The sequence below is a fragment of the Mauremys reevesii genome, linkage group 11, assembly GCF_016161935.1.
Source record: "Mauremys reevesii isolate NIE-2019 linkage group 11, ASM1616193v1, whole genome shotgun sequence".
Classification (NCBI taxonomy): domain Eukaryota; kingdom Metazoa; phylum Chordata; order Testudines; family Geoemydidae; genus Mauremys; species Mauremys reevesii.
In genome coordinates, this window is record NC_052633.1 from 10,995,439 (window position 1) to 11,067,527 (window position 72,089).

Sequence of the window (72,089 nt, forward strand, 5' to 3'; positions counted from 1 at the left end):
GCACAGGTTTCTCTAGGCAGCTCCAGTCTAACCCTCTTGATTGGAGCTGGCATGACAGAGGGCTGGCTCAGGAGTCCCTGCCCAGCATCCTGTCACAGGGACATAATTGAAACTGAAAGACAACAACTTAAACTGATGAAAGGGGATATTTTTTCTTTACGTAACGCCATTAGTGAATGGAAGTCATGGTCACAGACATTACCAAGGCCAAGAGCCACTAGGCTTCAAAAAGGATTAGACCTTGATATGGATAATAGCCACAGTTGCATTAGATAGGATAATAAAAGATTGTGGATATAAATCTACTTGCTTCAGAGCATGAGCTTCTGGTTGTGCTGGGAAGCATCTTCCCCTCTGGGCAGGTTATTGTCCACTTTGTGGTTTCTTAGATCTTCATCTAAAGCACCTACTGCTGGCTACTGTCAGGGACAGGAGACTGGATTGGCTGGTCCACTAGTCTGATCCAGTCTGGCAAGTCCCATGAAGAGAGGGAAAGACACTAACAGAGCATGTACACGGTGAGGAATGGGGACTCTAAATTAAATCAAAACCTGAGGATGAATTTGGGCCTTGTTTGTATTGGGACTCTTGTCCTGAAGTTACTTGCATTTGTGTCGTTAATAGCGTTGCTGTCACAACCGACACAACCATTGCCAGTTTCCACACCTCTGATATGTCACCTAGAATTAGATCATCAGGGCCTGTTATGGAGGCCTGGTTTGTCCTGCTTCCTTGGTCTCTGGCTGTAGCAGAAACAAGTCTGCAGAAATCCATCTCTGACAATTACCATCCTCTATTTCTGCAAGAGTCAGGAACTCTGATCTCTCTATCATCATCCACAGTTGGGTATTGCCATGGCTGCACAGCAACACACTGCTTATGCGGTCTCCATGCTGGGTCACTGAGCTGTCTCCACCAGTACCTTTTACTTCTTCAACCTCTAACTAGACCATTTATGGGACATGATGCTCAGCTCCTGCCTTTGCAGCCAGTTCATGGAGGAGGACCACATGCACACACTCTGCTTGTCTTCTCCATTATGATTTCCAGCCTGGCTCTCCTGAATGCACACCAGAGGTTTATGTTTGTTAATCCCCTGTCCTTGTTCTTAGGAGATAAAAATGGAGTTTGTACTTGGATTGAACAAGAGACAAAATCCACTGCCTGTGTGGCAACATGGTCATGACAAGGATAACTGGTGATTATCCAGACAGGATGGAGCCATGCGCTGCCACTCCATTACTTTCTGTTTGGTAAGTGGGAGTTGCCCCACCCTCTCTGTTGTGATGCAGTTGAATAAAGGAGCAAGTTCCCAGCCTGCAGTCTGGTGCGTAAAATGTTATTTTGGTAGAATGGAGTGGTCTCCTCACAAAAGCACGTATGTGCAATAGCAAAGGAAAAGAATTAGAGCCGAAAGTGCCTGCTACTGAATGTTACCTAGTTTGCTCTATAGAGAGCAAATGAATCAGTCTAATATCAAACATCTGCTAAGAAAAGTGAGAAGGAATGCTCAACAAAATCCCTTTCTCTGTGTGCAGTTGACCTTTTACAGCTTAACCTCCCCACCTACTGCTGTTAAAAGGCTGTCAAATAATTCCAGCTCTTGTTTGAGAATAACTTCAAAAATCCAACTCTCCCACGGAAACATCCACCAATATTATTATACTGCAAACTGCATGATCTCCACACTGGCATCTTTTCAGTTACCAAACGCTCAAATACAGGACACACACTGCCCGAGGAACTGATCCAAACCCCAGTGAAGTCAGCAATTGGCTTCAATGTAAGGTGGATCAGGCAGAAAGGGCCACTGTGGAGGTAACAACCATCCTTGTAAAAACAGGGCATTTCAAATATCTATTTGGGATGAAGGGAAGATTTCTCAGGAGATATAATTTCACTTTAGTAGCACTATTTGCACTGTTATGGTGAAAAACATGTCATCCACTTCCATTAAATTCTCTAGATGGGCACAGCATCATGTAGCTCAAGTGTAAACATTTGCTCCAGGTTGCAAACTAATATATGAATTGTTGAGCTAGAAGCAAAAACCAAGAGTTTTAACTGGGTTAGAATGATGACTGCAAGATAATAAACAAACAAGTTTTTTTCCCTAAACTCTTGCGCATGAAACTTTAAACTTCATGTGCTTTCTTAAAATTTGAATATGGCCATGTCTACACTACAAAATTAAGTTGACCTAACTTATGTCGGCATACAGCCACCACAGTAATTCCATGGTTTGTGTGTGTCTACACTTTGCTCCTTATGTTGGTGGTGCCCTTCTTCACCAGGACAGCTTGTATTGATTGTATTGTCAGGTGGGGCATTGCAGGACAGCTCTTGAAAGCCAGTAACAGTTGACGTAAGCAATGCAGTGTCTATGTTGACACTGCATTGACCTAACTACATCGACCTTGACTCCACGCTGCTCGTGGAGTTGGAGTTATTCAGTTGGCATAGTGGGGCATTATGTGGGCAGGAGCGAAATATATGTGTAGACACTTCCATAGTTAGGTCAACCTATGCTGTTTTGCATCGACCTAACTTTTTAGTGTAGATCAGACCTAAGATCATGTTTTGACTAAGATCTATTTTTGTATTTTGATTTGTTGCTGCTGAGACCTGATCTACACTACAGATTAGGTCAACATAAGGCAGCTTTTGTTGACCTAACTCTGTAACCATCTGCACTAAAATGTAGCTCCCACTGATGTAACTTACTCACTATACCGACTTAATAACTCCACCTCTGTGAGAGGCGTAGTGCTTTAGTCAATGTAGTTAGGTCAATGCAGTGTCAGTGCAGACACTGTGTTGCTTACATTGATTGTTTCTGCCTTTCAGAAACCATCTCACAATGCCCCATATTGGCAGTTAAATCAGTGCAAGCGCTCCTGGTGAGGATGCGCACCACAGACACAAGGAGCGTAATGTGGATGTATAAAACTGATTCAATTATTTCGGTGGCTGTACATCAACGTAACTTAGGTCAACTTAATTTTGTAGCGTAGACTTGCCCTGAGTTATCAAAGACTAGTTAGAATATAGGAAACATGCTGTCCTGAGGTCCTGAGCCAAAGCCTACTGAAGTCAATGGACAGCTGCAATGGCAAATGGATCAGGCCGGTAATGAGGGAGAAAGGGAGCACAGAGCCAGCATGTGTGCCCAGAGTTGGGCTTCGTACCTATGCATTCATCAGTGACCAGGCTGGTAGGCAGCTAAGGAAGTAACAAAAGAAAAGCAAAGACAAGCCATGTTTTCTGTTTATAAAGTATACTTTTCACAGTCTTAAGGTGTTGCGTACAGAAGTTTAATATTGCTAAGGGATCCACAATCACCATCAAAGTCACCTCGATAGTTACCCAGACAGATGATTTATTTAGGTGCCTGTAGCGGGGTGGTCACCCCACGCCTGCCCTGAGGGGGTTAAAGCAGCCCTAGAGAGGGCTGTGGCGGAGAAAAGCCAGGCTGATTGGGGGAAGCAGCCACACACCCCGATCAGGCCCCCCACAGCTGGCCCTATAAGAGGGCTGAGGGCCAGAAGCCAAGAGACACACTCTCTCTAGCTTCCTAGAGAGAGAAGGACCTGGCTGACTGGGAAGCTGAGGGTACCTAGGGTGGAGCAGTGCTGGGGAAGGGCAGAGGAGCTGGGGAGCTCCATCCTAGCAAAGCCCCAGGCTGCAGGCCGAGGTAAGGGCCCACAAGGGTACTAGGGCTGCAGAGGGGCCGCCCAGGAATAGGCAGAGGCAGCTGGTCCAACCCCCCTGGCCGGTGATGAGTGGTTTACAGACTCCAGTCTGCCCCAGTGAGCGGGGGCTAAATGGAGACTGGCAGTAGCCACTAAGGCAAGGTGGGTATAAGGGGTTGGGGGCTGCCCTGGGGGGGCAGACCCAGAGATGGAGGGGTTACTACTGGGGGCAGAACCCTAGTATACAAGGGCACTGGGGGTCCAGGAGGGACACAGAGGCCTACAGCAGGTGAGGCATCAGCCGGCAGAGGGTGCTTCAGAAGCTGAAAAAGAACTAATTCCCTGGACAACCAGCAGGAGGTGCCGCGTCGGTGAGTCTCACCCCGCCACAGTGCCTAAATATGGATTTATGCTTTAAGCAGTGTTGTATATAGTCATAAGGTTAAGGCAATAAACTCAGACTCAGGAGATCTGGGTTCTGTTTCCAGCTCCACCACAAATGATGTCTGCGATCCTGGACAAGTCTCAATGAATCACTCTGTGCCTCCGTTCCTCATCTGTAAGTGAGCGATTTCCTTTGCTTATCTTGTGTCTTTATGGGATAAATTCATTGGCACAGGCCCTGGCTGTCTCTCACTATGTCATATATATCTCCAGATCAGTGGCACCACTATGGGCACCCGCATGGCCCCACAATATGCCAATATTTTTATGGCCGACCTGGAACAACACTTCCTCAGCTCCCGTCCACTCATGCCCCTTCTCTACCTACGCTACATTGATGACATCTTCATCATCTGGACCCATGGGAAGGAGACTCTGGAAAAATTCCACCATGATTTCAGCAGCTTCCACCCCTCCATCAACCTCAGCCTGGACCTATCTACATGGGAGGTCCACTTCCTAGACACCACGGTGCAAATAAGTGGTGGTCACATTAACACCACCCTATACCGAAAACCTACCGACCGCTATGCCTACCTTCATGCCTCCAGCTTCCATCCCGGGCACACCACAAGATCCATTGTCTACAGCCAAGCACTGAGGTACAACCGTATTTGCTCTAACCCCGCAGACAGAGACCAACACCTAGAAAATCTCCACCAAGCATTCTCAAGACTACAGTACCCACACGAGGAAATAAGGAAACAGATCAACAGAGCCAGATGTGTACCCAGAAGCCTCCTACTGCAAGACAAACCCAAGAAAGAAACCAACAGGACTCCACTGGCCATCACATACAGTCCCCAGCTCAAACCCCTCCAACGCATCATCAGGGATCTACAACCCATCCTGGACAATGATCCCACACTTTCACAGGCCTTGGGTGGCAGGCCAGTCCTCGCCCACAGACAACCTGCCAACCTGAAGCATATTCTCACCAGCAACTGCACACCGCACCATAGTAACTCTAGCTCAGGAACCAACCCATGCAACAAACCTCGATGCCAACTCTGCCCACATATCTACACCAGCAACACCATCACAGGACCTAACCAGATCAGCCACACCATCACCGGTTCATTCACCTGCACGTCCACCAATGTAATATATGCCATCATATGCCAGCAATGTCCCTCTGCTATGTATATCGGCCAAACTGGACAGTCTCTAAGGAAAAGGATAAATGGACACAAATCAGACATTAGGAATGGCAATATACAAAAACCTGTAGGAGAACACTTCAACCTCCCTGGCCACACAATAGCAGATTTTAAGGTGGCCATCCTACAGCAAAAAAACTTTAGGACCAGACTTCAAAGAGAAACTGCTGAGCTCCAGTTCATCTGCAAATTTAACACCATCAGCTCAGGACTAAACAAAGACTGTGAATGACTTGCCAATTACAGAACCAGTTTCTCCTCCCTTGGTTTTCACACCTCAGCTGCTGGAACAGGGCCTCATCCTCCCTGATTGATCTAACCTCGTTATCTCTAGCTTGCTTCTTGCTTGCTTATATATACACCTGCCCCTGGAAATTTCCACTGCTTGCATCCGAAGAAGTGGGTATTCACCCATGAAAGCTCATGCTGCAAAACGTCTGTTAGTCTATGAGGTGCCACAGGATTCTTTGCTGCTTCTATGTGTATGTACAGGTCCTCTGTGGGCGCCTTTAGGTGCTACTCTAATACAAATACTTAATGCCAATAAAACCTTTGGTCTAATGTGCTTTCATTTTATTAATTTCTGTCTGAGGGTAATTACGTTTTATGAAGTAATTACTTACTATTCGGCTGAGGGAAGCTTGTCTATTCATAACTACTAGAAGTAATAAAACAAATCATGAATTAAAGCTCAAACAGCTCCACCAAGGTCTGAATTAATTACCAGGAAATCCTGGTCTTTTTCTCCTGACCAAGACTGAATGATTCATGGTTATGTCTTGCTAAACTCTGACTAAAGTTTTGGAGGGGTATCAGATCATTTCTTTGTGCACATGGAGAGCCAAAATAAGCAAGAGGGTGTCAGATAAATAATAGTAATAACGAAGAATTATTCTTTGTATTACCGGAGATTCTAGGAGCCCCTGTCACAGACCCAATTGTGGTAGGCGTTGTACAAACAGAACAAAGAGAGACTGACTATGGCCCAAACATCTAACAAACTGAGTATACAACTGGAGACCAATTGATGCAGATGAGGGAATACAAGGAAACAATGAGATCATATTGGTCAGCATGACGGCCAGCCGTGCTCTTTGCACACCAGGAACTTACAACAAAAGTTGAGAGAGAAAACTTTGAGTCAGGTGTGGAATCTGGTGACTGAGAAATAGGATTGAGTTAGCCACACTCATTCTCTTCTTGTTTTTCTGCAGAACAGCTCGTCTAAGAGATATTAGAGAGACAAGGTGGGTGAGGTAATACCTCAAGAAGAGCTCTGTGTAGCTCAAAAGTGTGTCTCTGTCACCAGCAGAAGTTGGTCCAGTAAAAGATATGACCTCACCCACCTTGTCTCGCTAATATCCTGGGACCAACACAGCTACAATAACACTGTGCATCTAACAGATTCACAGGATTTCTCACAATTGCACAAAAACATATTGGGCCAGATCCTCAGTTAGTGTAAACCAGCTGGGCCCGATCCTCAGTGGGTATTAACTGCAATCAATGGATCTACATCAATTTATGCTAGCTGAGGTTCTGGCCCATTCTATTTTGCCCAGATGCTTCCAATCAGCTTGTGAGAAGCCTTTTGCAATAAGCTGTTATACTGCAATGCTGTAGATCCAAGACAAAGTAGAAAATATGTTCCAGTGGATCACTCCTTGTTCAAATTTACATTCTAAGAGAACAAAGCTAAACTCAAAGCTAAGCAGTAGCAGATATGATAAAGAAAACAACCCTGGGCTGAGGCACTGAGGAATTAGCATGTACCTACTAGAAAACTGTTCTTAAAATAAAATCCAACTCCAACACATTGTTGACTTGCCCACTGAACGGAGCACCCCATAATGCACACAACAACTCAATACTATCTGAGGTAATTTCTTGGCTCTTAACAAGGGAGGTGCTTTGGGAAACTTTAGAACTCTGTTCACTCAGGAAATTCTCTTCTCAAATAATGCCCCCCCAGTCCCACTCCCCCCAAAAAGGGGTAAATACTGGTTTGGATCCCAAGTGGCTTTTCATTTTGACCATGTTCATCATGCCCCTTTTTATTCACTATTTGTGAATGTTCATTTGAAGAGCTGGGAAATGGCTTTCATCTGAAGGCCCCTATTCCATGCGTGAACAAGCATGTTCAGCATGTGCTAGTCTTTGTTCTCTTGTTTAAGATGTTTCAATCATCAGATTGAGGAGAAGAAACAAAACCATGCCAGGAAGGTATCAAATCACACATCACCAAAACATAGGACTTGGCTTGTAGAGGAGTTTAGCACCTCTCCCTGACTTTTGCTGGAGTTTTGGGTGCTCAGCATTTCTGAAAAAATAATCAAGCCCGTAATAAATAGTCAAAGTCAGCAGGTCATGAGCAACCTGAACATTTATTTGCATGAAGAGCCTGTCTAATAATTATCACTAGTGAATATATCCATAGAAAATATAGCCTGTTTATGAAAGAGTCATAATTGCCAACTCTAAGCTTTCAAAAATCATGTGCCAGGCCACACACACACAAAAAAGTCATGATGTGTTGTTTTTTTTAAAAAAATACCCTTTTTGCGCTTTTGGATTTTTTTTTTTTAATCATTATGGTTCATATTTTCAAGATTTTCTCCAGGACTAGAAACTTTTTTGTATCTGAAAACTGAGATTTTCATGTAATCACGTGACTCCAGGAGCTGAGGGTTTAAGACAAAACATGAAATATTGCAAGACTTGCAATAACATAGTGAGTTAGCAACACTGAGATTCACAAGCAGAAACATGGGCTAAATTCACTCTCCTCAGGAAAGCCAGGAAATTACCTGTCTGTATGCTCAAAATCCCAAATTACATGTCATGGTTTTAATACAGTCTTCATTGCCTGCACTAATCACTAGGATTACTACATCCAAAAGATACCAGATGTTCTAATATTGAAATAATAATAATAATAGTGACTTCATGGTCCAAAGAGAGGTCTTTCAAGGGAAAGAATAAAAAGTTATTATTTGGCTAGCACCAAAAGGCAACTGGGAGATGAGTAAGATAAATGCCTTATAAAAAGCCAAAATAATAATGATAACAGTAATACTTCAGTTACATGGCATTTTTTCATTTTCAAATACTTGTACAGACATGAATATACAATTATACTTTCCAAGGATCCTTTTTTCAGCTGCTGTTGCTCAATATACCGTACCCCAGTGGAAACCCGAATAAACTCTCATTGGGCAATTGACTGGCACTATAGACCTTGCTGAATGATAAGACGTCTATTTTGGATGTAGCAGTCCTTGCGGTTCATCTAGGCAGTGAAGGTGGGATTGAAGATATATAAGTGTATATAGGTTGCAGTGGTAGACATGTTAGTCTGTATCAGCAAAAAACAAAGGCGTCCTTGTGGCGCTTTAGAGAGTAGCAAATTTATTTGGGCATAAGCTTTTGTGGCTAGAACCCACTTCAGATGTATGAAGTAAAAGATACAGGAGCAGGTATAAATACATGAAAGGATGTGGGTTGCTTTACCAAGTGTTAGGTCAAGTTGGGCCACTCTCTTACCACTTCAAAAGTTATTTCTCCTCCCTTGGTATCCTGCTGTTAATTGATTTATCTCGTTAGACTCACCTAACACTTGGTAAAGCAACCCACATCCTTTCATGAAGTGGGTTCTAGCCCACAAAAGCTTATGCCCAAATAAACTCGATAGTGTATATAGGGACTTGGGGAACACAATCTAATGTTGCTACTCATTTCTGGCTTGGCAAACAGAGTTTCAAAGTTTCCAAAAGCACCTCCAGTGTTAGTTTATGCTAAGATTATATAGGGGAGAACACACACATGCATGCACACGGTGACATATCAGTGATCCTGATTCTGCAACTCTTACAGAGGGCTAGATTGTTCATTTACAATCTGCCCCAAGTAAGGATTTTAGTTTGAATTGTTTTTTGCAATCGAGCGTGTCTGGTACAAAAAATCATGTGACTTTTCAACTTTGTTCTTTTCAATAAACGTTTAGAACAAAAGTGTTTTTGAAATGTTCACAATTCCTCCACAGTTTTCAACCAGCTCCAGCAGTAAGGAAATACCATAACATGACTATACGCATTGCATATGTGTGGCCATGTATGATATGACAGGTCATGGACAGCTATAGATATTGACACATTTTTCAGTAACATTGCCATGGCTTCCTTTGACCTGCCCCCTTCATCTGTTCTCAGTAGGATCAGAAGAACCAAACTGCTGTTTTGAACAAGCTATATCCTATATACATAACTCATTTGAACAAACAAAAGAAACGGGAAAGCTCTGTTGAGAGGAGAAGATGCCAGGGAGTGGGGGTGGTTGCAAAGTTTATGAAGTGCAGACCGTGCGTCAGTGGGGCAATGATTTTATATTAGAGGTCGGTGATGCTCTGCAGGCCACAGCACACAAAGCAGGAAATGGTGCATGTTTTATCAATTGCTCTTCAAGATCGAGTTACTTCCAGGCACAGACACTCCACATGCTGCACAAAACCATCACATTGCCTTGCAGAGAGTGCAGGCGAGCGATGCAGCCTTGAAGAGCTGATCTGCCAGGGGCATCTCTTCCATCCATCCAATATCTTGTCTTGTGCTCTTGTCTTTCTAGCCCACTAGCCTGATGGCTCTCTGGGATTTTGGAATTCCCAGGGGACCCTGCTAATTTGCTCTTTGTCCTGCTGAAAAGTGAAGCTTTTCAGCACAGTAGCGACTGCTACTAGTTGGCTAATACGCTGCCATTGGCATAAATTACTAAACTCAACCCATAGAGCACAGATACAGCTGCAGGGGAAGAAAGGGTCTCTGTAGCAGATATATACATAGATTGGCACTGCTAATAACCTGTTTAAAAGTTGGACATGAGACAGCAACCGCTGCTTGTGTGGTATTTCCATTGCCTAGTTGTATAGCAAATACAATGAGCTGAATCCTCAGTCGTGCTCAGTAAACATCGAGGGCTGGCTGAGGACAGAGGAGGCAAAGAGAGGCTGCTTGTATGGCACCCACATCCCGGGGCTGGATTCCTACCTATCCTGTGCCCAGTGTCATTGAGAGCAGCCTCAAGACTGTTCTAAACTATGTTTCCTTTAAACGGCCACTACAAGACTGGGGATTGCTGGTGGGTAGCATGTTCTGACCATGCTCCAAAATCCCCTCTGGATTGATGGGCCAGGGAAGTGGTATCAGGGAACCAGCAACACTGGTTCTGCACTAACTGGTGAGCTTCTCACTCCAGAACAGTGCAAAGGGGCTGAATGTAGGACCAGACTCTGGCCCAGTAACTCCACCTGCGGATGGACTTAGGGCCAGATCCTCAGCTGGTGTATTAGCATTGAAGCCAACAGAGCTACATGGATTTACACCAGCATAGGATCTGGCCCTTACTCCTAATGGAAGCCTGATACACTACATTCTCTGCAACTCCTTTCATTCTAGCCCTACTTGGTCTCTGCCTGGCCCTTACTACTATCCTTTCCTTGGATCATGGTTCTACCGCTGTTGCAGGACCAAAGATCCAAGGAGTTAGTTACTAAACCAAGGACATCACTACAAGTGCTGTTTAGGGGAGATTGTTTCCCTGTAGGGTGACCAGTCAGGAAGTGTGAAAAATCAGGATGGGGGTGGGGGGTAATAGGAACCTATATAAGAAAAAGACCCCAAAATCGGGACTGTCCCTATAAAATCAGGACATCTGGTCACCCTATTTCCCTGTCTCTTCTCCAAGCATGTGCTTTTCTGCCAGAAAGTGGGACTTTTATTGTGAAGCGAGCCCCATAACATATCCTGCAAACAGAGCAGGGTTTGGGCTGTGCCTTGTCTCTCCCCTAGCATTCCTTGCCATGTCTGCTAAATATCAGATACTGGGGTTTAAGCACATGTGGGCTCCCACCCAACTCATCCTCCCCCCAGCTTGCTTCTGCAGCGAAATCAACTCAAAGGGTCAAATACACTCCTGCTTGTGTTTCCCCCGCCTGACATTAATTTGGACTTCAGTGCATTTGGCCTATGGTCCTGAGTCGGTGACCTCACAAATCGTTCCCATAGCAATGGACTACAATATCACCAAGAGAAGGTTATGGGCTCAGGGCCTGATCCAAAGCCTATTGAAGTCAATGGAAAGACTCCCACTAATGTCAAAGACATTGGATCCTGAGCTGTGAACATGTGAAACTTGCACCCCGCCCCGCACGGATGCAAAGGTATTATTTGCACCCTGCCCCGCACGGATCCTCAGGGCAGCTTGGTGCACCTTTGGAGGCTGTTCTGCCAGTAGCTGCAGATACTATGATATCTAATGATCATAGACGGTCATAGGGAAGCCCCATTTCCTGGTCACATACTTTGTGATGTATGAATCTGGACATGTACTAGTGTAGCCTAAGTGGCTAGAACATGCATGGTGGGTCGGAAGAGCTGGCTTCTATACCCAGCTTGGCCTGCCCCTTGCCATGTCTCAGTTTCCCCATCTGTAAAATGGGGATATGATACTGACCTCCTTTGAAAACCCCTATGAGATGTACTGAAGAAAAGTGCTCTGTAAGAGCCAGGTATTATTACCAACATCAAAACAGTTCTGCTATCAAATACCTGCAGTGAACTTTCCACACATGAGCTATGCACCAAGAATTACTTGGCAAATCATTCTGAATTACAAATGTATTTCAGACAATTTGCAAACAGAAAAAAAGAAGAGGAAATCTGACCTATAAATAATCTGTCATGAACTATTCACCCGTTGCTATTCCTGACACACCTTTAAGAAACTAATAACTAGTACCATTGTTCAGGAAGAATGAGATTATACTACACTTCTGTGGCATGATGTGATCCTTCCTAATTGATTTTGGATGCTGATGTATAATGTACAGCAGATATCTGGGAACTGCAATCATTTTAACATGTAATCATCCTGGTCTGTTACCCAAATGAGCTACTCCTTTGACAGTACTTTGATAACTCCCCACATAAAAGATGAGTGTGTATGCGTAAGCCAAGATTTTCAAGAGTGACTGGCGAGTTTGGGCAACTCAACTCTTGAGTGCCCATCTAGGAAGACTTTAAAAGGGACCCTTTAGAGTGTCTTGAAGCGGAGCACCCAAAATCATGAGTTGCTTTAAAACTGGCTTTGGTATCACTGTCAGCAGAGATCAGTGAAACTTTCTGATCAGCGCAGATGGCCTTAGAACCATCTGTTATTTTATTTCATACAACTCCCGAAGCGCTTTTGGTCCAGGACTGCCTCTTTGCTCTGTGTTTGCAGACTGCCTACTATAATGGGGTGCTGGGCCATAACTGGAGCTCTATAATGCTACTGCAATAAAAATACTAGTAATATATTTGCATAGCATTCAGCTGGTTAAACTAACCTAGGAAATTCAAATTAGAGGACTATTTTAAAGCACTGACATCTCATTTAACTTTGAATTTCCAGGCCTTTGCCACTTATGGTGTAGTTTTGGTAGGTTTTGATTTTAAATACTAAACCACTCTTCTTTTTCAAAGAGGCCAACAAATCTCTAGACTATGGATTACCCAACACACTTTGGGGACGTGCAGAGTGGCAGCTAAACTGCACCGAATGGTATTTAGGTGGTGTGGTTTGAAAGGGGCTTAAAGCATCCCTTTGTGCTGCCCTGAACTACCTTGTCCCAGCTTTATGCACACCGGTCCCCTTGCACCAGGCTGTAATGAGCACAAGTGTCTGAAAAGACTGCATAGCACAGGGGCATCCTGGCCACACCCCTTTTCCTCTGGCCGTGTCTCCTCGAGGTAAAAGCATCACTTGCCTTGTCTACACTTAGGGTGACCAGACAGCAAGTGTGAAAAATCAGGACGGGGTGAGGGGTAATAGGAGCCTATATAAGAAAAAGACCCAAAAATCGGGACTGTCGCTATAAAATCGGGACATCTGGTCATCCTATCTACATTAAGATTTTACATTGAGATAGCGATCTTGTAAAAAACGCACCTTCTTTCCTAGAAAAGATACATCCCCACAGGCAACAGCCATAGGACCTCAGGGTGTCCTTAGGCCTTATCTACATGGGAAAGTTGCATCAATAACTTAAGGTGTACATTTAAACAGATATTGTTAAACTGGTTCAAACATCCGTGTGGACATTCTTATTTCAGTGCAAATTGAATGGGAACAGATTTCGGTTAAACCACAACTCGTAGTCTGAAAGAAGGGCCCACACACGGGGTTATGCTATGTTGGCATGCAAGTTAAACTGGTGCAACTCAATCTTCTGGATGTGGGAAATATGTGGTAAGCCCAGCACCCAGCTAATAGTGATCCCCCTAAACGTCAATCAGTGAGCAACATCAGCCGAAGGGAACAGGTTCTGCTCCCTGCACCTAGCGTTGGCATTTAGTAATGGGAAAGTCTGCCTTCGTGAAGGTGCTTAGGACCCAGTCCTTTCCCTTGCTGTAGAGTCTGGATTTCATGCTCCCAGCCTGGATCACTCCATGAAAACTGTGCTGTGGTGGATAAGCTGTAGCAAGGCAGCAGGGATGAGAGTTTAAAGAGCTCTTCAGCTGCACACTAGCTGAACTTATACAAAGAAAGCTGTTGCCAGGTTAACTCTTAGAATACTCAGCTTCTGCCCAGAGGACAAATAATCAACTGAAGAATAAACCCACTGAAGTGCTGACACAACGTTAAGTAAAAAAGCATTCACAGCGCGGCTGTCATACAGGGCCAGTATGAAATTCCATTGTGATTGACACTCCACAAGCACATCATTTGTTACCACTCTCAGTCTCCCCCCTGCTTTTCACTTCAAGGGACAGAACCTGCAGCAGCACAGCACGCTAGGTTCTCCTTCAATCTGATTTCCATTCGCGCAACCTCCTCGGAGGATTGACTCACGCTGCTTGACATAAAGCACCATCTTGCTAGGCTTGTGTGAGGAAATACCATCAGAGAGTTGTCTAACTCAATATTTTTGGCAGTCCTTACTTTGTGCATTACAGTGTAGGTTTCTAGCCAAGGTCTCTGCCTCTTCGCAGTCATTTTATAACAGTCTGATATATCCCTCTCTTAGCCAATTTGAAATGGCTAGATAGAGTACAAAATGGTGCAAGGATTGTAGTAAATCTGACCTGCTTGGAATTACTTTAATGTCTGAACTGTAACCACCCCTCTCTTTTCCTTCACGCTGTTACTAATTCACTTCAAAGTGACGCCAATATTGGCTACAGCGAAATAGGATTTCAGCATCATACACAGTGGATGAGACACACAGAAGTCCTATTATGGGAGTTCCCCATTTTTATGGGAGTTCTGTGCTTCATCCACCTCTGATAGCCCTAACGCCTAGAGCTGTGAAAAAATGTTCACAATGAAACATGAGACCAGACAAAATTGGCCTGGGTTTGAGTTTGGTTACAAGTGGGGAAAGTCAGATGAAGTTCATGAAGAGATCTGGAAACTAGTTTCATGAAGCTTTTTAGTGAACCCGGATCTAGTTTCGACCAAGCCTGGCCAACCATTTTCTAGCAAACTTGGACTGATCTGTAGTTTTGAATGGAGAAATTGTGCAAAATTAATGGTTCTGATAGGAACCCAGGGGGTTTCCTTAGGTGGTTTCCACTGAGTTTATTTAGTTCCAAACTGAAGTTCAAGTCAAAATTCAGGATAGCGCATACCCATGTGGAGTTGCAAAACCACCTGAATCAGGGCCGGCTCCAGGCACCAGCTTATAAAGCAGGTGCTTGGGGCGGCAACTCCGAAGCGGGGTGGCACTTTCAGATATTCGGCGGCAATTAGGCGGAGGGTCCCTCACTCCTGCTCGGAGCGAAGGACCTCCCGCTGAATTGCCGCAGATCGCGATCACAGCTTTTTTTTTTTTTTTTGGCTGCTTGGGGCGGCAAAAACCCCTGAAACCGGCCCCGACCTGAATCAAGACCAAGCTCTTCAGACCTGGGACTATAAATACAGAAGCACAGCAGCACCTCCATAGTTAAGGTTGGGTTGAATTTTGCTTCACTCTGTTTGTGTACAACACCTAGCCAGTGAAGCCCCCTACTGGGAGCCCCAGTCTCGTTTGTACGTGTCACAGAACGAGCACTCAGCAGAAGAAGAAGCGGGTGCTGTGGGGCAGGGTTGAGGTGCACTGGCAGAGCAGGGTGAGTAGCCTCCCCACAGGACATCAGGCTCATGCCTTGTGAATTCACTCAAAAAGTTAAGAGAGAAGGGGGAGGGGAGTGAAGTCAGGCTCCTCTAGTCAGCATTGAGAGAAGGTTTCACAGCCAGAACTTTTTCCTCAGAGTGACCTAAAAGCTCTCCTCACTTTCCTCTAAAAAACCCCTTATTTTGATGGGCAAAGGCTTAGGAATAATGAGAGAACAGTGGCGTAAATGCCATTAAAATCACTTCCTCATACTGCTCCGTTGCCAGACTATACCTAATAAAGCTTATTTTGTTGGCGCCCTCAGTAAAAAGATCTTTCTCCTGCTGAAGGAGGGCCAAGTCACTCCATACAATTATTTTGTGAAGAGAGAAGCTATTTTATTTGAGAAGCTTGAGGGCCAGATTGTGACTGGCCCTTGTCCCAGTCCACATAACAGGACTGGAAAAGGAAGAATTGTCCAGTGGTTAGAGGGGCGAGCCTGGAATTTGGGAGACCTAGGTTTATTCCCTGCTCTGCCACAGACTTCCTGTGGGATTGTGGGTAAGTCATTCTGTGCCTCAGTTCCCCATCTATAAAATGGGCCAGTAGTACTTCCCTACCTCACACAGGCGTGGGGGAGATAAAATAGAATTGAGAAGCTCCGATACTATGGTAAGGGGGACTATGTAAGTACTTTAGAGTTGGGAGGGAGCAGAAGACATTGCAAAGAGCTATGTCCTCTGGTTGCACACTCACAGTCCCTATGCTCATGGGAGCACAGAGATCGCTATTTCCGTGCATAGTCTGGGGCGGATGTAACCCACACAGGAGGAAGCCACCAGTCCAAACGGTGGTGCTCCCCACCTACTGCTTTGCACTAGGCTGCTTGGGGGCTCTCTCAGTGGCTGCACTGCTCCATATTGCCTCTGGCTCACGGTCGATCCTTGCAGGGTAGTTGTTAGAAACAGTAAGAAAGGAGCATTTTCAACACAGTAACTTGCGCAAAAATGTTGGCCAGCATTAGTGATCTCTTTTGACTGCCCCTCGTAAGGAGGTTTCCTGCCATGTTCCCAACACATGCTTGTTGTGCAATGGGATTTGTATAAAATCTACTCTTTTTTCCCCCCATGTTTTCCTGTTTTGTATTAGGCCTTGTACACAGTGCTTATAAGCCTGCACTTGTGAAGGGAATTCATGCAGAGTGGCTCTAGAAGGCGGGTTACCAAAGCCTGCCTCTTACTGACATAGCTCCCTAGAAACAATAAGAGGAGTGAATTGCAGATCCAGTCTCACCTTGACAGCTCCCTTTTACTTAAATTTCTAACAAGCCAGAGCCTGCACCGCTGTGGTGTCTACCCTTTGACATCCTTTAAAGGTATCTGGTTGCATCATAAAAGGGTGCACTAGAGAAGTGTCTGTGATTGAGCTAATGGGTTTATGATGGAACTACCAGGTCTCTTAAAATTAAGTGGTTAATTTCTGTTGTGTTGTTCTTTCTATTATGAATTATTTAAACAGACAGGTTTTCCCCATGACTCCTTAATTTGCAAGCGCATCGACTGGGGCATACAACTACCCATTCTGCACACAAACGGTCGATTTTGCATGTGTATCATGGATGCACTCAATTGTGTGGTGGCATTTAAGATGGCTGCCTGAAAATTCGGCCAGCTGTAGCCGAGGTGCCTTCTGAAAGTATCCTTCAACTATCCAAATGATCAAGGCAACATTCTCTTACAAAAAGGAATTGAGAGAGTCATTTTCAGTAGGTTACACAAATGACCTAACAGATAGATGGGGCTCCCATGCATTTTCAGAGGCATTAGCAGCATCGTTTTCTAGATGAAGAAATTCAGCTGCTCCAATAACTTGCTTATTAAATCATCCTTATTGTTGTATCCTCCACCACAAATGACCATAGGCCAGGACTATAAATCCAGAGGGAAGATCACCAGCCACAGAGTAGTCACATTTGGCCCGGCTGAAGTAGTCATATTTGGCCTGCACACCCGCATGACGAAATCTCACTATGGTAGGTACAATTTATTCCATAGAAGGAGGAAGATATTGATGAAAGTCTGAGAGAAGTAAGAGACAGAGGAGGTATTTATTTTGGATGATATTAGCAAATAGAACAAGTAGCAGGGCATTTTGCCACAATGATGTTACCGAGCCAGCTGATTCAGTGCACAAATCTGTGGTTAAGCCTTCTTATTATATGACACTATCCCTTATGCTGTAACTTTGTCTATTACCATAGCTGATGCATTACCAATTCTGGGTGAAAACTGACTTACGGTACTGGGACCCAGTGCATACACATTTGCACCATTCGAGTCCAACACTGGCGCTGCCTGGGGAGGCCTTGGGTGAAGCAGCCATGCAGGGGTGTCTGTGCAACCTCAGTTGCTGTGCAAAGGCTGTCCCGTTAGCCCCACATTGGCTAGAACGAAGGTCAGCAATAGGGTGGGTCTGGAGCAGATCTGGGCAGGTAGCCTGGGATCCATGCTGTGTGGATCCCGTTGTTCCACATGCTCTATAGCTGGCATGCAGGGGGATGCTGCTGCCACCAGACCAGTCCGCAGGCAGGAACGGCAGTGGCAGCACTGCAGCTTTCCATCCTATCAACATATTGGGGAGGATGGATTCCACCTTCCCAGTCTAGCTGCACTTGATACACCTAGAACCTGACAGCTTGAGCTTTGAGGGTGACGCAGAGATAACAATACTCAACATAACCAGTAAAGGGTGCTGAGAATCGTTAGAGGCCGCTTCCACTCCCACAGAAGCCAATGGCAAAACTCCCCTTGACGTCAATGGAGGCAGGATTAAGCTCTTGTGGAATTATTTATTTCAAGTAAACACCCTGTTTCTTTACGGCTGGTCATTGAGATTGTTCAATGTAAACTATGGTTCTCCAGTGTAAGAATCCTATTCCTAGGATGAGAGGTGCTCTACAAATGATGAACCAGATATTGAAATAAATCAATAATAAAGCAAGATACAACTTCACTTAACAAGCAAACCAGGCTAATTTTAAACCCAGTCAGATACAATGCAATATAAAAAGGGACAAGGTTACTTGTGTTATATTAATATCCAGTTCCATCAGCCATTGGAAATATTGGTCAGTGCTGCTGTGTAGCCCTCCATGCCATTTATAGGGCAGGTGTGGGCAATGGGATTGACACAGTAGCTGGGGGGTGGGGGAGAGTTTAAATCCTGATTACACCTAAGAAAGTTGGCAGGGACACTATGGAATGCTTCATCCTAATCAAAAAATTTTTTTTAAATGTGGTCACCATTCATATCGAGGTTACATTTATAAGAATAGTTTATAAAGGGTTAACTCATGATTACTAGATGTTTAAGCATGTTACAGATATTTGCATGTGTTATTGATCGTTATAAGCAGTGAGCAACATACTCTGACCTACTGGAGTCTAGAATCACCTGTAATAACTGAGTAGCCATTTATTAATCATGTAATAACTCTTTAAAATTACATTGATCAAAATTTATAAAATGTGACCAAAAATCCTTTAATTCCTGTAAGAAAAAAGGAGATAAGGAATGCTAGTTGTGAGTGAGATGATCAGAATTTGCGTGCGCACACCCCCCCACACACACCAGCTTTAAGAACGGGTAGGCAATGCATTGCCTTCAACAAAAGGAATGAGTTCAGATATGGCCTGGGACATAAGTAACAATGAGTTCATTTTCCTCGTAAGGTCCTTGATACTGATTGATGATTTTTTAAAAATAGAATTGTTTCTCTTTAACTGCTCTGGTCTTGTGTTGTACATATATTGCTTTGAGCACTATTTAACTTTAAAGATTTGCACTAAGGGCTTGATCCTCTGCGCACTGAATTCAGTGGCAAAGTTCCCATTGATTTTAATAATGCAGGATCAGGACCTAAAATCTGGCCCTGATTTTCAGAGGTGCTAAGTCCTCAGCTCCTCCAGCTGAATTCAACAGGCATTGCTGATGCTCAGTACCTCTGAAAATCAGGTCTCTTATAAGAGCCCACGTATCCACAGTACATTCCCAACAACTCTTCCCAAGGTTTCATATCTGAAGCTTTAAAAAACCAAACAAACAAACAAAAAAAACCCCCGCCCACAAATCACGATACTCATCTCAGTGAGAGCATGAAACTACAGTAACTAATCACTTGCTTCCTTCCCCATCCCTGCCTCCCCATTTTGACACTGATCTCATTAAATTGTCCGTTTGCTGCTTTGATTTTTTGGTAGCCTTGTCTCAGGTCCTTGATTTTCACGCGGTGCTGCGTTGCATCCCGGCTGTATCCTCTGAGTGCCATGGCTTTGGAGATCTTCTCGTAGGTCTTTGCATTCTGTGTTTTGGAGCGCAGCTCCGAAAGCACAGACTCATCGCCCCACACAGCGATCAGATCCAAGACTTCCCAGTCAGTCCATGCTGGGGCCCTCTTTCTACTCTGAGATTGCATGGACTCCTCTGCTGGAGAGCTCTGCATCGCTGCCAGTGCTGCTGAGCTCGCCACGACGTCCACACAGGAAATGAGATTCAAACTGGCCAGACAGGAAAAGGAATTCAAATTTTCCCGGTGCTTTTCCTGTATGGCTGATCAGAACATCTGAGCTCGGACTGCTGTCCAGAGCGTCAACAGAGTGGTGCAGTGTGGGATAGCTCCCGGAGCTACTAAGTTCGATTTGCATCCACACCTAACCTAATTCGACATAGCCATGTCGAATTTAGCACTACTCCCCTCGTCAGGGTGGAGTACCGAATTCGAACTAAAGAGCCCTCTAGGTCGAATTAAATGGCTTCCTGGTGTGGACGGGTGCGCGGTTAATTTAAATTAACGCTGCTAAATTCGAATTAAAGTCCTAGTGTAGACCAGGCCTAAGAACCTGACTGAGGCTCTTTGGTAAAGTGGTTAATTCATTGCAACCTGCAGCCAGTTTCCAGCATGGTTAAAAGGAAATATAATGAAAGGTTGTGACGTTACACCCCATATTCGTCATAGAAATATGGTTATGATATGAATATGGCAACACTAAGATATACTTTACGCAAGATGGCTCATGTATCATATCATTGGAAAGGTTATGATTTACTGAATGTGATTATCCAATTTGTATGCCTGTATCATTTCTGTATCGAAAGTTAGGAATATGGACTATGTAACAATTACAGCTGTGTGTGTATTTGGGAGACACCCACCAGACAATCGGCCATCACAGCCTTGATGGGCCATTAGGAAGAAACAATAAGACTGTGAAGATACTACTCTCTCTCCTTCCTGAGAGGCAGGACATAGCTCTGACACTACCAGGTCAACTGGTCCTGTCACCTGCTACAAAAATCACCTTGGACACTGCTGGTGCTTTTCCACTGTAGGGGAATGGGGATCAAATAAAGGATTCCCACCTTGGGTAAATCCTTTTTAAGGGCTGGGAAGGGGGTTGATCTGGACTCTCCTCCTATGCCTACCCAAGAAGGAGTACTGCTGAAAGAACCTGAAGGGACAAAGGAACTAACCTGAAGGGAAAGGCAGGAGTGAGTCCAGACTGAGACAGGGGTTCAGTCGGTAAGAAGAAATAACTGGAACACTCAGCTACAGAAACTCTGCATCCTGCCTAATTCAACATTTAGGGGTGAGAAATTACATTTTGTAACCTGTTTCTTTAGCGAATCAAGCATAGTGTGTTTTGTTTTATTTGTTTAGTAATCTGCTTTGTTCTGTTTGCTATTTCTTATAATCACTTAAAATCTGCCTTTTATAGTTAATAAATTTGGTTTTTTTATTAATAAACCCAGTTTGTGCAATTTCTAACTGGGGGGTGGGACAAGAAGTTATGCATCTCTCTCTTCCCATTGAGGGAGAGGGCAAATTTTTCTGAGCTTGCGCTGTGCAGATCTTTCTATACAGCGCAAGACAGTACTATTTTGGGTTTATTCCCCAAAAAGGGTGTGCACATGAGTGCTGGGGGAGTCCTCTCACACAGAGCTGACTTCAGTCTGTGTCTGCAGCTGGGTGTGGCCCTACCTGTGTGTTTGCACTGCAAGAGGCGGGAGAGCCTAATTCAGCAAAACAGGGAGAGGGAATCCAGGCTGGTGGAGCAGGAGTGGTTCAGTGAAACCCCAGTACATCAAGTGGCATCCCAGAAGGGGGGGTCCCGTTACAACGGTTCCCAGAGGTAAGACACCTGGGATTTGGTGAGGGGCTTTGGACTCATGGGATTGGGTGAGGCCTTGTGGCCTTCGTGAGCTGAGGTCAGACCTTGTATCCGTCAGAAGCCAAGGCCATCACCCTGCTACACTCTGTCCCCCCATGTGAGGACTGAGAGAGCTGTGTCCTGGCATGTAGGCTGAGCAGAGGCTACCCTATTACGGGTTATATGGCAGGAGCCCTGTCACCCCTGCACTGGAACCAATTAAATGCCTGGTATAGGGGGGTATGGGGGATAGGTGGGTAGCGCTCCTCCCATGTTAACATTTAATAAAAGCTGCAGCCTGCCACTTAATTCCATGCATGTCTCCTCATTCCACCGCTGTGCCCACAGCAACCAGAGTTTGTGCCAGTACCCCAGTTAATTGTGCTGGTGCAAGTCCTGGTTTACACCACCATAACGTGTACAACAGAGGTTTGCACCAGTTTAGTTACATCTGTGTATCTACATTGGTGCCCATAGGACTCCATTTTGGTCCTAAAATAGTCTAAAGCTATGCAGCATCTTTCATATAATCTAAGGCACTTTCCCAACCATCTGCTGGGTTAGTGATGGTGTCATAAACCACCAAATTAGACTCCATTTAAGTTTTAATGTTAAAAAGTGTGTGGGCTTATCTGCACTGAGGATTTTTGCACCAATGCAAAACTAGATGTTGCACTGACTTGCACTGGTACTGTGCAACTAAGAGTTTGCATTAGTGCAGCTATAGTTGTGCAAACATCTGTAACGCAGACAGACTGTGACAACAGTACTGGAACAGCAGTGAACAAGATGACAATGTACGTGTTTGCTGTTTCTCAGAGAGTAACAAACTGTTGCCAATTCTCGCAATAGTATTATAACTCTCAGGACATTTTGTTGTTTTTCTTAAAGCCTCAGCTCCTGGAGTCAAGTGTTTATGTGAGAATTTCAATTTTTTTGTTAAAGGAGGAAGTTTGTAGTCTCCATGGTTGCATAGAAAAGATAGAAGACCTGGACCTGAAAGGCTTCCACACCAGAAAGCAAATAAAAAGAACCCAAACTTCAATTTTTTAAAACAAACAATTTTTTGGCACCTGGCTCAAACCCCAGACTTGGAAAGTCATGAAATATTCTAACAGATCCACAGGTGATCTAGGCAGATTACAGATTGATTCATGACACAAGCTACCCCCAAGGCAATGCATTTCAAGAAATAAGGAGTTCTAACTAGCAACAGCCCTTTCATGTCCATTAAATGTCCAGAGCCTCCTAGTCCAGATGGAGTGCTCTCTTCAGCAAAACCTATCTAAATTGGGAATGAACTAGTGTCAGTCAAAAACAACCACCTGTTTTTCACGGGAAACTTTGGAGAGAAAAAGAGTTTCCTTGTGAAAGACAACTGACTGTTTAAGAATGAAAATCTGAGACATTTTGGTAGAGACAAACTTTTGTTTTTGAAAACTGAAACAACAGGAGCATGGTGGAAGAAGCTGGCTATATGAAAACATAACCTGCCTCCCCCAAATCTCCCTGGCCACTGCCATGAATACCAATTTCCAGTTAGATATTCCATGAAGAAGGACATCACAAAGCGGTATTTCTGCACACTTTACAGCCCGTTGATGCTGCCTGAGTGTAACTTCAAATCAGGCCCTGTAGGGTGATGCTTAGGCCTGCCCTCCCCCTTTGTACTCCCGGACGTATTTTACTGTCCCAGTCACAATACTTCTGGAAGCAGCTGTCAACACATAGGTCCCCTCTCCATTGTACTGTGGGCAGTGGCTCAATGCCAGCCATTACCACCCCTTCAGCACGGGATACAAAGTTGGTACAAACGTCTCACTTATTGGTCAAATCCACTTCTTCCTCCAACCATGAATCTTTTGTGGAAGGCCAGAGCTCTCTAGTAGGCACAGTGACTATGTTTAAGGCAGTCCCAGACACATTTATTCTGGTGTTTACTGAATGGTCACTGAATTAAGGCTCACGTGGAAAACTCAAGGAAAGGAAAGTGGAGAGAATAGGATAAACGCAGCTTGATTTCCATGTGATCCAAGGTCTTCACCCAGCCCATTCCTGTACTCAGTATGTGCATGCAAGCAACCATGTTGTGTGTTTGAGTCAGCCAGAATGACCCTTGAACAGAGAAGGGCTGTGTATAAGACTCATCACCCCAGAGCACCCCCTTGTGGCATAGTGTGCCATTGCAGCCACTCTGCCTCAGCTTCGCCACCCTGCTCTTCAGTCTACTCCAGCCATGGATATGATGTGACTCACTGGCCAAGCCACTTTACAGAGTTCAGTCCCTTCCAGGATAACCGAGTCCTTTAGACAAAGGACAACGAAAGCACAAAGCAAAGGAATCTTCAGTGCAGCTGGGCTCAGCATCCAGACACCTTCATCAGAACATAGGAATGGCCATACTGGGTCAGACCGAAGTCCATCTAGCCCAGTATCCTGTCCTCTGACAGTGGCCAATGTCAGGTGCTCCACAGGGAATGAACAGACAGGTAATCATCAGGTGACCCATTCCCTGTCACCCATTCCAAGCTTCTGGCAAACAGAGGCTAGGGACACCATCCCTGCCCATCCTGGCTAATTGCCATTGACGGACCTATCCTCCATGAATTTATCTAGTTCTTTTTTGAACCCTGTTATAGCCTTGGCCTTCACAACATCCTCTGGCAAGGAGTTCCACAGATTGACTGTGCGTTGTGTGAAAAAAAAATTCATTTGTTTTAAACCTGCTGCCTATTAATTTCATTTGCGACCCCGTAGTTCTTGTGTTATGAGAAGGAGTAAATAACACTTCCTTATTTACTTTCTCCACACCAGTCATGATTTTAAAGACTATCATATTCCCCCTTAGTCGTCTCTTTTCCAAGCTGAAAAGTCCCAGTCATATTAGATACAATTAACTTAGGTTTGAACAGAGACTGGGAATGGTTGGGCCATTACACTAATTGAATCTATTTCCCCATGTTAAGTATCCTCACACCTTCTATGGGTCATCTCCGATTATCACTTCAAAAGTTTTTTTACTCCTGCTGATGATAGCTCATCTCAATTGATTGGCCTCTTACAGTTGGTATGGCTACTCCCACCTTTTCATGTTCTATGTTTGTATAAATATCTTCTTGCCGTATATTCCAGTCTATGCATCCAATGAAGTGGGCTGTAGCCCACAAAAGCTTATGCTCAAATAAATTTGTTAGTCTCTAAGGTGCCACACGTACTCTTGTTCTAGTCATATTAATCTCTCCTCGTACAGAAGTTGTTCCATACCCCTAGTCATTTTTGTTGCCCTTTTGTGAACCTTTTCCAATGCCAATATATCTTTTTTGTGATGGGGTGACCACATCTGCACGTAGTATTCAAGATGTGGGTGTACCATGGATTTATATAGAGGCAATGTGATATTTTCTGTCTGATTATCTATCCCTTTCTTAATGATTCCCAACATTCTGTTCACTTTTGACTCCTGTTGCACATTGAGTGGATGTTTTCAGAGATCTAGCCAACTTCCAGAGAACGTCCTTATCAGTGGATTCCAGCTGCACTTGCCTGTTTCAACCCCCCACCAACAGCTACCTGGGCTTTGGTCAACCTCACAATCCAGTGCAGGCCCATTCTGCTACAAAGGGCTCTGGCCAGCAGAGTACTCAGGCAGTTCCTGGCCCTGAACCAGCCTTATTGCCCACCCACCCTTGCTGGAGCAATTGTCTGCTCTCCTCCCTAGTCAGCCTCACTGCTTGGCTTTCCTCCTCTTAAGGCCAAACCCACATGCAGAGGTAGAAGGCTGGGGCTAACTGAACAGGGCTGACTGGCCCTTAGAGAGGCAGGCCAGGCCAGCCCATTATTACAGGCTGCCTGTTCTGTCTCAGTTAGTATTGGAGGGATTGTCAACACTATGAGTGAGAATGGATCTCACCCTCACCGCAAAAAGCATCAGAGCCAACCCTGGGCATTGTACTTCTCCCTAATGTCCAGCTCCGGTCAGCCTTACACATGCCATTACAGCTACCTAGATGACAATGAGTTCTCTGTGTTATGGCGATTGGCTCTACAGATGGCAGCCTGCAACTTTATCTACTTCCCCGATGTCAAGGAATTCCTCACGTCAAATGGCCAGACAGAACAGCTGTGAAGCTTTTGCCTATTGCTGCTCTGTATCAGCTCTTATCCACTGTTGGGTGTTGGTGTCATTTTTGAAGCCTGATGGGATTAGAACCGGTTTTAGCCATTTTTTTGGCTGGACTCTAATATGACAATGAGTGTGCGTGCATGTCTGGAGGGAGGGAGGGAGGTGGAAAAACTGGGCTCCTGTGAGCTTCAAAGTGCTGATTCAGGAGACCACAAGCTTAACAAAAGGGGGGGGGGGAAGTTAGTGTTATCAAAGGCTGGCTGGCTTGCAGCAGCAACGAATCCAGGGGAGGATGAGCTGTCTGAGCGTTGACTTTATAAGGAGATGTCGGAAGGGTTCAGTCTGGAATGCTGTGCTGCTTTTCAGTACTGCTAGGATATAATTATTACCAGATTTGTTTTTGTGGGATTCACATTCCAAACTCTTTCCCCCGCCCCATCCCCCACTAAGGAAGCTGCCCCTCGACTCCTGCCATGTGCTGCAAACCCCACTGGGGATGCACATTTCCATGGGTAATAGTGTGGGAGAAATAATGTAACTGACCTAGTGAGATCACTGTCATCTTCCGGAAACCAACCCCCTGCAGAACCGCGTTTCCATTGCTGCATGCCAGGGGCTTTCACGCTGGCTCCTGGAGGAGCTTCCTTCTCCTCGGACACTGTGCCAAAGTAGTGTGCATCCTGCATTCCAGACAGGGGCCACGGTGCAGATAACTACCCACCCACGAGGAGCAATAAACCTCTCTCCCTGGACTGGTGTAGACACACACAGAATAGGAGGGAATCTCGCTTCAGTTCTGACGTTTGAGCGGATGGGCAAACAGGCAGACTGCTTACATGAGGTGGCAAAAATGCAGGTAGTATAAATACTGCAGTCCTGCCCTCAAGTGTGAATGAGCTGAGCTGAGCGCATGATCTGAAGGGCAATAACTGCTCCCCACAGGGTTGCTGTCTGGCCAGGGAATGCTCCCCTCCCACTCCTGATGTGTCCCTGATATACCCTTTTGCCAGGGCGCAGCATAATGGTTATGCTGTTTGCCATCCAGGGACCCCACGTGTGCATGCGGGGAATCCCCAGCTATGGCAGTTTTAAAGGAGTGGCACAAATGACTGGGGCTGAGGACCTGGCTTGTAACCCCATTGGTCTCCTCCAGATAAAGCCTGTGATGTTTCCAGGTCATTTCCATCCTTTGTGATTAAATTGTTAAGCTCTGTGGATGTTGTTTCCAAGAAGTGCCTTTGGTCGGAATCCTAGAACGACTATCTCCTCCTTCCCCGCCCCACTCCCCAGCTTTTCCAACATGTTCACCGTGTGAAAAAATGAAGGGGTAGGGATGGGGGCGTAGGATTGTCTGTGGTAGCTGCATTGGGCAATACGGAAGAGGGTCCCGGCTCTATGCCAAGTCAGCTTATGTAACCGTCTCTAAAGCAGGGCTTGAGATATTGCTTGAAAAGGACTGGATAGAATTTCACACAATATGAAGCACATGTACAGCAAATAAAGCTGCTTATGCCATTTTTTTTTCCTATGGGAACTCTCCAAGTGTTCCAAAAGAATGAAAAAGTTTCTTCCACACTCTCCCCCCACTTCATATGACTCCAGTTTGAAGTGGATCATCCCTCTGCCTCTGATTTTTAAGAGGCACAGAGGGCTCAGGATAGAGGAACAATTACAACCCTGGAACCTCTCTACTTGCTCTGCAAGTTCCCACAGAGAGGGCTACCAGCCAGACCTGCTCTGAGTGGAACCTTCCTAGGGATAAGAGGGCTGTTCAGTCTCCAGCCAAAAACGGGCTGGTTTCATGAGAGCTGTTCGTTGTGTTCTGGTAGCATGCAGCGTTTTCAGGCCAAGATCAGTGCTATTGTGCAAGACACTGGGTGTACTGGAGCTGGTTGGGAAAGCTTTATTGTCTGTGAGAAATTTTAAAATCCTCAAAATTTCATTTTTATAGGAAATGGCCAAGCTTGATAACCCTTTTCTTTCAGTGTTTGAGAAGCCCAAAAAGCTGGGTTTGGGTTTTCCCCGAAACATTTGTGCTTCTTTGCTACAACCTCCCCTCCCCCAATGTACATTCATGAGGAAATTCCAATTTGTAAGTTTCCATTTTGCTAAAAAGCCATTTTTCATCAAAAAGGGTTTTGCTTAAACATTTTTTGGCCCGCTCTACTGGGTGCACATATAACAAAGAGCATCTCCATTCCACAGAGCACCAGAGACGATGGGTGGATACAACTTGCAGATGGGGGAAGGCAGAGGGAACCACCAGGTAACAGTGAGACTACTTAGATTAGTGTAATGAACAGAGGTCTCCCATCCAGTAGAAGCTGATCTGTGACCAAGAATTCATTTCATATAAGCCACTGAACAGCTATTCAGTGGTAATGACCTACCTGAGCATGCGGTGAAAGGGTCACTCTCTCAACCCCTCTTCCATGTGCATCAACAAAGGTACAAATGACTCTTATGGATGCCAATTTCCTCCCACCCCCCTCAGCTGAAGGTGGGATGGGCCCTCTCGTTGTACAAAGCGGGGGGGGGGGGGAGAGATGTGGATCCTACAGAGCATGCATCCCCATATCCGTGTCTGAAGAACATGATCATATGCCTTCCACTGCGTAGTTCCCTAGCACAAAGCCAAATCACGGAGCTGGGCTCAAAATAGACAATTTCCCCTTTAGTACAAGAACCAATTGCCAGCTATATTTTTCCTTTTTTTAAAGTAAAGACCAAGCTCCATCCACACGGCTCATGTAACGGGTGGTCATTATATTTTTTTGTAGAACCTCATGCTGTTATTGCAAGTCATCACAGCGGTGTCATACAAAGTACTTGCACATTTCATTTACTTGGTGGTGTTTTTAGAATCCAAGTGTAACCAACTAGCATAGGTTAATTTGAACTGGCAGGTGGGGGGCTAGAGTTTAAGAAGATTCTTCTATGTCTCAGACTTGTAGCACAAGAAAAAAGTCACAATGTGATGAAAAAAGAAATCAGAAGTTTGCACCAGGGGGAATCTGGCCCAAACTGGTGAAGCTTAATTGTGGATCTGTGACTGTTTATACCTGCTGAGGATCTAAAACTACGTTTTTACCCATGAAGCTGCAGCATGGGTTTTACAACCAGTCTGTGCATTAGAGTCCAGGACAATCTGTAGTCTCCAATGATCTTCACCCATCTGTGAAACAGTCCTACAGACACGGTGCTCAGGAAGGGGCCGTGGTGTCAGGGAACCAGTTGCTGCAGGGTCACTCTCCTAGCCACACACTGGGAACAGCTGATTTTGGCAGAGGCTACCTGATTGGTGGAGCTAAGCTTCCACTTAACCCAGCAGCAGCCAGAGCTCACAGGCTGCTCAATGCTGTCCATGACGCAGCTGGGCCTGATCCTCCTTCCTGCTCCAGCTCCTGCCTTTCTCCATCCTTGACATCCCTGGCTCTAAGCCCCAGCTCCACTCCTGACCACATGTCTGGCTTTCAACTTCCAGTCTGACCCTTGGCTAGGCTCTCAATGACATCCCCAGGTGTCATGGGGTCCTGATTCTTGACTATGGCTTGGCTCCATTCTAACCTCCAAGCCTGCTCATCCCCATGGCTCTGACCACTAGTCCTGACTGCCCCTGCCCTGGTCATGATCCTGACAAGGTTTTCAGAAGCAGATGGTGATTTCAGGTGACTGAGACATCTAAAAAGGTGCCTGATTTTTAGGAAGTGCCAAGCACCCACCCTCTTAAAAACAAGCCAAAACCACCCACCCACAACAGGCCCTTTCTAATGAAGTCCAAAGTTGCTCCTCTGCCCCCCTTCAAAAAAAATCACTAATCATGTTTGAAAACCTAGGCCAGGACTTTTACCGTCTATCAGCTTCCAGAACCCACTGGGGAAAGCAGCAATAAGTTAAACTCCTCTTTCAAAGACGGGTCCAAACTTTTGGGAAGTCTGAATCCGAATCTAGATCCCAGCTTTGCAGCTCGGTCCCTTCTTTACTCGATAAAAAGGCAGATTCGGCCCGAGAGAAGCTGCATGTGAGCTAGTGGGCCAATTCGGGGTCTCGCGAAACACCTAGGGAATTCAGTTCGCAGTTCTGTTCAGGTCTCTGCAGGCCTGATTCTCCTCTCACATTACAGCGGAGCGACTCCCAATTTATGCTAGTAGCAGTGAGAAGAAAAGCTGCAATTTCCAAACTAATTACATTAATTGTCATAGGGATTGGGAGTCCAGATTCTTTTGGCCACTTGCCAAACACCTCAGCCAGAAGCTCTAGAACTTACTTTGTCTGTCTGTAAAATGAGGGAGGATATCTGCCTCACAGGAGTGTTGCGAGGATGGCTTGTGGCTCACCCTGGGGAGTTGCTAGATGGGGACAACGCCCAAGGGATTTTCCTTGCTGGTACTACTGTGCTCTGTCCTCTCACGCCTTTTGTCGTGAGCTCCCAGAAGCTGCCTGCCCCAGTAGAATGCCTCTGGGAGAACACGCCTGCCCCTCTACCCCCACAATACAGACTTAGCCACGATCTTGGGGCACTTGTATGATGCTTTGAGCACATGACATGCGATATAACCGTTCTGAATCCCCCGTCTCCTTACAAAGGAGATAAGATACCGCAAAAGTATTTTAAAAGTCATTTGCAACTACTGCTGGGGCAGCACTAGCCCCTAATGCATGTGTGCAGGTAGGGTGACCAGATGTCCCGATATTATAGGGACAGTCCCGATTGTTGAGTCTTTTTCTTATATAGGCTCCTATTACCCCCCACACCCTGTTCCGATTTTTCATATTTGCTGTCTGGTCACCCTATGTGCAGGGCATGATGCACAGCTATGCGACTGGCAATGAGAAACCTTGGAGGAGAGTGGAGAATGGAAAGGAAGGACTCCTGTATGCATACTCCTGTCAGGAAGGTTGTTTAGACTTTCTCCTTTAAAGACAAAGGGATGCAGCCAGGCCGGTGCCTGTTTCTCCTTCAGCTGCTGCACTGGGTTGTAGCTCTGATGTTGTAGTCAGGTTTTTTTATGTAGAAACTCTGCCCTTTGCTCATGAGCCCATCCTGCCAAAGTCATTCCAAGAGCAGGGTAGTAAGGAGCTAGCAGGTTCCCTGCCTCTGAACAGATCTTAAAGCCACCCCTTCTTAGCATGGGACAAGGCTTTATTTTAATATTTTATTGCATCCATTTATTTAGTCAGTGACAAGCACCTACCCAGAGCTCACAGTGCTGGTACAATCATTGTAAACAAAAGAAAAATGTATCGGATCAGAAAGACACCCAAGTAAACTTCTCCCTTCGCTTCTGTGCCAGAGCTCCAGTCAGCCATACTCCCCTGGGTAAATCTTGGAAAAGCTGCGGAGGTTCACCTTGCAAGTCCCCATCCCGGGGTTCACAGCGCCGCCTGCTGCAATCCTGGGGATTAGCTTTGCCAGCCTGTGTTCTCCCTCCGGTGGTATCTTCCCCCATCTCGTCTCACTCTCCTGCCCCGCTCACTCTCAGAGTTGCAGCTTCCTCTTCGTGGCTTGGCCCTGTGGCCAGGCCCCTAAAGTCCTCCCCTTCCGGGAAATTCAATGTCCTTCCAGACCCTGTTGACTGGCTGGCGTCTCCAATGCCCTGTGCCACTCCCCAGTGGCTGGGGAAGCCAGGCCCGTCCTCTACGCTGGGTTCCAAACCAGGCACCCTATAACATGCACCCCAGGCCTAAAGCTCCTTGCTGCAGTTTCCCTGGGCTTCTCTACCTTACTGGCTTCTCCCTGCTCTGGGTTTGCCAGCCTCCAACTCCCTCCACTCAGGGAGGGACTGTAGCCCACTTCCCTGCAGCTTTTCCCTGCCCTTGCAACAGCCAGCTCCCAGGCTGTCTACTGGCCCTGCCTCCTTTCTGCACAGCTGAGCCTACTCTCAATTAGTAGCCTGCTCCCCAGCTACTCCTCCAGGTGCCGCCTGTGGAGTTAATTGGCTTGCCTGGCTGCCTAAACCCCTTTCAGGCCTGTGTGGGGTGCTCATCCCATCAAACTCACTAGATCCAGCCCCACCATCCCTCTTCCTCTGTACTCCACCTTTTATCTCACTAGGGATCGGACCCTGAATAACTTCTTATTGACTGCAGTGGTTAGTAGCAAAACTAGGCTTCTTACCATACTAAGCACTAGGAAAGTATCCCTAATGTGTTCATAGAGTCCAAGCCATAGAGTCCACTCTGATCATCTAGTCGGCCCTCCTGTAGAACATGGGCCAAAGAACTGCCCCCAAATGATTCCTAGAGCAGATCTGTTAGAGAAAAACATTCACACTTGATAAAAGTTGCCCGTGATGGAGAATCCACCACAACCTTTGATAAGTTGCTCCAAGTGCTTTCTTGAACAGGAAGGCTGGGCTCAGTACTTATGGCCTGATTCAGCTCCCACTGAAGTCAGCAGGAAGACTGCAAATATGTTCATTTGCACAGATATCCAGTGCAGGTTAGGGGTTATCGGGTAGTTGCACCCCTACAAATTCCCAGTGTAGACATGCTGTGCCTCTGCAACATGTGGTCTGTGCTTGTTAGAGCTCGTCAAACGCAGGGCCGGCTCCAGGGTTTTTGCCACCCCAAGCAGCAGGAAAAAGAAAATAAAGCCGCGATTGCGATCTGCAGCAGCTCCACGGCGCCGCTTTCTTCTTCGGTGGCAATTCAGCGGCTGGTCCTTCCCTCCAAGAGGGACCGAGGGACCCGCCGCCGAATTGCCACCGAAGAGCCCGACGTGCCGCCCCTTCCTCTTGGCCGTCCAAAGCACCGGCTTGCTGGGCTGGTGCCTGGAGCCGGCCCTGGTCAAACGTTTCTCATGGAAGAGTTGTTGCCAAGTGCCATTTTGAGGGAACTGAAATGTTCCATGGGAACATGTTAATTCCAGACTTTTGACATAAATCAGGCAGGAATGCTGGCTGACCTGCCAGCTCATGCACCTGTCTCTCCAGGCTCCTCCGCAGCCCATCGAGCAGGGGCTTCTGGGTTTCCAGGCTGCTCAATCTGGAGACTTTCAAAAGGTTCCTATTTGGTTGTTCCAAAATGGATTTTTTTTTAAAAAAAATGCCCCTCCTGCAAAACATTTCACACATCCAGCTTTGTGTTCCAATTCAGAACCAAAAAAAGGTCTCAGAAATGCAAAGTTTTCCATGGGATGGAAGTTCCAGCTCCAATATGAAGTTCCAGCTCCATCGCCACATGAGGTGTGCTCTCCAGGGCAGCTACAACCCCAGCGTAGGCAAGGCCGGACTCTCAAGAGCAGGCTTTAATGGGAGCTGAATCAGGCCCTGGGTGTGTGTAGGAGCTGGCTCTTGGAGTATAGGCTCAGCGAGGCAAAGAACTTGGTCTTTAATCTTCTTACCCAGCACTATACACACCTATGGGTCTCATTGTCTAGTACTGGATCATTTACAACTGGTTAATAAATAGTAATAGATGGTATATGCAGGTCACAAACTGAGAACTATGTGCTATAGATGGTGGTTAGCAGCCTACTGACCTGTTGGAAACTAAGAATTTATTAAAACATTGATCCGTTATCTATTAACAGTTTGCAAACTGCTTATAAATGGAACCTTAGTATAAAGTGTGGCCAATAAATGTTATAGAACAAGGGCACACACTGTGATTAAATTCCTTTCCATTCATGGACATGAGCTGTACTTCCTGTAAGTGTTTTTCACCTACAGAGCTGGGCCCAAAGCAAGAAGTCGGGCTACAGTTCCAAATCTGCATCTAGAAGCAAGCTTCCCCAAAGTTTATGTTGGGCTTGGAACCAGTGTTCTACATTGTGCCAATCCCTAGAGCTTCTGTTCAGACTGTTTCACAGAAGCTTGTGCATTCTTTGGATCAGTTCGTAGATGTTTCAGTCTAGTCTGAGGATGCGCCTGTTTGCACAGACATCCGATGAGACTTACTCACAAGTTACTCACCAACCACTCATTGATGGGTGATGAGTTCAAACCCCATTCTGAAATGTAACCCAATGAAACAGCTGTAATGTATCTTGAGTGAAAAAGCTGGGTTGGAGTCAAGATCTTGTACCCTGTGGTTTGCCTTAAAAAGCAACATCAGCTGGAAGGAATTTCCCTGAGCTGAAAGTTGCAAAAATTGTTATTACTACTGAATGCTCAGGACACTTTTTATTGCCAGAGTGAAAAACAAATTGTTCTTTCAGCGCTAGTACAAGAGGGAATCCTTCTTTGCTGTCATCTGTTGTGTCCATGGCTAGCCAGACCTCCAATTCAGCAAGCCATCCAGATCCAGGCTGTACATCAAGCAGTCAAGTTGTCCCATGGACTGATACATGAGACTACTCAAAGTTAAGCTTGTGCTTTAGCGTCTGGGTCAATTAGGGCCGAAATGAATAGAGTAGCCTGAGGCAGTCATTTAGAAATGCTACTCTGTATGAGTAAGTTGCTAAAATACTAGGAGACAATAGTAATATGATATACACCACCTAGTGGTCACTGTTTCTCATAAGAATAAATGGTGACAAGATACTAATGGGATCTTCTACTGTATGTACTGAGCCAAGTTTTCAAAAATGGCCTCCAACGCTGGACTTGCACTATTATACACGAACAAGCATGCATTTAAAAGCCTGATTTTGCAAGTTTAAATGGGAATTGCATGCACAGTTTGGGTAGATTTCCACCTCCCCCTTTTGCACACACAAAGCTTTTTGCCTAAATAAATATGATAGATGGACTACCACTGTGTCTGAAAACCCCACAACTTTTAAAGGTGTTGGGATTAGAACTGGAACTTTGCAACTGGTCCCTGAGCACTGAAATGGATTGGACATTAGGAAAAACTTTTTCACTAGTAGGGTGGTGAAGAACTGGAATGGGTTACCTAGGGAGGTAGTGGAATCTCCTTCCTTAGAGGTTTTTAAGGTCAGGCTTGACAAAGCCCTGGCTGGGATGATTTAGTTGGGTTTGGTCCTGCTTTGAGCAGGGGGTTGGACTAGATGACCTCCTGAGGTCCCTTCCAACCCTGAGATTCTATGGTTCTATGATTCTATGAACCAAACCCGCAGATCTGAACAGCCCCAGACACTGGAAGAAATCTCGGCCCAGATTCAGATCAAGCCCATGTCTACCAAACATTTACTCACCAAACTGTAAGCTCAAAACTGAGGCCTGGGTTGAGGCTCTTTGGAAACTTTGACCCACTAGGCTAAATTAATCCCTCTTCCATCCCTACTGTAACTCCACTGATGTCAAGAGAGATGGATTTAGTCTATTGTGCCTAGCAGATTGCTATTGTTCCTCCTCCCTTTCTTCCCCTCCACTCCCCCTCCCCAAGCTTTTCCTTCAATCCAAAAGTCCAACATACTTAAATTAAAAAGTGATCCAAAATACGGTATCCCTTCTAAAAGAGAATATTCTAAATATTCATTCACCCCTGCATGGATTCCATTTCCTGCTACAGGCAAGTGTGCTCTGAGTTTCTATCATTGAAGAAGTTATTGTAACTTTGGAGAGTTTTCTATGCCCAAGGTACATCTCTCAGGGGGAATTTGGAAAAGTTACTGTATAAATTTACAGTTAGTGCCTCAGATCCAATGTAATATGTATAGTGTCCCTCATCCTCCTATCCCTTACTATTTTGCTGCTAAAATATTAAAAGCTTTTTTTTCAGTGCTAAAGGGTATAACATGCACTTTGAAGGAAACTAAAGTAGATATGTAGTGTTTTCTGTGGCTGCTAGGGAACCTTGGAGAGGCACTAATTCAAAGGAGAACTCACTAATTTTCTTCTCAGAAGAAGCTCCTGGTAACATAATGAAACCAAAAGAAATATGATAGATATGCATTCACATGGTGCCAGATCTTGATTCCATAGAAACCAATGGCAAAACTCCCACTGACTGTAACGGGAATAGGATTTGAACCCAAGAGAAAAGAATTACTAGGTGCTTTCCATTCATACTACAATGATCATCATTACATTAGATCTAATAAAGATCCAAAAGTATCCTCCCATGGCCCACCCCTGTACAACAGCAGCGTAGCTCTTTTCATCTCTAGATCTCAGAGCCCTTTACAAAGAAGGTCAGTATCACTGTTCCCATTTTATAGTGGCACAGAGGTAAAGTGGCTTGCCCATGGCCATCCAGCAGGTCAGTGTCAGACCTGGGAATATTACAGGAATCCTTCTTCAGTGACCTATTGACTGTATCACTTAATCACTGTATCAACAACATAAATGGTCACTCAGAGCCTAGTTGAAGAGAAGCCTTAAAACATGACCTGTAGATGACCATGTTCTGACCAGTGTGCAAAGCCAGTGCTAGAGTTGGGGACCACTGAATGTGAACAGAAAGCTGAATTCCACCAGCGATCCCTCAACGCGGGCCTCAGCTACCACGATAGAACTCACAGGGCAGAGGCAGTTTCTTAAAAAGTAAGTCACGGATCTGGTAGAGTTTTAGCCACGAGCCCTAGCACGTTGAGCTGCGTCCAGACACAACACATGTGCTCTGCACTGGCTATCTGTTATGGGTGACTCGTTCCACTCAAAAGGCAGGAGGCTACATTCTTCCCCAGCTGATGCCTCCGGAAACTCATCAAGGGCAGTGCCACACAGAAGATATGTCTGCAATCCAACCTGCAGATGCGTAATCCAACCTGGAGCTGATTTTCAACTGGTGTCCTCAGATGCACCAGAAACAGTGGCAGGCACATCTGTAGGTGCTAATAATTGCCTGTGCAAGCGTTCTGGGTTTTTGCACATTTAAAATGATGTGCCTGAAAATAGAGAAGGGGACAAACAAACAGCCTTGTTAGAAAGTTGTCCTAGTGTTGCTGTCTGCGGAAGGAATCTGACCTGAAGCAGAAAATGTAGTACATCCATTAATTCCTGACATAGGGAGAACCAAAGTGAGATGATGTCCAGAGAAATGAACTTCCAGCCTTGATTGAACCTGGTACAGTGCACAGATACCATAAACATGCAGTGAAGCCTGCTGAGAAGTTTCCTTTTACGGTCATATTCTATGGTGAAGATTTTCAAAATGAGACATTGCCACTTAAATCCATGTTTAGGAGTCTAAAAACATGGCCCGATTTCAAAGGAGCTTGGTGCTTTTAAAAGTGTAGGCATTTTTTCTAGGTGCCTAAACATGGATTTAGGCTCCAAACTTTAAGCACCTATATTTTAATATTTTGACTTACAAATACAAAGAGGAGGGTGATAAAATGGAATGTGTCACCAGGAGTAATGTGATGAAATGAACAAATGTTATCTGAATACAAAGCAGAATCCTAACTGTGAGGTCTGCTAGACTATGGAACAGTCTCCCAAAGGAAGTGGCCCATGTCTGAGTCATAGTAAGGTGGTTTGGGCAAAGCCCTGGAAAATATTGCAATATGTTCCGGTCCACAGGAGATGATGACATGACCTAACAGGCCAGTTTATGTCTCCTGATGCCTCCACCAAACACCAAGGGACTTATGTGGTGAGGGGATTCTGGTATCCATAAGGGCTCATTTTGCTTCCAGAGATAAATAGATCCATGAGCAAGAAACTGCATGGGTTTTACTCACAGACATAGGCACCTACTCCATGGGTGCTCCAGGGCTGGAGCATCCATGGAAAAAAAATTGTGGGTGCTCAGCACCCACCAGTGGGCCCCGCCAATCATCTCCACTCCCTCTCCCCACAGCGCCTCCTGCCCACCACTGATCAGCTGTTCAGCAGCAGGCAGGAGGCACCGAGGGAAAGGGAGAGGAGCGGGGGGTGGGGGGGAACAGGGCAGGAAGAGGTGGAGTAAGGGCAGGGCCTTGGGGGAAAGGGGTGTAGTGAGGGCAGAGCCTGGGGTGGAACGGGGGTAGAGCACCCCCAGGGAAATCAGAAACTTGGTGCCTCTGCTCACACACATTCATATTTCACATACACACATGCACACACACCCACGCACACACTTCATAGACTGAATGACAATAGTAGGGGACACATAGAAGGCAACAGATTTACTATGTGAGGAGATGAGTGAAATCCTTGATACAATGCTTTATGAAACCTACAAAGCAGCATGGATCTGAGCACCCTCAGAAGGGTTGAAAGCTGACTAAACAACTGGAGGAGGAGGATTAACAATAAACTGCATTGTGCTGAAATGCAGAGCTGGCCAGTGAGGCAGTAAAGCAATCAGAACTGGTGGCTGGTTTTATTTAACATCCTCATCCTCATTAATTCTCTGGGGAAAAGGCGTAAACAGCACATCCAGATGCAAATGTGATCAAATTCCTTTGAAACATGCAGGAAACATCCATGTTGCATTGAGAGATTAGAAATGTGAGCAGGAAAGACTGAAATGAGATTCCACCTAGGAAAGCATCTGGGGGAAAAATAATCCAGAACACAGATATTCAGTGGAAAGGAGAAGCTCTGAAAGCAGGAATGAAGATGGACAGCAACAAATGAGAGGGTGTTTATAGAGTGACAGGCAGCAACAGTGGCACTGCTATATGGGTACCATGGCTCCCCTCAGTTAATGGCTATCTCATATGGCTTACAAGAACAACGCTTTAACTTCTAACCTTAACACCCTACTCTACTCTCTACTACATTGATGACACACTCATCACATCTGGACCACTCAAAATCATGGAAATGATTTCAATTTCGAGAAATCCAATTCCACATCCATCCCCATCAACCTCCCATCCCCTAGTCCATTCCACGTCCATTTCCTAGACCACTACTGTGCTAATAATATATGGTCCATAAAATACACTAACCCCACTACTAACCTTACTTACATGCTACTCTACTACACTCCACTCCATCCATCATCCCCACCACACACCACAAGCATCCTACAGCCAACGTATTCAGATACAGATGCTCACCTACAATCTCCAACAAGATACAAGATAACTAGATCTCATTCCTACTACTCTAAACCAAACTACCCACCCAAAACAGCTGAAAAAACAGATGAAGAGACCAGAAAGAGAAGCCACAGAAGACACCTAACAAACAGAACATAAAAGAAAAAAACAGAACACTACCTACAGCTATTAACAGCCCCCCCCAAAAAAAAAACATCAAAGATCATCAACCTATCCTTAATCCTGATCCTAGATGATCACAGATCTCAGGGGACACAGGCCAGTCCACCCTTATAGACAGCCTCAAACCAGAAGCACCACTACACGCAAAGCAACCGCCACAACATAATAACATAAACACTAACCCAGGAACCTATCCTATAAGCCCGCCCATGCCAGCTCTGTATCCACATCCATCATTCAATCAACATCACAGGACATAATCACATCAGACACACCATCAGGGGCACCTACACACACACCTGCACCATATATGCCGTGATGTATGCCATCTGCCCTCTGCCATGCACATTGGCCAACCAAACAAGACAAGTCTCTAATAAAAGAATAAATGGACACAAATCTGACATCAGGAATCATAAAACAAAAAAACAGTGGGGAGAACCTTCCTTTCTAACCACTCAGTGACAGACTTGTTGAAGGGCAATTGCAAAAAAAAAAAAAAAAAAAAAGACCAAAGAAGAGAGAGAACTGAACTTAATTAATAATACAACTAGAGATTTAATTAACTTTAAAAAAAAAAACTGGGAATGGGGGTCATTACACCAATTGAATCTATTTCCTATGTTGTAGTCTCTCCTCACACCTTCTATGGGCCATCTTATCACTTCTAAAAAAAGTTTTTTCTCCCTAACGATAGCTCATCTCAATTGATGATTAGCTGCCTGCTGGTATGCTGCATTCTCTCCTTTTTTTTTGTTCTCTGTATGTATATAATCTCCTCTGTGTGTTGTTCCATTCTATCATCAAAAGAAAAGAGAGCTTTAGCTCACAAGCTCATTAAATAAATAAATTTGTTAGTCTTTAAGGTGCCACAAGTACTCCTGTTTTTTTTGCGGATACAGACTAACACGGCTGCTACTCTGAAACAAGGCAGCAAAGAGAAGAACAGCTCAGATGATTTTGGGTAACATATATTCAAAGTATCACAGAGGCCAAGACAAAAACTTTTATACTGATGACACCACGCAGAGATAAGTACACATGGTTTTGGGCACCACCAAACCAAAGGGATATAGAAAAATGAGCACACACAGGGAAGAGTATTAGAATAATTAAGGGGATGGATGAATCGATTTATGAGGAAGAACTGAAAGAGCTAAATGGATAGAGCTTGTAAAAAATACTGAGAGGATATGTTAGTCATTTATTGTTATTATTACTGATAACACAGAAACTCCCACAAGGTGCAGCCAAGATCAGACCCCCCCTCCATTGCTCTAAGCACATTGCAAACGCCAACCCCAGGAGCTTAGTATTTAGGTTGGCAAGGCAGGCTGGTACTGAGATGAACAGCCTGAGGAGTGCAGACTGGGACAAGGAATGAGGGCTGGGGAAAAGAGAGGCGCAGAAGGGGTCACAAGGGGAGAATGGACACAAGAGTCTGTGCTCACTAGAGCATGCTGCCCTGCCATGGAATGGAACCCACAGAGCAGGGCCGGCTCCAGACCCCAGCGCGCCAAGCGCGTGCTTGGGGCGCTCTGCCTGTTGCCAGGAGGGCGGCAGGCGGCTCTGGTGGACCTCCCGCAGGCGTTCCTGCGGAGGGTCCGCTGGTCCCGCGGCTCCGGTGGACCTCCCGCAGGCGTGCCTGCGGGTGCTCCACCGGCGCCACGGGACCAGCGGACCCTCCGCAGGCACATCTGCAGGAGGTCCACCGGAGCCGCGGGACCGGCGACTGGCAGAGCGCCCCCCGCAGAGCACCCCCCTGCTTGGGGTGGCGAAATTGCTAGAGCCGCCCCTGTCATGGAGTCCCAAGTCTCACCATCCTCTGCCATCAGCCAATAGCTATGAAACTCACTGGCAAAGTGTTCCCTCCCTGCCTGGTGCTGGTCCACATAGAGGACGACAATCTACTATTGCTCTCAGTTACTCCATCAGCTCAAGTAGCAGAGGTCCGTTTGGTGGATCTGTTGGGTTGACATATAACAGGACAGCACACGGCTCCTGCTCAGACTCCAGTGATGTGGTGGCAACATGGCGTAGTTTGTTTACGTTCCCTCCACCAACACCTTTACAAGTCCCATGCAGCATATTGTTTGCAGTATCCCCTACACCAGCTGTTCTCAAACTGTGGGTCGCGATCCCGTTTTTTAATGGGGTCCCCAGGGCTGGCTTAGACTTGCTGGGGCCCGGAGCCAAAGCCCAATCCTGAGGGCTTCAGCCCTGAGGTTACAGGCTTCCTCCCCCCCCCCCCCCGCCTGGGGCGGCAGGGCTCGGGCAGGCTCAGGCTTCGGTTTCTAACTCTGAGGTTCGACTGTGCTAGTTTATTGCCTTGGCTTGGTTCTTTCTATTTCTTGTGTCTTGGTTTGCGTATTCTCAGGTAGTTGGTGTTTGTGAAGGGAGGATAGGGTGAGAAATTGTTTTTAATGGTTAACACCCCCACCCCCACCCCATGAAAAAGATCTGGGGGAAATTATGGGCAAACACACAAACAAATCTGACAGGAAAGATGGAAGGGACCCAAGAGTATTTCAAACTGGTCTCCAGTGCTAGGTACATCACTCAAGTTAGGGTTAGAGTTAGTCTGTGGGTCTGGTTAGACCAGAATACACACAGGCAGCAAGAGCAGAAGAATGGTAGTGGTTAGGGAATGAGTCTAGGCTAAAGTCCCTACCACGGGCTTTCTGTGTGATCTTGGACTAGTCCCTCTGGGTCTCAGTTCTTCATTAGTGAAACAGAAATAACAGAACTTCCCTACCATACAGGCATAAGCAGTATACAGTAAAGCTTAAAAGGTGCTCAGATAATTAGGGCTGTGTGCGTCTGAGGTGGAGAGCAGCTCTCTGATATATAAAACTGGATCTTTAGGGGGATTGCCTGCTTGCTTAGCTAGCAATTGAATTTTATACCACAGCTCTAATGAATTTACTCTTGATGGGCTTTTTAAATAAAAATACACCTCTACCCCTATATAACGCTATCCTTGGGAGCCAAAAAATCTTACTGCGTTATAGGTGAAACCGCGTTATAACGAACTTGCTTTGATCCGCCGGAGTGTGCAACTCCACCCCGCCCCCCCGGAGCACTGCTTTACCGCGTTATGTTCTAATTCCTATTATATTGGGTCGCGTTATAAAGGGGTAGAGGTGTAGTATTTCTGGCGGGGTGTAAATACACAAAAATACAGAGAGATAACAGACTCCTGACTTCTTTCTATCTTTTCTTCCCTCCGTGATTTCCCAGAGTTCATTGCTACAGCTATTGCATGCCAATATTTAACCAGGAGGAACTGGATAAAATTGGGTTTATGGATATTTATTCTAAATATCAGTAAAATTTCCCTGCAGTCTAGCAGCAGCGAGAATCATCTCCCAAGGGAAGTGATAGATCCAAACAGGACAAAGCACTGAAGCAGAAGGGTCTGATATAGAAAACTATCTGGCATTGTAAGAGGCAAATCCAGCGCCCTGGGGAGTCCCCCACTCAGAGCTGTGTGACTAACAGATTTTTTTCATTCTCTGGCAATTCTGAAAAATAATAATACTAAAAATGGTTTGGGGTTGAACCAAAACCCATTTTAAAAAAAATGTTCAGCAACTCAAATGCCAAAAAAGAAATGTTTTGAGTCAAACAAAAGATTTTGTCTTGCCTGGAACAAAACATTTCAATTCAGTGGGTTTTTTTATGTTTTTAATTTTTTTAAAATACATTCAAAGGACATTTCAAAAGAAAAATTGTTTCAAACTGAAAAATGCGTGTGTTTTTCCATCAACACGAATGATTTGGTGAAACTGACACAAATGTGCAAAACATTTTGGTGTTCTCAAAAATGCATTTTTTACCAAAAGTGTCATCCAAAAAATTTCACCCGGCTCTTCCCCCCATTTCCTTCTCCTCAATAGAAACAGGACCTAAACTGAACCTAGTTATAATTATCTTATAAAGGGCACAAGGGCACTGGCCAGGGCTGGCTCTAGGTTTTTTGTCGCCCCAAGCAAAACAATTTTTGGCTGTCCCCCCCCCGGTTTTTTTTGGCTTTTACACGTTTGCACTTTGCAATGTTTTGTTTTGTTTTGTTTTGGCTCCCCCGGTGTGGGATCTGGAGCGATTCCACTCGCCCCCCAACCCAAGCAAACAGGAGCCCCCCTTGTTCCCTTTCTGTCTCTCTTCAAGCTTCGCTCTGTGCTGGGAGGCAGTGGGTGGGGGTACTCTGGAAGGCGGGGAGGGGTGATGTGTCTGGGTCAAGGGCTGGGATTTTGGACTGGGGTGTGCCTGGGGTGGAGGGCAGGAACCTGACCTGGGACAACCTGGCTCTCAGTGGCCTGGGCTGGCAGAGCGGCAGCCAGGGGTGGGTCTCCGGGAGCACTGCAGGGGGCGGGGGCAGTGGCGGGAGCTCCCTTTATAGGAGGCGGCGGGGCGCAGTATGGGGACATAGAGGACGCGGCCGCGGACCCGCTGGACAGCGAGCCCTACTATTACTGTGGGGAGACGAACGAGAGTGGGACGGGTGCGCAGTGCGAGTGGCCGGCGGACTGGGAGGTGTCCTTCTCGCTGCTGCCTGTGCTCTACATGCTAGTCTTCGTGCTGGGGCTGTCAGGCAACGGGCTGGTGTTCTTCACCGTGTGGCGGGGCCCACGGGCCAAGCGCCGCTCCGCTGACACCTACATCGGCAACCTGGCGCTGGCCGACCTGGCCTTCGTGGTGACCCTGCTGTGGGCCACCTACATGGCGCTGCGCTTCCACTGGCCCTTCGGCTCAGCGCTGTGCAAACTCAGCAGCTACCTGGTGCTGCTCCACATATTCACCTCCGCCTTCTGCCTGGACTGCCTCAGCTTTGAGCGCTACCTGGCCATCGTGTGCTCGCTGCCGCGCTCCCGGCCCACGCGCCCCCGTGCACTCTTGCTGCCCGCACCCTAGCTGCTGGCCCTGCTGCTGCACGACATGCAGCCCGGCCCACAACCACAATGCCGCCCCTGGAAACGTGCCGCCCCAAGCACGTGCTTGCTTTGCTGGTGTCTAGAGCCGCTCCTGGCACTGGCTATGTCTGCAGGAGACCCCATCTACCATTAAGCCAGGCCTGGTGATGGGCAATTTGGCCTAACAGAGTCTGTCCTCCATCTACAATGTTTTGGAATTTATTGTGGGATAAATGGTTTGATACTTGGCAACCGAAGCGCTGACTTCAACATACTTACTAATCATCACTTCATTAACTCCCAGCATAACACGAAGAGCCATTCTCTTTATTAATGTCTGTTTGTTTGTTCAAATGGCCATGCACAACAGCTCCTTGCTGTTTGTGGAGGAGGAGGGAGTGACAGAAGGGGAATTAATTATTCCACTGTTCTATAATTTGATACATCTGATGATCAGGACCTTAACTAACATACAGTGTTACCTCAGGCTATTTAGATTTGTTCAATTGCTTTCTATCTTCCCAGGCAAATTGAATGGGCTGATCTCATGACATTCTCCTTCTAGCCAGGTTTTTTACCAATTGGATTGTTTATTTCCACTGGAAACCTCCAAGCCAGTCTCCTTTAGGCACTTTGCAAGGATTATTTCAGTGCTGAAGTGGAATGGTTCAAATTACAGAGCTCCAGCTGAGATATAAACAGCAATTCTTTCAAAACATCACTATTTAGAATGATGTGGAGTTCCCTGAGGTCCTTGGGGATATTAAGTGCACTAAGAGGCTGCAAAAACACCAACAGGTTATGAGCACGCCTTTGGATACGGGAAGTAATTTGTGCTCCATAAATATCAAAGGGGTAATGGAAGAGACCTGATTTTAAGTATTATTGACAAATATGCAAGAGGCAGGCGTGAGTCATGTATTTTAAAGTTAATCTAATGTACACTTTGAGGAAAACTTGACTCATCTTCTTGGGTGGGTAGGGGAAAAAACCAAAAATATTTATTTTCTCTGTCAAATAAGGGTAATGAACGGCAGATACAAATCCTCTGCCCGTGTAGATCAAAGGAAATGCACTGAAGTAGCTGAAGCTTAGGATCTGGCCTTTGAGGAGTGTGGCTAATCAGCATAGCTACCTTCAAGGCTGATTTGAGCATGTGAGAATCGATATAGGCTGGGAACTTGATGTATTTATACAGTTTCTGTGCCTGAAAACCAATCATGGTTTTCCCATAAGACTAGCAGCCCCAGTCACTCATGGCCTGAGAGGACAGAAGCTAAACTGTGTCATGTAGGCCCTACCCTGAGCACCTGGGAATTTGGAGAGGGGCAGAGACTCAGATGGTCCAATCCTTCTCCCAGAGAGCAAGGGGAGCAGTGGGTAAGGTCAAGTGAAACAAGAGGTGATGTTGTCACTGAACCAGCCAGAGAGGAGGGAGAGCTCTCCATGTAGGGGGTGCTGTGCTCCACGCCCTCAGGGGGAATGAACAAAATGCATGGCCTTTTGATCGAAAGGCTCCAGCTGCTCTCCTTAGCTGGCCCAAGGGTCAAGGCAAAGGGGGTGGCCTCCCCTCTCCATCCCCTTTGAGGCAATTTATGCCATTGGGGACACTTAGAAGGAGCCATTCGCAGCCTCTCCCAAGCAGACTTGCAGTCCTCGCTAGCCCTTGAAGGGACAGGTTCCTTGTGCATTTCCCTGCAAACCACTGCTAGGGCCAGAGCTAATCACTATTATTAATTAATTACTATTAGCAGCAGTATTACCATAGAGCCATGCCATCTCAGTCATGGAGTGGGACCCCATCATGCTAAATGCTGTGCAAACACAGAACAAAAAGGAAGCCCCCAGCCCAAATCAGTCCTACTCTGTGGATTTTCAATCCTTTGGTTGGGTTTATTTTTCACTATTGCCAGGTTTGGCCTCAGAGTGGGCCTGATTAGTTCTTTTAAGAAAAAAACAAACTCACAACACAACAGAAGTATATTTCCCTGCCCCCTGCCTAGGAAGCACTGCCTTATTAGGCTGGGTTCTGGTTACCGCTCCTTCCTCAAATAGGACCTGGCTGTTTCCCCTACAGGGAAGAGAGTAGCCTTCCACCTAGGAAATGCCTTTTCTTCCTGCTACAGCTTGTTTCTCATCCCTCCTCCTTCTGGCACCAGAAGAGGGGGTTTTAAAAGTCACCAGCTGTCAGGTCTGACTTTGTGACATTGTTTATAATAAGCATCCAGACTGGGAGCAGCAACTAAGTAAGTAGCCCCAAGCAGCCGCGCGCGCCGCCGCCTTCCCCGGTCCGTCCCGGGTCCTCTCTCCGGCCATCATCCGGGGGCCTGGGAGGGGGCTCGGTGTGCTCCGCCGGAGCTGCCGCGCGCAGCCCGGAGCGAGCCCGGCCCGGATGAGCGACCGCAGTCGCGCGCGCGGGAGCCAACCCGAGCCGCTGGAAAGACGGGACACCCGCCGGCAGCATGACGCGTCGGGCTCTCCCGCCCTCGTGACCTGCCGCCGCAGGCATGCGGAGCTCCAGCCCACCGAGCCAAACGCCCTCCAGATGCCGCGCCGCGCGGGGCGCTTGGCCCGCTGGTGCCTAGAGCCGCCCCTGGCAGCAACAATTCCCCCATAACTTAGGTGACCAACCATGTGCTGAATTATCATCAACCGCTTACGTGAATATTTACAGAAATATTTTGTGAGTAATCCACCGTTCAAATGTGCTGCTGCAAATTAATTGTAACTAGCAAACACCATTCGTAAAAAATCACAGTCTGTTTGTCAACAAGTTGTGAAAAGAGGGGGAGAAAAGGATCAATTTGCACCATAGATTATTCATTTTGGATTGTTTGCCTAGCAAATTGTTCAGTTCAACAGATGCCCTTATTTCATCCCCGAGTATCACACAACGCATTTCAACACTAGTCACCCTTCATTCTGAAATCTATCCTGTTGGCCTCCACTGTACTGTACTAGTGTATGGACATCTCACATTTCCCTTTCACCCTCCTTTTCCAAACCACAGATGATTACTGTGCATAATGCATCAGTTTCCGCTTTCATACATTGCAATCAAACATCCCCATCAAACATTCTGACTTATCACTGAGAAACAAAAACAAGTCTATATACCAATAGGTTGTCTTGTTTTCCTAATCTCCTTCTCTTACAACACATTGGTCCAGTACACTAAACAACCATCAACTGGATTTGAACTCACTTCCCCAAGCTGGTGTCTGAGGATACTGTTGAAGAAGCAAGGATTGGGTCATGTTCTTGTGTCCTTTTTAACATTAGAAACTGAAAGGAAATCAAGGCTCAGGTTAAGTCTTCCACTGGTTTAGCTCAATGTAGTATTTGAATATAATTGATCAGTACGATCCCCACCTCTTCCAATTCCCAGTATTTGGGCAGCCAATTTCCCTCTGAAGAACAGCTTCAATAACTTTGTTTCAACAGGTAGTAACAAGTAAATCAAGTCATTTAATCAATATGTGCAGTGGTTGCTGCATGGTGTGGTCTAAGGGCTGGTCTACACTAGGATGGGGGATCGATCTAAGATACGCAACTTCAGCTATGTGAATAGTGTAGCTGAAGTTGAAGTACCTTAGATCGAATTACTTACTGTCCTCACAGCGCGGGATCGACGTCCGCGGCTCCCCATGTCGACTCCGCTACCGCCGTTCGCATTGGTGGCGTTCCGGAGTCGACAGGAGCGCGTTCGGGGATCGATATATCGCGTCTAGATGAGACGCGATATATCGATCCCCGAGAAATCGATTGCTACCCACCGATATGGCTGGTAGTGAAGACGTACCCTTAAACACAATGCTAGTCAAAAGGGTGTCATGGGATATAGTGAGATCCATTCCATCCAGGAATGATGAGAAATGATAGGAGCAGGTACATGTCCAAATGACTTTACTGGTGTGCTGATGGGTCCAGCTTACCAAAATACTTAAGTATGCATGTAACTTTAAGTCCATGCATTGTCCCATTGAAGTCAATTGGTTAGTTAAAATTATGCACAGTCTTAAGTATCTTACTGAATCTGGGCATAAATTAGCAGTGCCAGCATCCATCCAATCCATTTTGGGGAATAAGGAGTAGCAGTGACCTTCCTCCTCTTCCTCATCTGGTCTCACCGCCAGAGGGGGATGATCAGTCCAGCCTCTTAGCTACCAACTTAGAGCAGGACAAGGATATGCAAGTACACGGGTCTAATGTCACTCTGATGGAGATGAGTTTAATATAATTGGGGGACTTTTCCAGTACAGACCAGCTCAAACTATGTTGATACTCATCTGTTTTGCAGAATTGTGCGTACAATCCAGAGGTGGGTATTCTACTCATTATGCACAAGGGATTGACTCACTGAACTCTGATGAATAAGTTATGTACATCAGAGGCTATCTTAGAGCTGGCACCATAGAAATCTAGATGGAGGAGTATCTAGATGGTGCATGTCACTGACAATTTGCTGATATGGATGATGTTCTAGCTAGCTATCCACCATCTACCTAAAGTGTTCACATGGCCCCTTTCCCATAGCATCTGAGCCTCTCACAGTCTAATGTATTTATTCCTATAACACCTCTGTGAGCAAGGGCAGTGCTATTATCCCCATTTACAGATGGGGAATTGAGGCATGGAGAAGCTAAGGCCTGGTCTACATTTAAAAGTTTTGCCAGCGTAGCTATATTGGTTAGGGGTGTGATTTTTGCTAGCAAAAACCTTAGCGTAGGCTATACCAGCAAAAAAAGTCCTGCGGTATAAGCTCTACCAGCAAAAGGCCTCTTTTTGTCAGTAGTAACTCAGCCTACACTAAAAGGATTGGCCGATATAGCTATAGGGTCTGGGCCTTTCCCAAGGTCGCACAGGAAGGCTGTGTTGGAGCAGAGAACTTAAATTTGAGTCTCCTGAGTCCCAGGCTAGCACCCTGCCAACTGGACCTGGATGAAAAAAACCTATATTCAGGGGCCTAATTTTAGGTCCCCCAGGTCTGAAAATATTAGCCTTTGCTCTTAATGTCTCTGTTTCTCTGTGTCCCCATCTGTGAAATGGAAGCAACAATGTCTGGCTGCCAGGGCCATTGGGATGATTAATGTTTGTGAAGGTTCTCAGAGAAAAGGCATTATAGTAAGTGACAAATCATTGTACTGTTGTTGTTGTTGTTAAAGTTAATAATCCGTTACTGTTAAAAGTGTATTTGACCTTAGCTGTTACTCCCTTCTCACAACCCCACCCCAAACCACAGTAGGTTACAGTATTGGATCCATCTGTTTCCTGTTTCATAAATTGTGATTGCACATTCCAACCAAACATTCTCACTTGCCATTTATGAGCAAATGATTATATTCACAAGTAGCTTATTTGTCCTAATGTATTTCATTCCTTTGTATTGCATTGGCCAATGACAGTGATCAACTCGACTTGAACTCAGTTTCCCAATGTGGTAGGTTAGAATGCTGCTGAAAAAGCCACAATTTGGAGAAGTTTTTATGTTCCTTCTTTTTCCTTATTACTGTTAACAGAAATCAGAGCTCAGACTAATTCCAATTCTTTAATTCATGCCCTCTCTTTTAATAATCACTCTCTAATATGATACTCAATAATTAATAATTTAAACAAAGTCCAACATGAATAAACTGCCCACATTACAGAACACAGCCGCTAGTCAGCCTCGGCACAAATGTTGATCAATACAGTATGATTGTCGTTAATGTACTTGTACTGCATTAGCACTTAGAGGCCCTTGTCCAGGGTAGACTTATGCATGTGCTTAACTGCTTTGCTAAATTGGGGCTTAGAAGTGAAATCTTGGCCTATTGAAGTGAATGGTAAAACTCCCATTGACTTCAACAGAGGCAGGACTTCATCCTACATTTCTCTAGCACCCTATTACATTTTCCACAGGAGAGTTTTTACACACTCACAGAATGAAGGGTCTTTAAGATTCAGCTCTAAAAGTTGCTTTCCTTTGGAGATATTGCTGTTTCTGCAGACATATAGCAATCAAACTCTCAGTCCTATTCCTGTGTGTAAAGTTAAGCATGTGCTTAACTCTTAGGGGAGAAAAACCAAGTGCACAAATACAAAATGAGGGAAAACTGGTTTGGCAGCAGCACTGCTGGGATGGATCTGGGAGTTGTGGTGAATCACAACCTCAACATGAATCAGCAATGTGATGCTGTTGCAAAAAAAGGCAAATGCAGTTTTAGGTTGCATTTATGGAGGCATAGCATAGTTTTAGGTTTCATTAACAAAGGCCTAGCATACACCTCTTATTATGTATTAGTGCCAGCCGGTGGTGCCTTACAAACAGATGAGAAAAATGGTCCTTGTCTTGAGAAGCTTACAACATAAGGGCCTGACCCTGCAGCACTTACACATGTGAGTAACCTTTACTTATGCAAATAAACTGTACCTACTATTCACATGAGTAAGGCTGCAGGATGGATGTGGCCCTGAATTAGATGGACATTGCCAGGGGCGGCTCTAGCAATTGCACCGCCCCAAGCAGGGCGGAACGCCGCGGGGGGGCGCTCAGCCGGTCGCCAGTCCCGCGGCTCCAGTGGACTCCTGCAGACGTGCCTGCGGAGGGTCCACTGGTCCCACGGCTCCAGTGGAGCATCCGCAGGCATGCCTGCGGGAGGTCCACCCGAGCCGCGGGACCAGCGGACCCTCCGCAGGCATGCCTGTGGGAGGTCCACCGGAACCGCCTGCCGCCCTCCCGGCGGCAAGCCGCCCCAAGCGCACGCTTGGCGCGCTGGGGTCTAGAGCCAGCCCTGGACATTGCAATCAGAGGTGGTTGAAAATTTGTAAACACTTTTCATGAAAAAGATTCAATATTTTTCAGGAAAATAATCATTAAACTTTTGTCCTTTTGAAAACTATTGATCAGCTCTAATCACAGTGATGGTAGATCACAGGGGCACCCGCAGGTTGGTCAGGTAAAGGAGAGGCATCCGTAAACAAAGAGAAGGGATTAATATTCTTGTCAGCCCACGGCTGTTTCAAATAGCACGGATTGCACACGTTATGTTACCTTGTGGATTTTGTGCTTGTGGCTCTTAATATTTTCCACTCTGATGAGGCACCAAATGTGAGTGTACCCACTTGTGAATGCGTGTTAAAGACCCTCCCCCATCCACCGCTCTATGCTGATCTGCAGAGAATATGTTTGTTGCAGCCATTAACTTCAAATCCTTGCCTCGTTACCTCAAATTGTAGCAGCTTGTTCTTTTAGCTCTGGAGGTCTCAACTTCAATCCCTGGAGGTGGCCAGCTAGGGTGACCATACTTCCCGTTTTGCCTGGGATAGCCCATTTTCTAAGCCTTGTCCCAGACGGCCCAACTTTTTTGGAAAACTGGGCATGTGTCCTGCCCCCCAAATGGGACACATGCCTAGTTTTGGCAAAAAAGTGGGGTGTGCCCCCCTAGTGGGGCATGGAGGAACATGGGGGGAGGGAGGCGCGATGATACCATATGCTGGGCCTTGGGCTATCAGCCCCAGCCCCGGGCAGTGGGGCTTCAGCCAGCCCTGCACTGTGGGGAAGGGGCTCATGTTGTCAGCCCTGAGTGGTGGGTCTCGGGTGAGCCCAGTGCTGGGGTAAGGGGCTCAGATGAGCCCCATTGTATGGGGGCCTCAGGCTGTCAGCCCCAGCCCTGTGCATGGGGGTGGAGGGGCCCTCGGGTCAGCCCCATGTGATGTCCCGTTTTCCCTTTGGCCAGACGTGTCCCAATTCAACAGTCCATCCTGATTCAAGAAGGCCTTTAACCCCATGCTTAACGCGAAGCATATGCTAAAGTGCTTTGCTGGATCAGGGCCACAGTACCACCTGGGTGAAAATCTCTCTGAAAGAAGTGGGCTTTTGATGAGCTCTTGAGTTTCAGTCAGAGGTGAGGGCATGAGTTCTCCCTGGGTGGCAGCCCCTTTTGGGAATTGTAGAGCTGACCAAATGTGTTCACAAGATTATCTATTACTCACAGAGCCCCCTGGAGATACCCAGGGTGCTTTGCAGACACAATGGGATAAGAAGTGGCCCTCTGGAGAACAGACATAAACAGTACCCATATTAAAATGGATTTTTTCCTGTGAGATCCAGCCCGAGCAAGTCTAAAAGGCTTTTTGCAGACAGTAAATCACTTCATGCCCTTGGAGCGCTGAGCATCATTTACCCTAGCTCGTGTTCCAGGCGTGGACAGGAGGAACACATCAGCATTGTGATGTCCTTCTATAAGGCCAGCTGAGGAGCCAGCTCCAGAAGGAAACTTTGGTCTCGATCTCTGGCAGAGACACCTCTTCAGATGGTTTCGCAGCAGACAAAGGGCTCTGTTTCCTTTTTCCACTCTATTTGGCACTGCAGTGGTTTTGAAAGAGAATATTTGCCTTTTCCAAAACCCAGCCGCAGTTTATATTTTGTAAAGAACTTCCTTTAAAAGAAAGTTTTGATTCCTCCTGCACTCACATCCATACTCCCTTGAGTCGACCTGGGGGGCCTGAGAACTACAGAACCCCTTGGTTTTGTATTATCACCCTGGTTTGAAGATGCATTTCCGGAGGCTGTATCACATCTCCCAGGAGGAGGAGGTGTGCTGTGTCAGCATTAATTTCAAGAGAAACGGGGGAAGGGCGGGGGGCTCATCATGATGTGTATTTTGTCTACCACAATCAGGAAACACAGCAGACATGTCTCACCAACAGCTTCTGCCCTGCCTCTTCGTTGGTCTAGGTTCAATTTGTATCTCCAAGGCATGGGAGAGAGACATTTTGCAACCCCAGCAGAAATGCTTGTACAGTGTTTATCTGATAGACTAAAGGCTTGGAAGGCCTGCTTTGGGAAAGAGCTGTAACAGTTCATAACTCAGATTCAGCTGAAAGGGTGAGTGTCTCCCTTCCGAGAGACAGATTTCTTTTTCTCTTTTTGCTGGAGCAATATTGTGTTTTGTACCCAGCTCAAGAGTCAAATGCAGCCAGGTTGCCACAGGTCACTAAACATAATTTGTCTCCCTGGCCAGGGCATGAGATGAGGTTACATTATGGTCTTTTTTCAGTTTATATGATGGTATCTCATTTTATATCATCAACTGCTTATGCTCACTGCATAAATCATCACTGGGAATAAGCAATTTTTCCAAGTTTCCAACAGAAACCATTTGCTAAAATGCATAGGGACACATTGCCTGACATAGCCGGGAAAACAGTCATGGTGATTCTGTACCAAATGGGTCACGGGGACTGTGCAGAAAGGAAAGGCTGGTATGTGGTATATACCTCTGCACCACTGCATAGCTACCAACATCCTCTTCAGATCAGCAATAGGCATGGTGGCATTTGTGCTTGGAAAAAACATGTGGCTTTAACAGCGGTGTGACACACGGGAAGGTTCTTTGTTGACCTGATCCAGAGCCCACTGAAATCAATGGGACCAATTTCCATGACACAGATCAAGGTTACAAAAGGTTATATTCCAATCATCTTCTCTCTGCACAACACCCAGTACAGTGTGGCTGTCATCCCAACTGGGGCCTTTGGTGCTATCATAATGATACACGGCAGGGATCAGTACACATGGACTCCAATGTCTATGGTTACAACAATGGCTTAGCATTGGTCTAAGCTGCACCCATGGCTGCTGTTCCTGCTCGTGGCTCACCATATGATTGCCATCTTTTACCTCGAGCTCCATGGGAACTAGCGTTCTGGCTGTTGACCGTGCCCAGATCTATTGTCACTCCAGAATGACTATTGAGAAGGCAGACATCAGACCTGGCAACACCTTTCTCCATATCTTTTCACTGGTCTCTGGCAGATGATGATGTTTCAACTTGCTCTCCAAGTTAATAAATCTCTCAAACTAGTTACCCAACCTTTCATACTGCACATGCCACGCAGTTCTTTGCTGATTTCGGTCATCTCCTGGACCAGGAATCCATCCAGGCATCAAACTCGATTTCCAACCTCACAGTGAACAATAAAAAAAAATCAGGGAGCTGAGTGCACTGCTTACACAGGGCTCTCAGTCCCGGCTTTGATTGCCTGGGGAATGATCCTGTGTGATAGTGCATTAAGTTGCCACTGGATCACTGGGCTGCTGGAGACTATCTGCTGAGTGGAGGCCAAGCAGCTAACAATAGAATTCTTTGCTGGAGCTGTGCATACAGCGCATACTCAGGTCCTAAAAATTCTTAGGGGCCCGCTTCCCACAAATGAGTGATGGTTTTGTGGGGGTAACGCCTATTAACACTAGCGGTGGGCTTTTCTACATGGCAAGTTAGTGCCAGGTAAGCTAGGATATGAATCTACAGTTTATCAACTTGCTGCGCATTAAGTTGTTGTGTGGACATTGGTACAGTGCAGTGAAATTCCTGGAGTTTGGCTTTGTGTATGCTGCTTGAAAGCTGCACTCTGGGACTTTTGCTGCACAGCAGCAACATCCATGTGGTGCGTTAGTGCACGGCAAACTGGTGTGCTGTAGATTCCCACCCTGGCTTGCCACACACTAACTTGCTGTGTAGACAAGCTCTCACATAAAATAAATTAATTGCTGTAAATCTGCCGCTAACACCAGTTATCTCCCACAATCCCCTATGTCTCAATTGTAGAAAAGACCCCTATATTTATAGACTCTCGTTTTATTTATGAGTTATATTATCTTTTCTGCTTTTTCTCTTTTTCACAGTGTCCAGATCAATTGGCCATCCCCCAAATTCTGGATCTGCTCCCAATGCTCTCTCACATTTTTCACAACTGGACTGCAATTTGATATGACTTTTCTTGGTACTGCTTCATCTGCACAACATTCATTGCTAAAGTAAATCAGGTTGGAATTTGAGCAATGCATATTAAGTACAGAAACTGAGATAACTGCTGCAGGATACAGACAATCTGATATGTTAGTCTTGTGAAAAGAAAACAGAAATTGCTGAGGTTGTAAACAAATGCTTCCTGATGGGTCACAAACACAACATCAGAGATAGCAGCGCATATTGGATTGACGTCAGCATTTTCAAAGCCATAGTGTTCTGGATATATTTGTTGTTGTATTTTAAATCGTCCATGCAGTCATAAGGCTTGAGCCATGAGCAATATGTACTGTATGCTCCAATCTGCATGACTCCTCAAAATATATTTTATCTAATGGCTAGAGCACTAGGCTAGGACTCAGCAAACCTGCGTTCTTTTTCCAGGTCTGCCACTGGCCTGCTGGGTGATCTCAGTTAAGTTACTTTACTGATCTATGCCTCAGTTTCCCCATCTACAACATGGGGGAAATGATACTAACCCTTTGTAAAGTGCTTTGAGATCTATGGATGAAAAACACTAGGTAAGACACAGGTGCATTATTCATTATTAATTATTATTAACCTTGGAATCCTCTTGGGTTCCATGTGATTCTTGGAAATAACTTTTTCTCAAGCTAGCCATGGGTGCTCAAGAAGCTGAGAGATCATGTGTGTAAATGATGCCAATCGCAAAGGAAAGTTAAATACTGATATTTCTTTCCCTGCTTTCCCAGCAAAGCCAGAACCTTGGCATTGTCTCCAGAGATGTTTAGTGACCTGTTAATCTAAAACAAGATTTTCAGTAGCAACATACTGGACAACTAGATGTTTGTCTAACTAACTGGTAAGATGTAGGTGCAAGTCCTTTTCAGGCACTGGAATTAAATGTGAGCCAAGAGGTAATATATTTTATTGGAGCAGCTTCTGTTGGTGAGAGAGATGAGCTTTCGAGCTACACAGAGCTCTTCTTAGCTGCAAACATCATTGTGTGTGTTTCAGTAGCACCTAGAGGCTCCCATCAAGATGAGGACCCTTTTGTGCCAGGCAGCATCTGTAGAAAGACCTCATAAGAGACAGTCCCTGCTCCCACAAGCTTACCTTCTAAATAGGCAAGACGGACAAAGGAGGTGTAATTACCCTCGTGTTACAAATGGAGAGATAGAGGGAGTTGTCCATGGTCACACAGGAAGCCTGTAGCAGAGCTGGAAATTGACCCCAGTTTTCCTCAGTCTTACTTCAATGTCTTCACCGCAAGATCATGTTTCCTCTAAGGCTGACCAAACGCTGGCTTTGGATGCATGAGCACAACTCACCTCCAACTAATTTATGTGGGAGCATCAGGGCCGGCTCCAGCTTTTTTGCCACCCCAAGCGGCAAAGCGAAAAAAAAAAAGATAAAGCTGCGATCGGAGGCACTTCGGTGGCAGCTCTACCACGCCGCTTAATTCTTCGGCAGCAATTCGGCGGTGGATCCTTTGCTCCGGCACTGAGAGACCTGCCGCTGAATTGCCACCAAAGACCCGGACTTGCCGCCCCTTTTCATTGGCCGCCCCAAGCACCTGCTTTCCTCTATGGTGCCTGGAGCTGGCCCTGGGGAGCATCACATTCTTCGGAGGGCAAAAATTGGCCCTTCTAGTTGTTTTTGTAGCTGTATCCTTGTTCATCTCCCCCAAACGGCCTTACTTTGTGCAGTTCGAGATGAAGGCCCTCTCCTGGTGCCATAATACTCCAAGATAGTGACTCAAATCAGCTCTGCAGGTAGTGTAGTCCTGTAGCTAGACCAGAGGCTCAGCATGCTGCCGCTGCTGGGAACCCAGTCTCATCCCTCACTGCCTGGGCAAGGAACTCCAGTCCCCCATGTGGCAGGACATCAAGCTGCCACTAGATCGCTTGGCTAACGCTTCAAGAAGACTGAGTTCTATGCATAGGTACGTCACTGACTTGTGAGATCCCGGACAAGTTGCTTCATCTCTCTGTGTCTCAGCTGTAAGGAGATGATAAGGTTCACCTAGCCACTAAAAGCACTTTGAGATCTGTGATGAAAAGTATCAGGTGCTGTGTTCTCAGCCAGTGTAAAGTGATGTAACATTGATAGAGCTGCGCTGATTTACTGCAGTGAGAATCCGGCCTTAGTCTCCTCTCTATCGCAATGAAATCTCCCATTTTTATTCTTTTTGTGATATTGTTACTCTATTACTACAGTAGTTCACCTTCCACAAACATGTGTCAAATGTGCCTTACTTTGATTTGCTCTGTCACCCTCACTCAACAAAGTGGGTCACCAGAAATTATTCCCATTTTATTGATTATAAATGGTGGCCTCTAGTGTTGCTCTGGTGCTCCTATATTAACTCATTTCAGGTTGTTCACCTTTCAGGGAGACTTGGTTAAACCTGAGAAGTATGACTCCACTCGTCCCAAATAATCATCTCCGCGGATAGGAGGACAAAATACATACCAGCTTCTTGTGAGCAATTCTACTCGCTTAGAATGAAAAATTCAGTGATTCTGGAATTGGGTGTGAAAGACAGCTTTGAAAATCTCAGCCCAAGTAGGTTAAGCAGCTACATCAGGGCTGCTGATAGGCATCTGATACAACACGTCCTTTTTAGAGCTGGTTGGAAATGTTTCGGAAAATCAGTTTTTCAGAAAAACGTGTTAATTTCAGCAAAGTTTTGTTCTGAAAAAAACCAAAAGGTTTAGAAAATATCCATCACTTTCAGAATGGAACATTCTGAACCTTTATTTCAAAATGACTTTTCAAAACAAACCTTTTTTTTTATATAAAACACATTTTAAAAAGTCTTTTAAAAGGGGTAAAAATCGGAACAGAATGTTTTGATCTTAGCACAACAAAACATTTCAAAATCCTCCCCAAATGATGTTTTTTTCAGAATTTTATTCCACAGGATATTTCGAAATTTGTTTTCATCCTGTTTAGGGATAGGAAAAAAAATCAGAATCCCAGGATTGCACTCAAAATGGAAAATCCATTTCCCCCCTGCCATCTCTAGTCCTGATGTTCCACTGGGTGTCCATTCGAAATGAAACACACACAGCATTTCTGTCCATCGACGAAGGGGTTATTTGGAACAGCTACATTGGTTTTGTGTTTGTTATTGTTCCGGAAGCCATACAAGGACACTAGGAATTGGGACTGAGCCCACTGTAGCCGTGTGGGCCTTAAACATGTTTGCACAAGCAGAACAAGACATCAGCTAAGTTCAACTGTGAGCATGGGAACAAGAGATAGACTTGGCCCCGAAGGGACTTGGAATGGACTTAGTGTCAGGTAAGTCTGTTCTGAAATCACAAGTTTTTTGAAGTGCCTGTAGAAACTGCAGTTTAAGATGAATGCCTTTTTCTTTTGTGTGCATAAAGAATTTTTGAGAATACATTTGCCCAATACGGGGATCTGACATTTAAAACAAGCCAAGATTTTTGAAGTGACTATGACATGCTCAGGGTTTAACTGATCGCCATATTTGGGGTCGGGAAGGAATTTTCCTCCAGGGCAGATTGGCCCTGGAGGTTTTTCGCCTTCCTCTGCACCGTGGGGCACGGATCACTTGCTGGAGGATTCTCTGCAGCTTGAGGTCTTCAAACCACAATTTGAGGACTTCAGTAACTCAGACTTAGGTTAGAGGTTTGTTACAGGAGTGGGTGGGTGAGATTCTGTGGCCTGCATTGTGCAGGAGGCCAGACTAGATGATCATAATGGTCCCTTCTGACCTTAAAGACTATGAGTCTAAGAGACTATGGATGCTTCAAGTTTTGGGTGCCCAACCTGAGACATCTTAAAGGGGCCTGATTGTCAGAGGTGCTGATCACTTTCTGAAAATAAAGCCCCTCAAAGGTTTCTCAAGTTGGACACTCAAAAATAGAGGTCACTGACACCTTGTGAAAAATCTTGGAGAACTAGGATTTTGGAAAAACCTGCATGGGAAACACAAGCCTTTGACCTTCCTTCTCCGGTCTTGGGAGTTAGGGCTCTTTTTGCTGTGAAACACTGCAGCATCCTTTCCACGGGGCAGAACTAGTTAGCACCCTTTTAAATGGCGGCACTGAAATTCCAGTGGGATGTTACAAGAATGCATTAGGCAAATTGGGAGCAATGGGGAGGCGTTTTTCTTACTGAGCCTGATACATTAGGAAGCAGAGAGGCAGTGAACAAAAGTCAGTACAGAAATCTCTGGGGCGAGGGGGAAATTGAGACCTTCCAATGCTCTACTTTTGTTCTGGGCTTGCAACATCTACATTTGCCCCTGGCTGGTCTCATTAGTGCCCATAACAACAGAATGAAGTCAACATCGGCACCAACATTTGGGTTTGCTTTTCCTCCCAAGCATGATGGAGGAATTGGTATGTGGTTTGTGAACTTTCCAAGTCCACCTAGAATTTGGATCTCTGCCAAATAGGTCCCTCCAAGATCTATTATTCCTTCAGCATAATTGTATTCATTTCTCTCTTACCCATCCCCCTAAAATAATTTATAAAAGCCTGCGTCTCACTAATTTTATTTTTAAGCATATATATTGATTTTCTAGAACGTTGTTTCTTCTATCAGTATGATCTGGTATTTGATTTCTACGTTTGCACTTTGTGTTGTCAACGACACTAGTGCAAAGTAAGATCAAGCAGACATAAAACACAGTTGTTCTGATTTGTTATCACTTTGCACCCACTGGTGTAAATGACGGGACAAAGTGTAATATGGGGGGAAATGAAATCCTTCTTCCCCTTGGGATTTCAATTCAATACACAGCACTGTCTAGTGCTTAGAAACTTTCCATTTATTTGTCAGTTTTAAGATGACAACTGTTTATGACAGCAAAAGTGAGGCTTATTTACAAGACAAAGGCTTCTACTTTTTATGAATACAAAAATCTGAAATCCTGAAAATCTTGACCTGTTAAGAAGAATTCTGATCACAGGGGGCCAATTTCATCCAATGGGTAACACCACTGGAGTCATTTGAGTTGCACCAGGGATAAATGTATCTCATTACCTATTCCCTTTACATAATGCTAGAAGGACATTTATTGACTGTCTTCAATGGCTGATGAGATGTTTGGAACTTATTCAGTGCAAAACCTACTAATTTAGAACTCTAGGAGGTTTGGGAGAACATAGAAAAGACTCTTGGCTTTTGGCAAATAAAGACTGAAATGCATCACATATTCATGGGATCTTTTTCTACATGACTCAATGTAGTTGCTATGGGAAAGTGAAATGCAGAGCTTTGTAAAGGGGAGGAAATGGGTCCATGCCCCTTTTTGCTTTCCGAAAGGTTAATGCAGATCTTGGAGGACTCTACAGAGGACTGGAGACCAGGTAGGACTGTAAGATGTTATTCAAGTGTAACTTTGGGAAGTAAGGCCCTCTCTGCTCAGGACAGCACGTAAGCCTGTGCTTAACGTTAAGATGTATTTAAGCCTCAATGAATTAAAATCAATCATCTGCTCAAGTGCTATCCTGGACAGGGATGGAATTAAGCATGTGTCTACAGACTTTCCCAAATTGGGACTTGATATGGGAATTGGATTTTTTTAAATTCAGGTTCTTTAGAATTCTTTTTGTAGCTAACAACACCTATTTAACTGATACTCTTTAGGGAAACAAAATCTCTCTGTGTTACGGCTTCAAACAGTCCCTTCATGAAGTGCACATACACATCTGAGTCATTCACACATCTTCCAGCAAGTTACAGGGAGACAAGACTTGGCATTGCTAATATTTTTAGTGTGTGTGTAGGGAAGGGCCGGGGAGAGGGTGAGTGGGGCATGGAACCAAGCAGAAATCTACATTTTTTTTATGGCGGAAAAACACTTTGAGGCCTCAGGCGGCATTATTCCTGGCTGGCAGGGATGAGCAGAGGAAGGATTAAATATTCCAACCCATCGCAGCCCTGCTCTTGATTTCTTCTGTCCGTTTCCCTCTTGCTTCCTTCAGACACATGGAAAGTCTTCTGCAGGCACTGGGGTAATGATCCTTCTCTTCTGTATAAATGTCTCCTCATCAAGAACGTTTCATATATTATTAGCTAATTGTTTACACATAGCTTGCCTTTCAGCCTAGAAGATACCAAAGGCTTTCACTTAAACTGTATGGAGGAATCACTCACCCCTGAACCAAAGCCTCCTTTGGAGTCAAACTTTGGAGTCATGGTGCATCAACAGCAAGTAAATAAGCAATGTGCCATTAGCCTGTGGAACTCATTGCTACAGGAGGTCATTGAGGCTGAGAACTTTGCAGGACTAGAAAAGGGATTAGATGCAAGAATATCCAGAGTTATAATAGTAAATAAAAAAAGAGTATTTGGAAGGGGAAAGATCCTTCTGGGCAGAAGCCCATATTTAAATATAGGGAGCCAGGAGGAAATTTCCCTGCAGACAGTGAGGACCATAACTAGCTACGGCAGATGGTTTCTTGCACCTTCCTCTGACGGACCTGGTCTGATCCAGCCTGGCAATTCCTGTGCTCCTAACTGCTTCAAATCTATAGCTTAGGAGAGGAAATGAAGGACAGCTGCTCCAGTGGAGATTCCAGAGGGAATTATAGGTAGGCAGAATGTCATTACCAACACTGGAACTGGGCCAGTCCACATTATTCCTTGTGTTGTTTTGATTTCATTATTCAAGGAAGGTTCCAGTAAAATCTCTCCTCCTGGAGGATTTAGGACAGAAGTGTCCTTTTGAAGCACCTGCCAACCAGCTGTAAAATTCAGGAAAGACATTTGGAAACTAATGGTCAGGGACTAAGCAAGAGGATACGAAACTTAGTAGAGATGCTAGTTTGTTGTCTTGTCCTGTCTGTCTTAGATTCCCTTCTTGTTCTGTTGGCCAGTTGGTTGGGCAAGTTATTTTGACTCACTCGTGAGTCATGCTTTCCAGAAACATCTCCCTTTAGGCAGTGTCTTGTGGTTGCCAGTGCCTTGCTCTCCTCTGGTCATAGTCTTTCCCACTCCATGGAAAGACACCAACTATTCCTCTTGCAATGAGCTTTTTGTGTGCATCATCTCTAAGTGTTCCCATTACAGCAACCGGGAGTGGCACTTGCACCACACACAGCATTTGGGACAAGGGGAGGATACGTGTAAAGAGCTGCTGACTTTTGAGAGGTTCTCAGATGTATTTTGTTTTCAGTGGCTCCCAGTTCTTTAAAAAAAAAAACCCCACAAGTGGGAGAACAAAGGTTTGGATTCTTATCCAGTGCAACACTTTGTGGGCTCAATGCAGACCGGTGAGGGATTGTGTTACCCCCTGCCCTGCAACTCTGGATACCTTAAATGCTATACTGTAGTGGTTCATAGCTCTGGCACCAAAAGCCAGCCTTACAAGCATGCAGGTCACACCCTGGCCTCCGCCACCCAGTTACTTTTTGCAGAGTGACCCCAAAGCCCTCCCAGTCCTGAATTTCCCCCAGACTTGTGACAATCTGCTGGAGTTCCCAGAATGGTGAGTTACTGTCTTACCTCGTCTCAGCCAATGAGAGTTTTGCTACTGCTATGCTGTGTGACAACCCAGGGTAGAAAACCACCAGTGGGCCTCTGTGTCACATCCAGATTCTGATCTGAATGGGGAAAGGAAAAAAAATAACAATCTATAGAACAGTACCAGGACAATATACATAATTTCCCCTCCATTATCCTGCTAGATACCAGTGTGCAGCTCCTCAAAGTCCACCATGGGAAGAACTCTCAGCATGCATTGTAAGGTGTAAAGTGCAATTCTAGCAAAGTGAACATCCAGTGTAGGGACACAGAACATGATGCTCATTCAAATCAACAGAAAGGCCTTATTGTCTTCAGTATAATTTGTATTAGGACTATAGTTCTGAGTGTACAGTGACGTCACAATAAGTCATTCCAGGTTCTAGTATTTATCCTGAGGACAACATTGCACTAAAGGCTGAGACGCCCTGAGACTTAGCTGGAGTAAGACTGTGTAGCTCAATGAAAATCAAAGGAGCTTCATCCATCTACACCAGCTGAGGACCAGGCCCAGAATGTTTAGTGTAGCTTCTGTACCAAATTCTGGCCTTATACATCTATGATGCATGATACTTTCCACTGAAATCCACGGGAGTAGTGCGTGCATTTGTGAGGGCAGAATATAGCCCTTACATTTGAAAGTTAACAGTATGGGCTCTAGAGGCCAAATTCTTATCTCAGTTACACCATTGTAAATCCAAAGGAAATCCCATAATAGTCAGTGAAGTTACTCCAGATTTGCAGTATTGGTGCTGAGAGCAAAATGTAGCCCCAAGCTGCTTCTGATCAACAATAATAACCATTTTTCAGCAGTACAAAGTGTGTGGATTTTTCTGAAATCCAGATATATTTTGTCTGTTTCAGAGACAATCCACAGAGCTTATTCTTTGCCATCTCTCACATTTCTAAACAGAGTAATCCATGTGTTTCATCTGTGTTCTAATATCCTTTCCTTAATGAGAGTTCAGCAGATCTAACTTCTTTCTCAATGTTGTCCACTCTCTGATCCTCTAGTAGAAGCCATTAATTATCAGATATGGGCTAGATTCACAGCTGGTGTATCACTACCACAGTACTGTGTTTCCTCATCCTTGGCAAGATTTGTGTTTGTTTTTAATAAAACCCCCTCTGCTAATGGTTTTCTTTTTCCTTTCATGGCTTGTTTTAGAACTCACGCATGGAATTAGTGTTTGCCTGCTGCACTATCAACTTTTAACAGCTTGGGTTGTCTATCTGCTCTGATGTAATCCTACAGCATTGTCACATTGATTCTCTCCAACTCCAGGAAGCACATCTGCTCCGAGTCATTGTGACAATGCTGGAGGATCCCATCTCTCCCACTCCAGGAAGCATATCTTGGTCTCTGCAGTCTGGGTGAATGAATACTACAGCAGAAATCTTACTGGGCTTCTGCCTTGAGAAATATGTAAATTACATATTCCTTGGTTATTTTTCTGTGTTTTAGAGAATGATCCAAGCCACAGAGTTGGGATCCAGATCTGATTTCTGCCACATTGGAGGCTGTTTGGATCTGAGGGTCTGGACCTGGAGTTTGGAGGGCTTTGTTAAGGCTCATCTCTGCTATTGTTATTTGATGTACTATTTTAAGCCGTCACCCAGGACCTCTCAAAAGAACAGAGAGCCAGATTTTCAAAGTGCTCAGTCCTCACAACTGGGCCCTCTTCTTCTAAAGAACCTAGGCCCAGATCCTCAAAAGTATTTAGGCTCCTAACTTCCTTTGAAACCAGTGGAAGTTAGGAGCCTAAACACCTTTGAGGATCTGGACCTTAGCTCTCATCTCGGCACCTAAATAAGTGGTCAGCTTTTCTAAAGGACTCAGTAGCCAAAGTCTTGAGCTCTTGGACTTTCAAGGCTCTTTGCTCTTCAAGCGACTGATTCAATTCTGGGGGACGGAAGAGGAACTTCGTTCCAACCATATCACACACAAGTGCTTAGTGGCCTGCTTCCACAAACCTTAAGGTCAATGGCAAAAGAGCCATTAACTTCAATGGGAGCAGAATTGACCTCTAATTCACCCCCATCTCAAGAATGCTGCTTTAAGCGTGTGCAGCCCAAACATTTGCTCAGACGTGGAAATCTCCAGAAACATAAAAGCCATAGAAACGTCCCTTAAAACTCAGACTCTTTTCCAAATATTTATGTGTGGGAAGCAAATATTGTGCATAAAGGCCAAAAGCAGGCTTGGTATAAGTGGCCTCAATTCCCATTGACTTCAGTAGGAGTTGCATCCAGTTCAGACATGGGCTACATTAGATCCCTTGACTGCATTCTAGCTGCTTTGCACCACTTCACGGTTGTAAAGTGGTTGTGAGCCAGGGTAGCTAGCCATGAATGGATTGCCCCAGTGTGGAGGATCCTCCAAATTCAACAATATAATTAGAGCTGGTCAGTTTTCTTTTTCCCCAATGAAAATTTTAAATTTTGGGCAAAAAAATCCAGAAACTGAATATTTCTGTGAAAACCTGAAATAATTCAAATCAGAATAGATACGAGGTCATTGATGGGATTGTTGTTCAGCTGCCATATGCCCCCACTCTCCAGTACAGGCCACGGGACTTCCACGAGGCACCACTTTCCCTCCCAATGGTGAATCATGGGAGAAGTAGTCTGACATTGGACCCCAGCTTACACAGGGAAATGGGGGCATAAGGGACCCACTCTACAACTCTCAGGAGGCCCTGCAGCAGCATTTCCAAATCAAAATGGTTTGGGGATGAAATGTTTTGGTTTTTGGTCAAAGACTGAGTATTTGTTGGCGTTCCGAGCAGTAATTGTTTCAATGACAAATTGACATTTTCAGCGGAAAGTCAGACTTTTCCCAGAAAGATTCGTTTAGTTGAAAACCCACTTCCCTCTCAAGCAGTTAGGACAGAACCTTTATGACCACCCTTACATATAATACAAAATTGACTCCCTCCAAATCATTCTGAACAAAACAGGACCCTCAGAGGCTCTTATTATACTGCTTAGAGGCCCTTGCTCTGCCACACCAAGGAAACAATTTTTGTGGAAGACAATGGGTAAAGCAGAAAGGCAGCACTGTTAATGAGTTGCCAGTCTGTGGGCTGTTTGCTATTTATCAGTTACAGGCTCGTGACACGTAAGGAGCAGTGGGATGGGTTTCATAACCCGCCACCCAAGATCTTTCACATTTTCTCTGCTTTTCCCGGAAATCCCAATTTCCAGATGTCTCGGGCTAAATAAAAAGCAGTTTACTTTTCCTGGGGGGGACAGCTGAGGTGAAAAGGAAAAGTTTGTGCCTGTTAATATGCAGGTTATTTCAACATATTGTGGGAGCCAAGCAAACTAACTGACAGAAAGAGAGAGGCACATATAGCAGGGACGGTTCCCACACAGCTTGGAGCGGTGCTGTAAAAACAAACTTCTATCAGAACAGGAAGGCCTACAGAAAGGATGCAGCGCTTATCCCCTCTGCTAATATCTGATATTATCACATATTCCCAGTGCATTTGGCTCATCTATCAGATTTGCAGTTTTCTTTCATTCAGATTTCTCCAAGTCAAAATCTCCCAGATGCTGCTATCTAAAAGTCATGCGACTGCTTAGCAGTCTAGAGATCACATCTTGGCCCAGATCCTCAAAGATATTGAAGTCCCTAACTCCCATTGAAACCTAAATAACATTGAGGAGCTGGGTCTCTGTCCGTCCCTGCTCCCCCCGGAAGAAGGGACTGAGATCTGGGAAGTATTGGCCAATGGTGCTCAGTATTTGTGAAAAGAATAGCTAAGTAAAATCGTAGTAAGGACAGCAGTGTGATTCACTGGCTGATGCAAGGGAATGAGCGTTGGGAGACCGAGGTTCTGTTCCCTGCTCTACCACTGGTCTGCGATGGTCCTTGGATAAGTTATTTAGCCTCAGGGTCCCCATCTATACAATGGGCATAACAATATTGTACTCCTTTGTAAGTGCTTGTTCTCCCTCAGGCCTCTGCAATTCTGTGCTGGGAGGTCAGCCATTCTCAGGGGCATCATTGCTCTCAGAGTCCATGGGGATTCCCTGTGCTTTTTCCCAAATCGTCTCTGCACTTCAAAACACTTCATCCCTGAGAGGGTATGGTCCCCTAAACCCTCTCTCACTTTGAGTCCTGCCCCAAATGGGTGGATGCTCTAAAGTGGGACATCAAAAACATACCATATACCCAGCTGCCTAACCATCGCCAAACACCTGACCATTATTATTTATATGATCAACAATGATACTGTGCTGCAACTGTGCTCATTATATCAACCTGTATCATCTCTCTTTCCTGGTGCTTCCCACCTCCGATTGTTATATGTCCCTCTTGTCTCTTGTCACGCTGTAAGCTCTTTGGGCGGGGGCTGTATTTTCATTACATGTGTGTACACAATGGGACCGGTGCCACCACTATACAAAGATTAAATAGTAATGAGAACCAAATAAAATCTGTTGTCCCTGCAGTGGCTTTGGGAACGAGGCACTGACTAAAGCGTCACTCCACTCCCACTGAGTCAGAGGACAGAAATGTAGGAAAAGCCTGTGGCTGGTAAACATGCAGCTGCATTTTCTCCTAGGATGAGCCTTTCTGGAGCCAAGTTCTCCCAGATGAGATGAGTGCATGCAGGTGGGTGTCATGGACTAGGATGTAGGCGATCAGACCTACTGCTTAGAGCAGTGGTGGTCAGGCCTACTGGTCAGAGTAGGAGTTGGGAGCCAGGAGTCAGACTCAGGAGTCAATCCAAAGGTCAGAGCTGGATTCAGTAGCCAGGGGTGGGGTGCAGAGGCAGGAATCTGGAACAAGGAAGGAGAGCAGGGTCCAAGGTAGCAGACAACCAGGAATTAATCTAGTTGCTCAAACAACTTCCTGTGCCTCCTTCTGGCTTAAAGAGTGAGTCTGAACCAACTGGAGAGGCTGGATGTCTCCTCCACTCAGGAGCTTCGTGGGACCACCACCTCACACTCCCTGCTGGTACCAGCGAGCTGCTGAGTGGGAGCTGGGGTCTGAACACTGCCTGGGGAGACCCCCAATCCCTCACATTGGGGTGCGGTGGTGAAAAGTGGAGCCATGGTGGAGAGGTTTTTTGGGAAGTGGTTTTGCATGGACAGTCACTGGGGAAATGGTATACCGAGTTTCTGACTGCATCGCTGAAGCAAAATATCTGTATTTATTACTAAACTACTTACTTTGCGAAGATAAAATCAGAACCTGCCCAAAACTAGAGCTGAACATCTGCTGTTAAGTGATTTGGCCAGGAATATACAGCATTGTGAGTTGGTATCTAGACATGTGATCCACTAGAGAAATGCACAGTATCACCACATCAGAGGAAAGTTTCTGTTGCACCATGTCAGTGAAATTGCACAAGAATTCCAATATTTTGGTGGGTCAAGGCACCATTTCATAACTGGAGACAGGGTGCAAACTGCAAGGTTGGGATGCAGTTCCTGAGCACCCCAAGCTTCGGGGTGTTCCAGTCAGAGATGTGGGTTCATTTCATTTCAGAGTCTGAGAACCACCCTCTCAGTTCAGGAAGAGCAGATCCAAGGTTCTGGTTCAGCCCCATCACACTTCAGTACATATTCCCCTGTTTTCATAAAGCAGATATAGGCTGGGCTCTTCAAAAGGACCTAAGGGAGTTTTGGACCCAAATTCCTCTGAAAACTCTCCTTCTGAATGCTCCATATTTGCACTGCCAGAGAAATGCCAATCTGCCATTGGCACTCTTTGTGCTATGAAGTGGAGCAGGATTTAGTGCCGTATCTATATGTGGGTTGAACAGCTGAGGGAGCAATACTAGTTCCTTAACAATTCTGACATTTCCAGATGTTTGTCAAAATTTTGCCCTGTGTCTTCCCAAGAGCAAACAGAGCTAATTTCCCCCATTTCCCCCCAAATTGTGAAATCTCAGTCATTCACTTAGAAAGTATTTATTTGCTCCTTGTGGGATAGAAGACCACAGACTTGCAGATTTGGATGAGTCATTAAGCTGAAGTTCTGCCCGCAGGATGGCTAGGAAAGATGCTGTTTTACAAGGGTTTTCATTGGCACAGTTTGCCCAGCTAAATGCTAATGGTGTCATTTATTACTAAGGGAAAAGAGATACTTGGAAAAACAAGTGAACAAAAACCGACACGTTACTTTTTACAAATGGTTCCCACCAAGGTTTGCTATTATGATCAAATAAGATAGGAAGATTGGGATACATACGTATACAAACACAAATGTTCTGTCTAGGATGATTTATTTTCAGTTATGGACAAGCTACAAAGGGTGACTATACATCTGGTGTTGGCATCTTTGGCATAAAGTTAGAGCTAGTCAGAAAATGGGGCTTTTCTGTGGAAAATTTCAATTATTTACTGAAAAGTCAAAATCCTGTTTTTTGTTTTTCCAAAAATGTCAAAAAACCAAAACACCCACCCAACTTTTTTCTTCAAGTTTATGACCAAAAAGAAAAAGGAAATTTGAATTTTTTATCAAAGCAGACACGTTCTGCGAAAATGTTTAGTTAATTGAAACCCAATTATTTCCATAAAAAAATAGTTTAGATAGAATCTTGTCAACCATATATCCAAAATGCAGCAATTTAAGACAAACCACCCTCAGTAACCAAACGCTCAAATCCCTCTCAAGCAATTCGCCATTCCTACAGTGACAGTTCCACTACTGACACCACACAGACATTTCCAAATGTCTTGCAAGAAAAACCCACGAGCTTTCCAATGTGTCCTGAACTTGGGCTGTTTGTGACCAAGGAGGTGGAATGAGTTCCATAGCTGAGGCCCTGACAGAACTAAACCAACAACCCATCTCATTGATATGAAAAGGGCTCCAAGCCTGAGCACCTCTGCTGATCTCAATTCTAGCAGGACAGCACAGGGAGAGAAGCAGTCTCTGAGTGCAAGCAAAATTACCAAAAATATAAGCTCTTTGGAAGTCAGTTTAACCAGAACCATCAGCTCACGGTGACCATATGGGCAAACCCATCAGGCAAGAGAACATCATTGTACTGAAAAAACCATGCAGCAAGTTAGAGACGGGTAAAAGCAGATGGGTAAACCTCATCAATTTTTATTTTGGTTGCCTTAGCAAAATCCATACCAAGAGTGGTTTGGATCCAGGTCCCATTTCTGAGCCCATAAAGGGCGGGGGGTGGATCTGATGGTCAGATAAGTGGTTTCCATGTAGACCTGTCTGTAGGAAAAATAGCAAAACCTATTATACATTCCAAAATGCTCCTACATTCATATAATTTACATAGAACTGACCATCAACATGTATGTTGTTAATAGTCTGAAACATGTGAAGAAGGACTGTCTGAGTGATGTGCTTGACTGCAATGCTGTTTAATGCAGGACATCACTTCTGCATTTTGAATGGGGCCTTTTAGAAGATGCAACCATTTTCTTAGCCAAAAAACGTTAGCTATGTGACTATGCATTTGAGTGGCATCTAAATGTGTTAGTGTACAGAGGGTTTGTGTATGAACATGTGGGTATAATTCTCCCCTCACTGACCCAAGTGTAATGCTATGGAGTTCAATGTCACTCGTGAGTTACATCCCTGTGAGTAGAGAATCACACAGGACCTTAGATTTCTAAGAGCCTGAGGAAATAAGATGTAGCTAATTAAGATGGAATACTGCTGCAGTGACCGGTTCTTACTATTCTGGGGTTCACTGAGGGCTTAATCCTGCACGGTACTGGGCAACCTGGCCCCGATTCAGCAAAGCACTAAAGTACATGCTTAACTTAGGCACCTAAGTAGACCCACTGAAGTCAGTGGTACACTGTGTGTCACCATAAGCGTCCACACCAATGTGTCTCTTTGCAGAAGCAAGTCATTAGATTATAGAATAAATTTGGGATTTTTATCATATTAACTTTTATGTCATTTAACCTCATGCCACTGACTGTAGTCTTGTCTTTTCAACATCAAGTAGTGGAATATTATTTCTTTAGTGCATGTGTACAGACACCATCACTCTAACAGTCCCACACCAGCAGCCATTTTGATAGGCGCTCTGTTTATGAAGAAATTTAGAGCAACATTACAGGAAAGCGCTGGTTCTTAGTTATTAGTCTGTTCTTTTTAGCTGTGGACATTCTCTTCCCCATCTAATAGATTTAGTGCACTTCAAAGGGTGCCAGACAGATGGCTTTAGAGACTGAAATATTCAGAACAGTTACAACACTCCCATACCAGTGCAAACTTCCCTACATTAATCTACCACTGTGCCTCATTCCTGGCCTTCAGGGGCCATCCCTTGGCATGAAAAGGTAGTTCAGTCTCCAAGCCCATTCAGTCCTTGGTCTCTGCCACGGCCCTTCCAGCAAGGGCGTAAACCAGTGCCAAAAATGGAGAGTTGTGATTTGGCATCTGGCCCACAGCATTGAGACCACCAAGCCATTTTCTATAGGCCACTGAACAGCTGCCAGATGATCACTTGTTTAGTTAAAGATGCATGACACACCGTAAATTAAATCTCATTTGGATGAAATGTTGCCTGTGCTTGGACTTAGTAGGACCTATGGAGCTGACATTCCTTGTGTCATTCCTTACAGTCAATTTACTTTTGCCTCATTATTCTCAATACATTTTAATTGGATTCTGGAAATATGTTAAGTTACCTTCTTGTGACTAACAGGCCAGATCCTCAGCTAGTGTAAATAAGCATAGCTCCACTGACGTCAATGGAAGCTGTGCCAATTTTCAGCACAGTTCCACTTAAATCAGAGCTCTGCTGATTTACACTAGCTGCGGATCTGGCCCAATGCCTCCAGTCTAACATCTCTACATTCCCTTGCATGTTAGCTGAAGCTACAAAGCCTTGGGTGGTGATTTTGTCAGATTTCATATCTCAGTAGTGTTCGGGCCTAAATACCACCATGGCATTAGCGTGCACAGTGATGTCAGAGGTGCCCTATTCCAGATGTGGTCCTGCCCAAGCCTGGCTTCAGTGCTGGCTCAAAGGGAAGAGGGATCCCTACAGAATCACCAGCCCCACTTCCTGCAGCGCTTGGGGTCTCCTGGCTGTACAACCAGAGAGGTTTCTGCTCCTTTATATCTTTTCTTTACTCTGGGTGATTTTGCACTACACCAGACATCCTTGAATTTTATCGCTGGAGTGAGATGTTCAATGGGCTGATGAGCTTATTGTGTTCATGACACATGTGATAAATTGCTAAAACCGTGGGTTAAAAATATATTTGATGATTCCAACCAATCAATACAGGCCTGGTAAAGATCTGCTCCTTAAAGGAGGATTATTCCATCTTCATCCTCACCACAGTTCAGGGCAATCCCTCTCAATATGCTGTTAACTGCACAAACCAATCATACTTGACTACAAAGTGACAAGTCTGAGACTTTCCTCTCAGCTGTCTCTCTCTCACACATACAAATGCACACGCACATACACACTGCCTTGCTTTTCCCTTCTGCCATGTCTAAAATAAATAATAAAATAACTGATTTGTTTTGGGAGGGGGTTATAACTGGGAAACATTCCGTAGTTTTAGTCAATTCAGAGTATGGTGGGCTCTGAAAAATGTCTTCTTTGCAGCTTACAGGAATCCCTATTTCTCTTCACTGTCAGGTTGTAACACCCAGCACAACATCTGGGACAGCCGCATAGCCAAAAAACCTGATGTTTCAGAGGCCATCCATCCTGAAGACATGAAAAATCCTGCCAGAACCTTGAGTCTGAAAAAAAAAGGCTCTTCACCACTGTATTGAATGGGTAAGCTCACCCCACTCAATCATCTTCACTGTGTATAGCCAGTGCCGCCTCCGACTGTACAAAGGGAATGTTGGCACCTAACCTCCAATCATTCAGAGCTTGACTGGACATCTAAATGCTAGGATGCTTATCCAAACTACCAGGCACAAGGCCTACATGGACTTTTTCTCCAAAAAGGACTGAGTTCCTGGTTACCCCTTCCCACTACCCTCCAGCATTGGCTGTTGTCTTTAAGGCTGACTAGTCTGACCACTTGTCTACCCCGGTGCAGCCAGACCCTGTGACACTGTCACATCAGGTTGCTTCTTCCCAGCCTTGCTGCAAGGGTGGAGAAAGGACTTCATAGGAATGGAGGGAGGGCTTTCCCTGTGCATACCCAGGAGATTAGCAGTTCTTGTAGGTATACGGGG

The 72,089-nt window shown here is 45.4% G+C and overlaps 1 protein-coding gene across 1 annotated transcript; it reads left to right on the forward strand.

The window, feature by feature from the left end:
* Window positions 1-17,435: 17,435 nt before the first annotated feature.
* Window positions 17,436-43,674, forward strand: LOC120374509 (apelin receptor-like). Its single transcript, XM_039494271.1, has 2 exons — window positions 17,436-17,454; window positions 43,163-43,674. Exons 1-2 carry the CDS (start codon window positions 17,436-17,438, stop codon window positions 43,672-43,674), a joined length of 531 nt encoding a protein of 176 aa, XP_039350205.1.
* The last annotated feature ends 28,415 nt before the right edge of the window (window positions 43,675-72,089 follow it).